The 72,089-nt window shown below is 41.1% G+C and overlaps 3 protein-coding genes and 1 long non-coding RNA gene across 5 annotated transcripts; all 4 read right to left on the bottom strand.

The window, feature by feature from the left end:
- Positions 1 to 2,524: 2,524 nt before the first annotated feature.
- On the bottom strand, positions 2,525 to 3,634 carry LOC110676300 (endochitinase A-like). Its single transcript, XM_021843675.1, has 2 exons — positions 3,550 to 3,634; positions 2,525 to 3,487 (listed from the first exon to the last, which is right to left on the bottom strand). Exons 1-2 carry the CDS (start codon positions 3,607 to 3,609, stop codon positions 2,564 to 2,566), a joined length of 984 nt encoding a protein of 327 aa, XP_021699367.1. The 5' UTR covers positions 3,610 to 3,634; the 3' UTR covers positions 2,525 to 2,563.
- A 30,151-nt stretch (positions 3,635 to 33,785) lies between these two features.
- LOC110674464 lies at positions 33,786 to 34,678 on the bottom strand. Of its 2 annotated transcripts, none has more exons than XM_021838672.1 (2): positions 34,594 to 34,678; positions 33,786 to 34,535 (listed from the first exon to the last, which is right to left on the bottom strand). In XM_021838672.1, the coding sequence occupies exons 1-2, from the start codon at positions 34,630 to 34,632 to the stop codon at positions 33,819 to 33,821; spliced, it is 756 nt and encodes a 251-aa protein (XP_021694364.1). In that variant the 5' UTR covers positions 34,633 to 34,678; the 3' UTR covers positions 33,786 to 33,818. The 2 variants fall into 2 exon arrangements, with proteins under 2 accessions (XP_021694364.1, XP_021694365.1); XM_021838673.1 differs by having other exon boundaries at positions 33,786 to 34,532; positions 34,594 to 34,654.
- A 6,619-nt stretch (positions 34,679 to 41,297) lies between these two features.
- Positions 41,298 to 42,223, bottom strand: LOC110674463. Its single transcript, XM_021838671.1, has 2 exons — positions 42,157 to 42,223; positions 41,298 to 42,091 (listed from the first exon to the last, which is right to left on the bottom strand). Exons 1-2 carry the CDS (start codon positions 42,196 to 42,198, stop codon positions 41,360 to 41,362), a joined length of 774 nt encoding a protein of 257 aa, XP_021694363.1. The 5' UTR covers positions 42,199 to 42,223; the 3' UTR covers positions 41,298 to 41,359.
- A 10,255-nt stretch (positions 42,224 to 52,478) lies between these two features.
- On the bottom strand, positions 52,479 to 52,898 carry LOC110674462. The gene is made up of 2 exons (XR_002498888.1): positions 52,803 to 52,898; positions 52,479 to 52,722 (listed from the first exon to the last, which is right to left on the bottom strand). It is a non-coding gene; the product is annotated as an uncharacterized LOC110674462 (long non-coding RNA).
- Positions 52,899 to 72,089: the final 19,191 nt, after the last annotated feature.

Here is a 72,089-nt window from a genome sequence, read left to right as displayed (position 1 = left end):
CCTAGTAATTTGCTCACAATTCTTTTATTTTCCTAAACGCTTTCCTAGGATTAGCTCCAAATGTTTTTCCTCTATTTTTTGACCGAATTCTGCAGATGTTACTCTGCCTTCAAAAAGCTCCACACCAGTTAACACAACAGAAATCTTCTAGGAAATTCTCCGATCATTTCTGCACAAATTTCTGTTGGGGTTTTGTCCGAAATTTCGCATGGATTTGCTTCAGAAAATACTGCGAGATATTATCCAGATAATCGTTTGATATATTTTTTCAATTATCTTAGCAATTTATCTAGGATATTTTTCAGATCTTCCTCAATTATCCGTGAATTCTTCCAGACAAGGGTGACATCATAACTCACACAAGCTTCATTGGAGGTTACTTTTTAATTATTTTTTTTTTTATCAATTTCTGTAAATTTCGAAAATTTTCTCATCTTCTCCCTGGGTACATGCCCTGAAAGAATTTCTGGACCAATCTTTGAAGACTTCGTTAAGACATATCTCAAAGAATTACTGGAGGGATTCCCAAAGAAATCTTATTATGAATTTCTGTAGTAATTCCTGGTGGACTAAGGACTAAAGATGAAATCGCGAGGACATCATGAAGGACAGTTTTGTTGGAAACCCCTGGAGGCAGCGCGGAACAAGTTTCTGGATCAATATTCAAAGATGTTCTAAACAGGAATCTTGGAGGATGTTCTAGGAAAAAAATATTGAAAAAAATCTTAAAGAATTTTTAGAGGAATTTCTGTGGTTATCCTTGGATGAATTCATTTTTCATTCCTGAGGTATCGAAATTATAATTCTTGGATAAGCTTCTTAGGATTATTCTTGAAGGAATTCCATGGGGAATAATCCCTAAACGAATTCCTGAAGATATCAAATACCTGAGTTGAATTCTGATAGAATTCGCTGAGAAAATCATTGTAAATGCATGTAGCCAGTTTCACTTGTCGAGTTCTCAAAAGAGGCTCACTCAGTGTTTTTGGAATGAGTCACAAAGAAAATCCAAGATGAAGTCCTGGAGAAATTCCCTGAGGAGTTTCTGGAAAAAATCACAGAGAAAATCGTTGAGATATCCTCACGGGAATTGCTGGGGAAAATTCGAAAACATTTTTTTCATGGAATATTCATAGAAAAGTTCGCAGGAATATTTCTTGAAAAAAAAATAAAAGGAACATTAAATTAATAGAAAAAACATGATTTTTTTGGAGCTCCTCAAAAAAAAAATCCCAAGATTATTAGTGAAAGAATTTTACGAGCAAATTAGTAAGAAATCTCTGGAGGCATTCCCACATAAATTTTCAAAGAAATTGCTGATGGCATTCTCGAAATAATTGATGCAGGTTTCCTTGGAGGAATTCTTGGCAGGAATTTCTGAAAAAAACCTGAGAAATTCACAAAAAATGGCGGGAGTAATGTTCAGATGATTTCTTGGATAAATACCCGAAGAAAACGCTCAGAGGAACTTCTGGACAAATGCGCAAAGTAATTATTGAAGAAATTCCCGGAAAACTTCCGGAAGGAATTTCCGGAAAAATATATAGTATATTTTTGAGGAATTTCTGGAAGAAATTTGGGAGCAAATTATTGAGAAATTCTATGAAAAATTTTCAGAGATTTGTAGAAGAAGAATCAGGAGCAATATTTTGAGAAATCACATATAATTGTATGATGAAGGCCTGCATGATTTTCTTGTAGGAATTAGGGAAAGAATTCTTGGAAGAATCTGAGGAGAAATACCATGAGGAAATTTTGGATGAGTAATTGCATGTATCCCTAAAAGAATTCCTGGAATATGTCGCCGGTGAATTCCCAAAGTTAATCCCTGAGTAATTCATGAAAAACTTTCCAGAGCATGTTTTGAGCAAACTCTGGAGAATTTGTGAGATTATCTGGATGAATTCCCTACAGAATTTCTTGATGATTCCTACACTGTTAAAAATAATGAATATTATACGTCATGTAAACTTCATTTATGCGATGTAATCATTAGGTCATGTGAATTTAAGTTTAAAATCAACCTTGAAGAAATTACAGACGGACTAAATAAAGAATCTCTTTGACTTATTCTCACCGGCTGTAAGAAGACTTTGCCAAATTTTGAGAAAAACTTCAGAACACCAAAAGCAATTCTTGGATAATTGTTTAGGAGAATTCAGGAGATGTGCTTCTAAAAATCCCTGCTTGATATGAGGTAAACAGAAACCTTATTTGAGGGATTCAACAATGGACATCGGCCAACCATTCATTCCTTAAGGCCCAAGTAAAAATGGAGCAAATGTCAAAAGTGAAAAAGCTGTTTTCGTCGTTTAAATCGACAAATCAAAAAATAAATAAAAACACACAGCTGTTTTATTTCCAAAATAAAAAGGCTGTGTGTTTTTATTTTTTACGATTTGTTGATTTCAAGGGCGAAAACTGCTTTTTAAATTTTGACATTTGCTTCATGTTTACTTGCACCTTAACAACGGCTTTCGGATACTAATTAAGACAATGTAAAACTTCACTAGAATGTTTGCGGTTCGATTGTTCATCACTTCTCATTGCCCTTGGTCGGATCTTAAAAGCCTCTGGCCCCACCTCGTCCCCCATTGCTACTGCCGCCAGCACCACCGCCATTCCTTCCGCCACCGTTCATCCCGTTACCGCGACTTGGCCCGCCGGGACTTAAACTCCCCGGCATCCCAATACCTCCCAATCCCAGCGAAGGTGACTTCGGTTTTGCTGTAGTAGGTCCATTGCTAGGTTTGCTAATTCCAAATAAATCGCTCCAATCGAACCCGTCCACCAACATACCGAGATCAAATCCGGACGATGGCCTTGTGGTTGTTCTAGCAGAAATCGTTGTGGAAGATGGAGTTTCTTTGCGTAGGGTTGTTGTCACCGAAATTTCGGTGGTCGTCGTCGTCGTTGTAGTTGTTGTGGGTGCTGGAGTTGTTGTTGTAGTAGTAGTAGGTTCTTCTGTTGTAGTTGTAGTGGTAGGCTCTTCCGTTGTTGTAGTTGTAGACGTGGACGATTCTGCCGGTGTAGATGTTCTGAAGATGCGTTCAGTGGAACTTATTACATGTGGTACTGTGGGCTTCTTCGGAGCTGGTTTCTTCGTCATCTTCGGAGGAGGGGGAGGTGGTGGTGGAGGAGGTCGTGTTGGTTTCTTTCCTTTAGAATTCTTGTTATTCCTGTCGTCATATCCACCTCTGTCGTTCGAGTGATCCCTATCTCGATCGTACCTTGTATCTCTATCTTCTTCTCTATTTGTTATCTTTCCACTCTTTCCACCACGCGTATAGTATTCATAGTCATCTTCATCTTCCTCCGAAGACCAGTCTCGGTCTTTCTTGCTTTTCGTTACTTTTCGTTTGTTGCTGCCTTTATCTTTTTCGCTACCGTAGCCCCTATCCCAATCGTTGTCTCTTCCACCATTCTTTTGGTTATTCCGGTCGAAGTCCTTCACACTAGATCTCTGCTTCTCGGCATCTACCACGTCCTAGTAATAAAAGAGACTCTGAGTGATCTCATATCTTATCAGCAAATCAGAAAACTACTCACCAGTGTTGCCAGAATGCAAAGCGCACCCACCAGCAGTAGCAAAATGGTTGACTTTCTCATCCTTGCGACATGTGATAAACAGTGAAGGTTGATGGCTGATTCGCGATTTTATACGAACCGCCACCCATTTGTTACGTAAATTTCAGTTTGCGTGTGCGCATCATTAGGACAAAATTGGGTATAACAAACGGAGTAATCAATGCCATGGTAATTTGAAGTAATGACTTTGAACTTCCTTATTCGTTTTAATAACATCTTCCCTGTTCATTATTTTGTATTCAGAGTATAAACCAAAAACCATTAAACATTCAATTTACTCATATTTCACTTAACTTTATAAAATAACATCGAAGTAAGTCTAATTGACACCAACGATCGTTATGAAATTGAAATCTATCTTGATTTCAAGACAAATTCAAAAGCAACTACATATCTTTATTTGAAACCTAGGGGTCAAAATGTCGCTGCAATGAACGTACCGTAAAACGGGGTAACTTTGATAGTTTTTTCGAAGAAAACATGAATATTTATGCATGCTGTTTCAAAGAATTATAATTTATATTTTTAAAACAAGTACTGACATCCTACCTAGCAATTGCTGTTGATAGATTGCCAAAAGATTTATTTTGAATGGATATATAATTTTTCATATAATCGAAAGTCGGTTTTCTGTTTTGGGGTAACTTTGATAATGGAGTATGCATCGAACAAAATTGAATGAATTACGAACATTTGTAGGGCATTGCATACCTATAGGCGTTTAATGTTATATGGAAATTTCTGACTTAGATTACAAAAATGGTCCCAGTTTGTTATTATTATTATTATTATTATTATTATTATTATTATTTATTAACGGCACTTTACCCTCGTCAGGGCATTCGTGTCGGGCTAGTCGTTACTTTACAATACCTAGATTTCACTGTGTATTTCGATTCCCCTAATGAATTTCAGGATTTTGGTTTCCTTTTCCGTGCTGTGTTGTAGAATATCTGCAATATCTGTATCCGCTGATACCGCAAGTCATTCGTCTTTGGTGGTACCCTCTGCACTCGACGAGTATATGATGCACTGTTATTTGTACACCACACCAGGTGCACAATGGAGGAGAGTTGCGGTTGAGTATATGCGAGTGTGTTAGCCTGGTGTGTCCTATCCTCAACCTTGTTAGTATCCGCTGGTCCGCGGCATTCGACCTGTCTGAGCATTTCCTGGGGATTTGCTTGATTTGCCTCAGATGTCCTTGGCTTCGGAACCATTCAGTTTCCCAAGTTGACCATATCTCCTTTTTGATAGAACGCGCAACATCTTGCGCTGGTATAGGGATATCGAGTTGAGTTTGATGTCTGCCGTCTTTAGCAAGCTTGTCAGCTTGTTCGTTGCCGACGATACCGGCGTGACCTGGTACCCAACTGAAGACTATGTTCCGTTCTCGGGCAGTTTTTTCGACAGTTTGGATCCATGGATGTCTGCCTCGACCGCCAGTTAAAGCATCGAGACAGCTTGCAGATTCAGTGAATACGATGCCCTTTTGTTGATCGCCTACTTCCAAAACAGCTTTTTTTAGGGCAAACGCTTCTGCGGAGAATACACTGCAGATATTTGGCAGCCGAAAGCTGTAGTTGATGGCAGGCGTAACCTTCCCAGCGCCAGAGAAGTCGGTTTCCTTTGAGCCATCAGTAAAAAAAAAGTTCGTAGGATTGATATTTCTCACTAATGAGTTGTTTGAAGGTCGGAATAACGATGTTCTTGTTAGCGCCTGCTTTGAGTGTGTTCCTGAGTTGGTTGTCGACATGCGGTGCTGCTACGTACCACTTCCGTTCAGTGGTTCTTACGATGCTGTTGATTTTTTGGAGCGACAGTCCTGTTGTTTCCTGAAGGAGTTGTTTTACTCGGTTAACCGTCGGAAAATCTACTGATTTAGGGTTCTTTTCAATTAATCGAAGAGCTGATTGGGATAGGCGCAAGATTAGAGCTAAACGGAAAGGAAGACACCCCGCCTCGGCGTTGGGCTCGTAACAAATGCTCCGGAAGCTTGACGAACAACCTCGTTGTAGGTTGGACCTAGTATTCGTTGCATGTTCTCGAAGCTGATACTTGTTAGACCTACCCCGAAGAATAGTTTTGAGATGACTAAGGCTGATCCTGCTTTAAGAAGGGTTTCTCGGCTGCTTCTATTCAGTCTGCGACCTAAAATCCTTAGAATTCGGATGCTATTCGCACAATTTCTTTTGACGTCTGTGAAGTGCTGGATAAAGTTGAGTTTGGAGTCTACTATCACACCCAAAATTTTCATCTTCCGCACGCAAAGGATTGGGGTGTTATTAATCTCTGCCTCGTTTACGATGGCCTACTTGGCAAACGTGAAGTACCGTTTTGACTCATATTCCGAACACTTAAGGCCAACAGTGACTTCAAATGCATCTGATAGGCATAAATTAGCTGATATTTGTAAAAAATTCAATTCATTCGCTAAGACTAACTGTTAGTTGTTGGGTGTGCTGATAAAATTGTTTATTTTAGCTTATTTAGTATTATTTTTACGTTAAAGTATGGAACACCATTTTGATTCAAATGCCGAACACTGTGTTAATTCTGTCTCAAATTCCGAACACCTTGATTCAAATTCCGAACAGCGCGAATAAATCGTATTCAAATGAATAATTTCGCAAATAGATTTATCTGAGCTAGTTCTACTGGTCTCAAACTAGAGAATCATCACTACTCCAGAGGTATAGAATAGATTTGAAGACGTTAAAATTGAATTGCAATTGACTGCCTTTTTCTTTAAATTTGATGACATATTTCAGCGAAACATTTCAGCCACATCGCCATACAAAAACCGAGTGTTCGGAATATGAGTCTGTTCGGAATTTGAGACAAAACGGTAACTTAGATTTAGCAGGTGCTATGGAAAATCCAACGCTGGTGGCCCAGTCGGTAGCAGAAGAGACAGCTTTCCGAAGAACTTGGCGGACTGTTCCGCGGTTTTTCTTCTTCTTTCTGGCGTTACGTCCCAACTGGGACAAAGCCTGCTACTCAGCTTAGTGTTCTTTATGAGCACTTCCACAGTTATTAACTGAGAGCCTACTATGCCAATGACCATTTTTGCATGCGTATATCGTGTGGCAGGTACGATGATACTTTATGCCCTGGGAAGTCGAGAAAATTTCCAACCCGAAAAGATCCTCGACCGGTGGGATTCGAACCCACGACCCTCAGCTTGATCTTGCTGAATAGCTGCGCGTTTACCGCTACGGCTATCTGGGCCCCAGTTTTTACCCTTCAGAATAAGGACGACGTCGTCAGCATAGAGAAGAATGTTGGCTCCGGTGGGAATCTGGTTGAAAATTGGTTGCATGGCTACCAAGAAAAGCGTCACTGAGAGTATAGATCCTTGGGGGACGCCATTTTCTGCTTTTCTAAGTGTCGAAGAAAATCCATTAACCGTTACAGAGAAGTATCTATCAGAAAGAAAGCTTGACAGAATATTGAACATACGGCTAGAAATCTTCCACTTCGCTATGGTCCGAAGAATGGCGGGTCTTCAAGTTGTATAGTATGCTTTTGCGATGTCCAGGGATACTATTTCCACATGATCATCATCGTCCAGTTGTAGGAAGGATTCCAGGTTGGCTAGGTGTGTGTCGACACCTTTACCCGGTCTGAAAGCGTGCTGGCGTTTCCGTCATTCCAGATTCGGTTAAGAAGTTCCAGTAGGGCAATTTTAACGCTAATTGGATGTCGTTGCAATATAATGTAGCTTATATTGTCGGGTCCTGTTGAAGAGCCTCCTTTGCGTTGGAGGGCCCATGTGAGTTCTTCCAGGGAGAAATCCACGTTGTACCGTTTGTACAGATTTGGGCGTTGAGTTTTTCCTGAGATGTGGATGTCTTTCTTATGCTGTTTCCGGAATTTTTCGGGGTAGTTCGTATCGGAGGATCTTTTTTCGTATTCATCTGCCAGTGCTTCTGCTACCAGTTGTCCGTTGTTAGTAATACCAGTCGTGAGATTCAGCGTTACAGAGCTGCTTCTCCTTTTCCCTTGCAGTCTGTTTATTTTGTTCCATACTTGACTGGATGGGCAGCTTGGGTTGATGCTTTCAACGAACTCTTCCTAGGATTTCTGCTTCGCTTCGTGTATTTGTTTCCGACACGCTAAGCGCGCTTCTTGGAACTGTTTCAAAGCTTCTGCTTTCCGAGGGTCGTCAGTATCTAAACGTCGGAGAGCATGTAATCGTTTTCGTCTAAGTTTTACAGCCGCTTGGGCTGTGAAATGGTGAGCCGACAACTAGGAAGGAGCGTCCAACATAGCTCTGGTCCTCACAAGTCCCTACCTCACGCTTCCACGGGTCAAATGATGACAAAGACCGCCAGCTAAGGGTTGCGTACTTAGCTGGTAGTGCAGCCTGGGCACTGTTGTCCTTCTGACATCAGCTAGAGTGAGGAGGTGCGTCTCGAGCGTCTGTCCACCAAGGAGGTGCGGCTCAAACAGCGTCTGTTCTGGCATCCAGCGGCTGAGTATGAAATGCTGTATCACGTCAGCTACACCTAAGGTGGCAGCCCCACCATCGTGATGTAGGTATCGCGACCCTGGTAAGGTAGCATATCGAATTTCTTACCTACCACGAAAAATGGAGAAAGGAGAAATAACGAACGATATTTTCGGCAATCGACCTGGCAACGAAATAAGGACTATGATTGGAAACTCGGTACCTGGAATGTCAGGACGTTAAATGAACCCGGACGAGTGAGCCTTTTGGCTCGTGAATTGCAGAAGGTTGGAGTGAGCGTGGCTGCTATTCAGGAAGTAAGATGGCCTAGAACTGGAGAACGTGAATTCAGGGCGGTGGATCCCGTCGCCAACACAGCTTTCAAATACAACATCTACCATAGTGGCAGCGATAAGGCAGAGCATGGTGTCGGATTCATAGTTATCGGGAAACAGATGAAGCGAGTTATGAGGTGAAAACCGATTAATGAACAAATCAGCGTATTGAGGATACGGGGCAAATTTTTCAACTACAGTCTGATCAACATCTATGCGCCGACAAACGATAAACCCGACGACACGAAGGATGCATTTTATGATTGTCTCGACAAGACCTACGGAGAGTGCCCAAAACATGACGTAAAAGTTGTTATCGGGGATGCCAACGCTCAGGTCGGAAGAGAGGATTTTTTCCGCCCTATAATTGGTACGGAGAGCCTTCACTCCGCCACCAATGACAACGGCCTAAGGCTAATAACTTTTGCTGCAGCTAGAGGGATGGCCATCAGCAGCACCTACTTTGCACGCAAAGACATCCGAAAGCACACCTGGATGCACCCAAATGGCGAGCTCTGCAACCAAATAGACCACGTTTTGGTGGACGGTCGGCATTTCTCGGATGTCATCGATGTGAGGACCTTTAGAGGCCCAAACATCGACTCTGATTACTATCTCGTTGTAAGTAAAATTCGTGCACGGTTGTCTACCGTGGCGAACACAAGAACACATCGACCGTTGCGTTTCAATATCCAGCGCTTATCAACAGAAGGTGTAGCAGACGAGTACCGCCGGAAGCTTGATGATCGGATAAGGGGATACAACGTAGGCGAAAACCTCAACAATCTGTGGGAGTCTATCCACGCTGCGATGAGCACAGCAGCGCGAGAGGTGATAGGTACTGCTCAGAGACGACCCAGAAACGGTTGGTTTGATGAGGAGTGCCAGAATGTGACGGATGAGAAGAATGTTGCCAGAAGTCGGATGTTAGTGTCTGGTACCCGGCAGAATAGAGAGCGGTACAAGGAAGCTAGAGCAGCCGAGAAACGAATTCACCGCAGAAAGAAAAGGCAGTATGAAGAAGACATCATTACTGAGGCGCAAAACAGCATCGAACAAAACGATATGCGGAGATTTTACGAAACTGTCAATGGCGTACGGAGAAAAACTGCGCCGTCTCCCGTCATGTGCAATGACCGCGAAGGTAACTTGCTGACAGACAAAATCTTGGTGGCTGCCAGGTGGAAAGAACACTTCGAACAATTGTTGAATGGAGAGGACACGAGCGCGTCTGAGAACAGATTAATCATCAGCAACGATGGACAAGCTGTGGAGCCCCCGACGCTAGATGAGGTTAGAAGAGCGATTAAGGAGTTGAAGAACTGTAAGGCTGCTGGAAAAGACGAGCTCCCGGCCGAACTTTTCAAGCACGGTAGTGAGCAGCTGTACGAAATGCTGCACCGTACTCTGTTAAGGATATGGGAGGAAGAAGAATTGCCTACTAGCTGGCTGGAGGGCCTCATCTGCCCTCTGTATAAGAAGGGCCACAGATTGGAGTGCACCAATTACCGAGGAATAACGCTCCTCAATTCGGCGTACAAAATAATGTCACGTGTTCTGTTCAACAGATTGAGACCGCTGGAGGAGTCCTTCGTCGGCGAATACCAAGCTGGTTTTCGTGAGGGCCGATCAACGACGGATCAAATGTTTACCTTGCGACAAATCCTTGATAAGTTCCGGGAATAAAACTTGCAGACACATCATCTGTTCATTGATTTCAAGGCGGCGTACGATTCAGTAAAGAGAAATGAGTTATGGCAGATAATGGTAGAACACGGTTTTCCGGCGAAACTGATTAGACTGATTCGTGCAACGTTGGATGGATCGAAATCAAGTGTGCGGGTTGCGGATGAGACTTCAACCTCCTTCGTAACCTTAGATGGATTGAAGCAAGGAGATGCGCTTTCGAATCTTTTGTTCAACATTGCTCTCGAAGGAGCTATAAGGAGAGCGGGCGTGCAAAGAAGCGGTACCATCGTCACCCGGTCGCATATGCTCCTGGGTTTTGCGGACGATATCGATATAATCGGAATTGATCGTCGAGCCGTAGAAGAGGCATTCGTGCCTTTTCAAAGGGAGACAGCGAGGATTGGACTTACCGTCAACACCAGCAAAACTAAGTACATGATCGCTGGTAGACAGCGTGGTTCCAATCGTGACGTTGGTAGTGAAGTGGTGCTAGGTGGTGAAAAATTTGGAGTAGTGGAAGAATTTGTGTATCTTGGTACTTTAGTGACTTGCGATAATGATGTTACCCGCGAGGTGAAAAGGCGTCTTGCAGCTGCGAATAGGGCTTTTTACGGGCTCCGTAACCAGCTTAAGTCCCGTAGCCTGCAGACGAAAACAAAATTCGCGCTATATAAGGCTCTTATCCTTCCGGTTGCTCTATACGGCCATGAATCCTGGACGTTAAAAGAGGTCGACCGGAAAGCATTTGGAGTTTTTGAGCGTAAAGTGCTGCGAACAATACTCGGCGGTAAACAAGAAAATGGCATCTGGCGGCGTCGCATGAATCATGAGTTGTACCAAGTATATAAAGAAGTGGATATTATCAAGCTCATAAAACACGGCAGGCTGCGTTGGGCTGGTCACGTGGTACGAATGCCGGAAGAACGACAAGCAAAAATAATATTCAGTAGAGAACCCGGACGAGGCCGTCGGCTTCGTGGTAGGCCGCGCACACGTTGGCTTTTTGCAGTTGAAGAGGACTTAAGGGCACTTAACGTTCAGGGCGACTGGAAGCGATTGGCTCAGGACCGAGCCCAGTGGAGAAGAATTATCCATTCGGCGTAGATTCAACGTAGCGGATTGTAGCCCATCAAGTAAGTAAGTTTACAGCCGCTTTTACATCTTCGTTCCACGATATAACCGATTTTGGCCCATTTTTACCTGATGTTCTTGGGATGCATGCTTCCGCTGCTGAAATAATTTTGTCCGAAAATTTTTCTACCGTTAGTGGTAGGCCCGGGCGCAGATTTCTGCTCGTAAGTTCTTCGTAGAGTGCCCAGTTGGCTGCTTCGTACTTCCACTTGATTCGATTTCGCTGTTCATCTGATGTGTTTGGAATGTTAATAAGTATAGGGAGGTGGTCGCTGTCAGAACTATCTGGTAGAGAGGTCCATGTGAACTTAGGAACAATTGATGTTGAGCAAAGCGATACGTCGAGGGCCTGAGAATTTTTTAGTAGATGGATCAATTCGATTGTGAGAGCCGTCGTTAAGCACCAGCATATTGTGTTCAACAGCCAGTTCCAATATCTGTTCACCCCTTTTCTTCGCTTCGGATGCAGGTGCAGTTATTTTACTGCCCCAAGCTGCATGGTGACCGTTAAGGTCTCCCAGTATAAGTGCAGGCTTCGGGATTTCTTGCAAAAGTTCACTGAAGAGTTTTGAAGCTTCCTTATCTCTAGGTGGCAGATAGACTGAAACGACTGTGGTATTAACTGGGACGAATAGTTGAACTGCGATTGCTTGAATTTTAGTTTTCAACAGAATTTGTTGAAAAGGCATCCCACTTTTGATAGCTAGTCCAGCACCTTGTTGGCCATGGGTTGAGCATTTGCTGAGCAGCAGATGATAGTTTGTCCCGAGGAGTCCATCGCACGACTTGCGGTAGTCTAAATTGGTCTCTTGGAGACAAACTACTACCGGTTGATATTTCGTGATCAGCATCTGGAGTTCATTGTAGTGCGATCGGAGTCCACATATATTCCACTGAATTGCGAGTGTCTGTGAGCGAGTTTGTGAATTCACGGATGAGCATGTTGAGCTGCCAGATGATGCAGTCGATCGTCGAGGGCGTCCGCCTGGGGACGTGGTGTTGTTTGGGTATTTGGGCGACATCTGTTAAGGTAGAGGTGCTGGGAGAGTCTGACTGGTATTTGGTTGTGGATAAAAATGGGATACTTGCCGATGGTAAGGTGGTGCAGACGCCGACTGCCGCCAGAGGCTCTTCGGATAAATCCGGGACATCTCTGGTCAGGGTCGACGTGTGAGGCCTCGCGCTTGGCGATTCGTATATTGTTTCGCTGGTCTATGGTATACATGTCATTTTCCTGTAGTTGTCGTATGCTTCAAAGTTGAATAGTGCTGATAAAGGTAGGGCGGCCGAGCTAGGAGTTTGGTGGTCAACAGGTTGGAGAAAGACGTCCCGGATTCCCTTACTCGCTGAGCTCGCTTCCTCTTCTGGAAGTGAAGGGGGTACTACACATTCCTCGCCTTCAAACCGCATACTTATGACGTTGATGTTCTCAGGCATGTTGTCAAATCGAAATCCAAATTCGAGGTCCTTGTGAGTGTAGCTGGGGTCGTGTATGTCATTAGTTGATAGCGATTGTTCTTCCAGTGCCGTGTCAAGGTGCGTTGCAGGGTCAGTAGTCAGGTCTAGAGAAAGTTCTTCGGGGGTGGTTTCAGCCATCGTTTTTCGATGCTGATCGGACATGGTATGTTTCGATGTTTGTTGATAGCCGTTTCCCCGACTGTTGTTGGTGTCGGTTGGTGATATTTCGAATTGTCGTTTTCCGCTTCGACTCCGAGTACGAATGATACCCAAGTAACCGTACAGCTGTATATAGTTGCATCAATATCACTTTATATGCTACTATAAAATATGGCATATAAAGTCATACTGCATTACATGTCTCATTAATGCAGTATTAAAGTGGAAAAGGGCGCTATTAAAGTTTAAATACCGTCGATAGGGGTGACAATGGGTCTAGGGGGTGAGATTGGGTCAAAACGGAAAAATATGATATATGAAATATTTCAGCCAATAACGCTGATATTATTAAAATTTGTAATTCATATGTTAGGGATCATATAATTACACGTAATTCATCACAATATACATTTTTAGAAATAGTAGTTTTTGTTTTCTATATCGATAAACTTGTATGTTGAAACTAGATAAAATTTACAACATTAGATTTCTCCTGTGAAAAGTATCACGCATGTACTTTAGCGTCTATAGTTATATTAGTAGAAAGTTGAAAGTCTTTTGATTACACTTCACATGTATTTTCGGGAATCTATTTGATTTTTCCACAAATTTTTTTTTTATTTTCGGTACGGTGTCTAAAACATTAAAATGGGGGTGAGATTGGGTCAAGTAAGAACGATAGTAAATGAAAACACAAGTCCACATTTTTGACATTTTACGGTGTCGGGTGTTCTCTTTTTTCACTAAGATTTGTTTATTCTTTCTAAATACAGCATCTCTGAAACATCAAACAAGTCTACTTGAGTATTCCGTGCATTGAATAACAATTCAAGGCATCCTGACAACTTCTCAAACCAGCAACTGTTTTTCGTGCGCAGCAACATCGTAAAATTTTAGTAAATGAATTTTTTCTTCAATTCAATTTCAAATTCAATATTTCATTAGTGTTTTCATATTATAGAAACATCTCACGGAAGTACAAATGAGTTGGATCGCTGAAATACCGGGGATTATAACGTCAACATCTGCTGAAACGTATTGATCATGGAATGTCGCACCGAAATATAACTATTTGCGAAGGTTTAAAATAATCACTGTTTCAGTACACCTTTGGGAAACCTGAATAGGCTTCATGGCAATGGGGATGAGACTTTGAAAACAATTTGATGGAAAAAACAAGAAAATTTATGTAAACTTAACGATAAATGTTGGGTTTATATATTTATTCTCATAGCTCTTCAATTTTTTGGTATAATCGTTCTTTTAAGTGGGTTTATGATATCTTAGATCTTAGATATCTTTTCGTCTTGTTTGCATCGTATTTCATCAATATTTTTCGTCTGTGAATGGTTTTGAAATCATTTTTTCAAAAACAAGTTATTTCTATTACAGTGACCCAATGTCACCCCCTCTATGGGGTGAGATTGGGTCATTTTTCATTCACTTGTGGTGCCGCTGTGAATAAATATTTTTCTTTAATTTTTTGAACAGTTGTTAATGTACCATCAAAGTACATACACACCAAATTTGAAGTTTATTGAAGTTAAATTGCGATAGTTATTCAATAAATAAATCGTACATATCCCTTTTTGACCCATTGTCACCCCCAACGACGGTACGGTTACATTTCCTAGCTCTATGTTGGCAATTGCTAAAGTATAGTTACGGTCTGTACCGTATAAAAGCTTTAGCCAAAGTGTATTTGATGCATGAAGGAAACAATTGTTTTGAGATCAAAAATAGAAACACAAAAATATTATAGTATTTTTTTGTTCGTTTGATGTCAGGTCAGCGTTTGCTTACGAGCTATTTGTCTGTCTTTTTGGTATGATTGGTGGGATTCGAACCTAAATTAAATGAGATGTTTTCGATGACTCGCCGCGCCTATTCTCCGGACCATGAATGCTGCATGTCTTGGCCGGGAAAATTGTGCAACTCCAAGCAGCGCCCTTTCGTTACCGGTGGCAAATATTGTCGATTTCACTCCAAGTTGGACCATCACAAGTGTGTAAGCTCCCTCAAAGTGTGATAGCAGAGATAAGTCCAATCATGATAATGTTTTTAGTGCACTTATTTCTTGTGGTTCAAGGAACAAGTCCACCGAATACGTTGAGATGATCCCTTTTTTCCTGCACTCTACAAATTTAGTGATAGTTCAATTTGGGGTGAAGTGCGCAAGGGTTTATTCACAAATTTCATAACGCTGAAAATGGCAATTTTCGACACCCAACCACCCCCTCGTTACGCTTTTTGTATGAATATCTTACAAATTTTGTATGACCTGTAACATCACGAGGACACCCACCCACCCCCTTCAGCGTTATGAAATTTGTGAATGGGCCCCAATAAGTTTGGTGAACACGACTGTTGCACTTCCAAGTTTACCGCGGCTGTCGCTATTTTGCTGTTGAGATTTTGTTTTGTTTTCATTATGTGGGGCTAAAACGGTTGCTCATCTTCACGCTTTATGTATCGTTTTAGCATCTTGTCACATTGAATCAGTGAAAGGCGTGTGGTGTATGCACGGGCCTATCAATCGTAAGGTTTTTGGTTCAATTCCAGGTTGATGCAACTTTTTTTTTGTTTTCAAATTCTGGTTTCTCATAAGACAAATCTACGAATTTCGACCAGATTTCTTATGGCGAATTTTTATAAGGGATATTTAAGTATTTCTATAGTCTATTTGCCTGAGTGAATGAAGGATCGACGATAAATACTGCATTGAAGTCTTGTCGTTTTTGTTGCGATGAAGCATTGAGTAAGATGATGCAATGAAGCATTGAGCGGCGACCGTATATCACTCATTGATGCACATTTCATTGCTACAATAAAGCAATGCTACATTGCATTCATAAAATTGAATTAAAGCATTATTGCACGCATATTGCAGAATAAAAGCAATGATGCATTGCACTTGTTGAATTAAAGTTAAAATACGGTAATACCTTAATGCTTGTGGTTACTTGGGTATTATCAGGATCGTTGTCACGATTGTCTTTTCTAGTTGGGGGTGGAATGAAGACTGTGTCCTTTCTTGATTCACGTGTGTTTTTTTTCGATGGTCCAGCTTCCGTAGAGCGTGTGGAGGCTGGGTGTTGTGTTTGGGTATCCTGAGAGAATGAAGGTGATTTGCCAGAGTGAGGTTTAATAGACGATTTCAGCGAGGCGAGTTCTTTTGTTAGATCAGCGACTTGCTTCAGAAGTTTTGCTATCGTTTGGTCTTTAGCAACAATCTCCTGCTTCAGTTGGTCTTGGATTACACGTGCAATAGTTTCACGCTTGTTTTCCATGGTATAACGACGCCTTGCTTCAGAGTATGAAATGCACTGGTCAACTCCTTGTATTTGGGGCAGTCTCGTGATGTAACGGTATGGTCGTTTTTGCAGTGCATACAGTATGGTGAGTTGTTGCATTGCTCACCGTCGGGTACATGGATCAGTTGAGAACATCGCATACATACTCCAGGTCGTTGGCAAAACTTTCTTGAGTGGCCATACATACCGCAAGTATGACAGAGCAGCGGCGATGGATAGTATGTCCGTACCGGAATCCGCAACAAACCGAAGTACACGTGATCCGGTAAAACCGTGCCGTGAAAGGTAAGCACCAGAAGAGGTGTGTTTACTAGATCACCATTAACTCTCTTCTTAATACGCCGAACTGCTTGGACACCTTGGGAACTCAGATGTTCGCAAATCAGTTTTTCGTCCGTGTTTATGGAATCTGGTTCGTATACGGTCCCCTGCACTGTGTTGAGTGTTGGATGAAGGGATATTTATATTTTTGTGCCATCGGAAAGCTCCGTCAGCGATGTCAGCTTGTCAACGATACTACGGAGGTTGGTGCGGAGAAGATAACGAGTCCCACGACCTTTGCGAGAGGCAGTTACTTTTCTCGATTCATTTACGCCAAGTATTAATTGCACTGATGACCCGATAACGAATGGCTCCGGTAGACGAGCCTCGATTTTGCCTGCACTGGTTTCATTGTCGTCTATTTTGCGCCGTAGCACTAAAACTACCGTTTGGCCCATTTCAGCACTATTCCTCATCCAGTTTGGGGTTCTACACTCGCTATTACATCCTGGTGGATTATCTGGTGGCCCCTTTTGTGGGGCAGGGTGTTTACCGGTCATTTGACCGGGTCGTAAAAACAGGTTTTCGGATCCACTTTATTGTTCGTTTAAACGAGGTTGAACAATTTTGTGCCTACGTTTGGTCACAGATACACTTCGGGACACTCTCGTCTGTTTGCACTATCAGCACAACGTGTGTGTAAGTGGTGTTGTTGATTACAGCACTACCATGTGCAACGAGCACAATTTATTCGTTCAATTTCGCTGTTGTACCGTGGTGAATCAAAATCCGGACGGTACCAACATCCGGACACTCTAGTTATATTAGTCAATTAGAGTTAAATTAAATGGCAATATGTTTGGTTTTTATTCACTCCGTTAATTATTAACAATGCTTATAACTTAACATTTATTTTTAATCTAGTAACCATCGTCAAATAATTAATAAAAATAAAAACAAATAATTTGTTCGTGTTGAACGTCATTTCGCCGCGGTCTGACTCCAACTCAAGTTTTTACGATCGATGACCGCGCGAACATCTTTTGATTGAAAGAAAAGTTTGTGAACTATATTTTATAGCAAATTTTAACCAGAAGTGTTTAAGAAAAGATATTTCAAAAGTTTGGTGACTCCTTTGTGTGTGAATAAGTTAGAAATACAAATTTATCGGTGCTTCTAGAGACTGTCCGGGATTACGAGCCAATGTTTTAAGATCCGGACATTTTCTAAAAGACCCTGGTTTAATTAATGTAAGTGAGTTTTGTGCAAGAAAAAATAAGAGAGAACTTAAAAAATATCTATTTGTAGCTTTGTGAGCATACAAAATTTAACTCGATGTGAAATAAATAGTGCTAACTTTCATAATAACAGTTCGAGCCGCAACGATTGCAGTTCAAGCCACACGCTCCTCGGCTCAGGTAATCAAACTGCTAATATTACAAACATGCTATTCTTTTTGACATTATAGGGCAAACGCAGACATCAAGCTTTTTAAATATCTTTATTTTATTGTGTATTGATAGGATGTTCATTAAAATCAAAGGAATATTATGTGCTATTACACAGATGTCCGGATTTTGATTCATAAGTGTCCGGATTTAAAGACATCGTTTGCATCAGTTGTCCGGATTTATGGACAAGACATGCTCAAGTATTTGAATGGTTTTCATGTTAAAATCATGGTTTTTACGAAAAAACTCATCAGTAGCGTGAAGATCTTGAGTGAAACATGGTTTGAAACAATATTACATTAAAGGTATTCTAAAACAACACCTTGATATTAGCATTTGAACATTTGTGTCGACTTAAGCGTCCGGGTATTGATGCACCACGGTACACCACTAATTCCCAAAAAACTTCACTTTGTCCGTTGATGTCTTCACGTAAACTATAGCTTGATCGCAGATCAGGCTATTAAAAACCCGTATTTCGCGGTTAAATTGTCACTTTTAGGCAGAGTAAATCGCGCTTGTTGGGGAATACCGTAACCCGATCACTCGAATATGGGTCCCAGTTTGTGAAAATGCTTTTCGCTAAGAGATTTGAGACCGTATTTAAAATCTATGGTAACTAGGCTGCCAAATATATGTGACCAACTATTCAAAAGTACATCAAATAGTGATCGTACAACAGATTGTTTGTAAGCGTTTCAAAAATGCTAAAATTGTGTCAATTTTTAATATTCGTGTAAAAAGCCTCAAATGGTCTCGATTCAAATAAAAACAGCTCTTACACTGGGCCCACAGTTATGAATCATTTAAGCCTCAGCTTAAATTTGAATAATTATAGAAAGCAAAATAAACAATATTTTTTTATGAAATCAATGCCAAACGGTAAAGTGGGGTATATACCTGCAGTTCATGCACAATGTTGTAATTAAATTTGTTGAAAACATTTGAAATTTTCACTTAATTGAACATTGTTTTAAACCACAATTTATGAATCGGCAAAAAAGTTGACCACAAATATGAATCAATGTGAACACGATTAATGAATCAGTTATTTACTTTCAATTATTTTGCAATTAAATGCGATATAGTTCATATGTTTATTAGAACACTGCCTCGGACAACATTAATTATATCCGGAGGTGAACCGGAACCAAGTATTTCGAGAATCTGAATGACATTGCATGATTTTTAATGTTGCTACTGAGCGGGCTGAACTGCTGAACATTGAATTTGTGGATTTATATGCTTCTGCAGCATGTTTATTTGGAGAATGATGGCAGGTAGTGTAATTAGACAATCATTAGATCTAGATCGCAGAACTCGTAAATGCTTGAACTTTCGACTACCTTTTAAAGTTTACTGCAGTTATAAAAATTCACACGTTCAATTTGTTAATTTAAAATTATGGATCGATTCATGAACGTCCGTATCGAATTGCTGTTATTTTCTTGCAAACATCGTGTGTGTCACACATTAAATTCCTTTGTTTTGGTTCATGGATTGATTCATCAACCGATTACAGGGATTCCAAAATTTTTCCACATAAGTTCCCGAAGATTTCCCTTCAGATTTGTATGCGTCAACCAATGGACGCATAGATCATCACCCTACACGGATTCAGTGTGTTTTGCTTATGGTTAGCTTGTGTTATGATCATTATGTTCAAGTTTGTCAATTAATCGATTTTGCCAATGAGTTTGTTCTGTTGAAATCGATGAGCTTTGCTATCGATTTCCATGTGCAAAACTTCTAAATGGTTTGTGATCAACCCACAGCGAGCTAAACTTCGGTTGGACCTCGTGTCAAACAAGGGTCATCATCATTCTTCCAAAGAGAAGAAGCAAATTTTGCAGCTGAATGTATTATATGAAAATTTGTGAATTCGATTTTTCTTTTATTAGTAAAGTTGCCCGATGTTTTTATTTTTTAAAAGTGTGAATATCTTTTACTTCTCCATGTGTCTGATAAAAGAGCCAACAGTTTAGCCTGTGAGTTATCTAAAAAAAACTTACGTGCAACAAAAGTGATCATAAAACGACAAACAATTGGTATTGATATCAATCAGAGAGGATGCAAACCAGTTCTTTTCTTTTCCACTCGTTGCTTTTGGTCTTTCTGCAGAAGCAATACCCCGTTTTTATAGCGAAATTATGGAGAACCTATCAAGGGTAATTGTTCCTCACAAATTTAAGATTTTTTATTTATCAAAAATATATTCAACATAATAATCTTTGAGGCCTTACATAAAAACGTTCACAATTTTTATAGCCATATAAGACTTTTTACCCCCAAAATAACTTTTTCCATTAGAATTCGTTTTTTTCCAAAATCATGAAAATTCATTTATATGTTCAGATTCCTTTTCCACAAAAAAAATTTCCGTAGTTTACGAACGGTCCCAAACCACTTTTGCTCTCCCGTAACAAAATTATACATTGGAAATTACTTAAAACTAAGAATCAGTTTTAAAAATACTAAGCACTAGTATTTTGAACGCTGATTCATAAACTGTGACTGGTGTGTATATTTCCCACAATTTATTGATCAAGTATTTTACTCAAAAATCTTAGCCAAATGCGTATAAATACGCATTTATCTCTCAAAACTGTGTTTATTGAATCTATAAAAGTTGTCTGGGGCTTAATCTCTCACAAAAAATCTTTAAAACACACTTTCAAACATCGTTTCAAGCTAAGCGTCAATAGCCACACGGCTTACAAAGTTGGCAAACAATACAGCCCAAATAGCTATAAAAATAATTTGGTAATATTGTTGGTTCATACCACGATCAACAGCTTTTTAACTGAGATAAAAAGGCTTGAAATGGCTGAACACTATGTGTTGCTTATCAGTAAAAATGATTCTGTGATGTTTTGTGATAAGTTTGATAATAATTTTGACTTCTTAAATCAGCTGATTCATAAATTGTGGGTGATTCAACTGCGTGGGGTTACTGTATATGGAGTGTCATACTAATATTCTTCAGTTTTGCATTCGTGCTTAACCGATTAACAGAAATTATGATATTTCGTTAAGTACGTAGTAGGTTACACACTATCAAAGTTACCCGCATTATCAAAGATACCCCGTTTTACGGTACACTTATTCAGCAAGACGTTACAGAAAATGGCATGGTTTGAACTAAGGTCCGGTAGAGGATCCTTACGGGATGTGACTTCACAGGGCATAGAGTATTGTTATCTAGACCGACTTAATATAGACGACATAACTAAATCTGAAGATAGCAACTTCGAACAACAGTCATCCGATTTAAACGGCTACGCAGTCTAATTAAACAGTAAAACGGGTTTATTGTTTGCCCTACGTTTCGAGGCGGGGTCGTTGTCTTCTTCAGGGGAAATCTAATTCTGATAAGTTTGGTCGGTTTTGATCTGATGTTTCGTCTAACTATAACTGCCATTTGGTTTCAATGTTAGTATATGACGTTATTGGATGGACTGAACTAGTCTTGTACTGCTAGCAGATGGCATGGTAGTTCAGACCATCCCAACAAGTCATCCACTCGTTTACATTGGACTCGGTCTAATGATGCTCGTCGCCAACCACGCATTCTGAGAAGGGTTCGCAAATCGTATTCACCTTGATTGACCCATATTGATAGCTAGGTAGTTCTCCCAGCAGCTGGAACAATTCATGGTTGAGTCGCTTTCTTCACATTCCGTTTTTTATCTGCACTCCGCCGTAGAACACTTATGTTGAACAGCAAACACGAAACCCAGGTAACATTGGAAGCTGAATAACAATTTATTAAGTTAAAAAGAGGCTGTATTGCCAGAATTTCAGCTGAATAAGTTGTTATTCAGCTTCAAATGCATTGGTAATGCAATGTTACTTAGGAAGACCATTACCTTTTGCAAGATTTGAAGGGACTAGAGAGTGTTGCTGATATTCGGACTACGCACATCACTCGTTCCATCGTCACTTTGGTCAATGTTGTCAGTTTGATCGGGAATCCGTTTTCGTGCGTAATCTGCCTTAGCGGATTTCGATCGATTGTATCATAAGCTGGATTAAAATTGATGAACAAAATATATGTAGGTACGGTATTTCTGCAACACCTGGCAAATTTCTGATTCGTTCCATCTCGTTCTACTTCCTGGAGATCTGGGGCTGAAAGTCTTTCGTCCTCTACGCGTGCTTCTAGATTTATTTCCGCGCCACCTTCGCAGTATTCTTCTTATCCTTGTGTTGTTCGTATTCGCTGTCGTATCAGTCGATTCTTTGATTCACTGCCGCCAAACCTAGTGTTGCTACCGATGGATCCAAAATGCCTTCAGTTTTCTTCAAGAGTAGCGGCGTCACGCTGCTCTTCCATTGGTCGTGCCACTCTCAGCTGCTGCACGTATGCTTGAGCTACTTCGGCGTACCGGAACTGCCAGATGTTCTTTTGCCGAAGCACCATCGTGCCAGCTCTGTTTGGTGTTCCTACTATCACTTGGAACATGCACTGATAGAGCTACCATCTATTTTGCAAGGGTAACATCTGAAATTAGACCCTTGAGAAGGTAACTCAGGGAGTGTAGGGATGCCGTACCATCAACGTCCCATTAAAACCAGCCAATGCTTGTAGTCCTCTATGGGCATGAGACGTGGACTATGCTCGAAGAGGACTTGCAGGCTCTTGGGGTTTTCGAACGCCGAGTGCTAAGGATGATCTTCGGTGGCATGCAGGTGAACGGCGTGTAGCGGCGAAGGATGAACCACGAGCTCGCTCAACTCTACGGTGAACCCAGTATCGTGAAAGTAGCTAAAGCTGGAAGGATACGCTGGGCAGGGCATGTTGCCGGACAGCAATCCTGTAAAGATGGTGTTCGCTACGAATCCGGTCGGAACAAGAAGGCTTGGGGCGCAGCGAGCTAGGTGGATTGACCAGGTGCACCTGGACCTGGAGAGCGTGGGTCACAGTCGAGGATGGAGAGAAGCGGACCACTTCGCTGGACCTTGCACGCTAACGAATACTCGGGACTCGTTTTTGTTGATTCTCTCTTTGCATGCCATCTTTCTGATCCGGATATATAACGCTGTTGAGGATTGTCTTGTCTTCCGGAAAACCTTCTTGGGTAACTTGATCTTTTCAAATGAGCAATCCAGGTCGGTAGCCTTATCGAACGAATCGCCATGTTACTAGTCACGTATCTGTTCGGTTGAGGTCCTTCCCCACATACGGACTCCACCAGGGTAGGCGTTTCATGGGGAATCTTCGGCCTCTCTGGAGATCGGGTACTAGTGCCCGCTGCAGAAGTTCGGGTAGACGACGATCTGTTTTCACCTTCTATAGAGGATAGTCGAAAATACAGCAGAGTGTGGTGTTTCCCTTTACATTTCTGACAGACATAACGGGAAAGGCATTCCATCGCTCGATGTCCTCGCTTAAAGCAATTTCGGCAGAGTGCGTTGTTCTGTAACACCTTGTCACGATCGGTTGAAGCCATCTGTCGAAAGGTTTGACATTGGTGAAGGAGGCCCCCATAGCACGCTATACAGCTTCGATTTGATGTTTGAACTGGGCAGTAGTTTGAAAGGAAGTTAGACGGTCTTGATTCCGGTAGTGAGAACTCTGGATTGAGATCGGGTGATATTACTGGGTAGGGATTTCAGAACCATAACTCTACGCTGTAGGAAGTCGACCAGATCCTTAATTGTATCCTTTTCGTGGGTCGAAGATATTTCTTCCCAACTTCTCCTCATCATTGGGTGCATGCGGTAGCATAGAATATCCAGCAGTAGGAGATCTTTGTAGTCATCGAGCTGTACTAGCTGGTCCAACGTCTGTACAATTCGTTCAAACCCCTCCAAAAAGGATTGCAATTCAATAGTTGACTCCATAGCCAACTTTGGAAGGCTGAATAACACCTGGACCTGTCGCCGCTTCAGCTGTTTGCTGTCATTATATCTCTTCGTCAAAATGTCCCAAGCGATTTGATAATTGACCATATGTGCAACTGCACCATATGCAGCCATGGCTACATTAGGATTTGCTGTGGCAAGGCACTGCTTCTTCACACTACAGCCGTCTTCGAAGCTGACATACCACAATCGAGGTCTTGTGGACAAAGTTGGAATCGGTTAGCCTGTCTCACCACAAAGAGGAGGCCGAAGCCAGGAAAACCGCCCGGGGATCCAGGATCATATAGGCCTATATGTTTACTGGATACACTCGGTAAACTCTTGGAACGGGTTATCTTCAGCAGGGTGATGAAATGCACAGAGAGCGAACACGGGCTATCAGAAAGGCAGTTTGGATTCCGGAAAGGAAGGTCGACGGTGGATGCAATTCAGAAAGTGTTCGAGAGGGCCGAGAAAGCATTGAAACAAAAGCGTAGAGGAGATCGTTACTGCGCCGTGGTCACGATAGATGTGAAGAACGCGTTCAACAGCGCCAGCTGGAAAGCCATTGCCACTGCGCTGCACAGAATGCGGGTTCCCGACTACTTGTGCCAAATTTTGAAGAGCTACTTCCAAAACCGTGTACTGAGGTATGAAACCGTCGCCGGCCCGAAGGAGTTAAGAATAACTGGTGGGGAATCGACTGTATGGTTGCAATCAATTATGTTTTTCGGCAAGATTGGAAGATTGGATGGAGGGAGTCAAGCTGAAGATAGCCCACCACAAAACGGAGGTGCTACTAGTTAGCAACTGCAAAGCAGCCATGTACGGTGAGATCACTGTTGGGGGGCATGCCATAGCACCACAGCGAAAGTTGAAACACCTGGGCGTAATGCAGATGATCGGCTGAACTTCAACAGTCACGTCGATTATGCATGCGAGAAGGCGGCGAAGGCGAACAATGCGCTCACAAGACTTATGCCCAACATATGTAGGTGGTCCTAGAAGTAGTAAGAGGCGTCTTCTGGCTGTCGTATCAACATCGCTACTAAGATATGGTGAGCCATCCTGGGGCGCGGCGCTACAGACCAAGCGGAATCGGGATAAGTTAAACAGCACGTTCCGACTTATCACCATGCGAGGGGTGAGCGCGTACAGTAAATATCGTCGGAGGCGGCAAGCGTAATCGCTGGGATGATCCCGATCTGCATCATCCTGTCCGAAGACATTGACTGCTATCAGCGAAGAGAAACTAGGCAGGCGAGGAAGTTGGCAAGAATTCGTTCGCTGGCTAAGTGGCATCAAGAATGGGATGCCTCCGAGAAAGGCAGGTGGACCCACAGGCTCACAGTTCGTGTCAGATCACGGCTGCTTCAAGCAGTATCTGCATCGATTCGGCCATGCGTCTTCACCATACTGTCCTGAGTGTATGGAGATTGAAGAAACGCCAGAACATGTAGTCTTCGACTGCCCGAGGTTCAACAGAGAACGAAACACGGTGGCGACTGCTTTTGGTGAGTACTTCAGCGTAGAAGGTGTGGTTCACGGAATGATAAGAGATCCCGATCTGACCAACATGGTGGTGCAAATAATGTCTGGCTTACAGCGCAACTGGCGACTCGATAAGTCAGTCTGTTGATGAGATGAGACCATCGGGCTCGATCGGAGTAGGCTAGATCCTCCGTCGGGGACTAGACCGAGTAGAACGAGCGTAACGTAGTATCGGTAATAAGTCGTCGAGGCGCCTGTGAACCGGACGTCACCCTCAAACCGGAATTGCAGAACCGACCCTGACACTTGGCTGACCACCATCGAGTCGGAGTAGGCTAGATCCTCCGCCGGGGACTAGTTGAGTAGATCGCGAAACAGCACCGGCAAATGGTCGACGGGGCACATGTGATCCGGAAGTTTCCCTCCACCGGAATCGCAGGACCGACCTCGGCATCTGCCCGGCGAGCTTCGGAGTAGGCTAAGTCCACCGTCGGGGACTAGCTGAGTAGATCGCGGAACAGCACCGGCAAATGATCGTCGGGGCACCTGTGAACCGGAAGTTTCCTTCCACCGGAATCGCAGGATCGACCTCGGCATCTGCCCGGATAGCATCGGATCGGAAGATCTTCCGCCGCCGGGGAAATCTTCGTCGGAGTAGGATAGATCCACCGTCGGGGGCTATTCTGAGTAGTGCGAGCGTATCACCGGCTTGAGTCGTCGGAGCGCCAGTGAACCGGAAAAAATTCTCACATGGCCCAGGCGTGTGGTCGGCCCCAAAATGTGAGTGACGTTGAAGAGACAAATTGCAGCCAGATCGAATAGAGCAAGAGGTGACACAAAGGCGTAGAGGCATCAACAAGCCCTCTGCCTCCTGAAGTAATACCATGAGGTAGTTCCAGGAGGACATCGGACTTGTAGCCCAAGCCAAAGAAAAGTGGCGTGGTACAGAGTTGTTTTCCCATTTGTTTTTCTCTGTTACCGCATTCGAGACGTGCATCCGCAGTAGACCGTGATAGACCGTAATAGACCGTTAAGTGAGAGCCACAGACCCTAAACCCCACGTGCTCTTCAGATAGCCGGGTTAGGTGAAAGTTTCTAGCTTTGCTAGAAGTGCGAAAATTCTATATATAAAAAAAAAAAACACGAAGAGATCTTTCCATCAGGAGGGTTAGCCCTCTCGAGGACCCATAAGGCCTTGGTCGTCAGGTTCTCAGTCACCACGTGGAGCAATGGCATGCGGTCTTCGACAATATTGTTCATCGTAGAAATACCTATCGAGATCTCTGTTCAGAATTTTTATAGAGTACGATGGGCAACCTATGTCGATTTTTCTTTGCGAACGTAAGTTTTCACATAGTAAATCCCATACAAACTTTGAACGGCTGGCGCTTAAATAATCGATCGAGCTGAAATTTTACACCCTTTTTATTGGACCTAAAAGCAATCCGAAAAGTGGACTGGAGCGAGAATCTTAATTTTTCATATAATCGTGTCTCACACGAGGATCAGCGTCACCGAGATGAGAGATCCTGGCTGGATGCCATTCTCTAGCTTCTTCGAGGACGTAGTCGCACTAAACCTTGAACGTTCGATCCCGTAGAAAGTTTTCCGCATAGTTAAACAGTAGTTCCATTTCTTAAGTGTATCTAAGTAGGGCTGTGCAAATATCGATATTATCGATAATATTGATATTATCGGATTGATTTTATCGATACGATATCCGCTATCTGTCGGCCCGATATTTTTCGATATCGATAAAGCTATTATCGATCCGATAACAATTCCGATAAATATTTTTGTTCATATCACATTATTGAAAATTGTTCAATAAATTTTAAAAATATATGTATATAGCAAAGTATCACTATGAAATTCAAGTAATGGACTCCATAATGCATCAGTTGGTGTCAAACGAATCCGATATTGTCGGTTTTACTTTTAAACATCTTTTTTGAAAATTATCGAATATCGGTTCTATATTGATAATGTCAAATCCGATATATCGCCGATACCGATATTTATTCAATACGATATCGCTGATAAATCCTCATAGTGCACAGCCCTATATCTAAGATCCGAAGCCTTACACTTAAAATTGGCAAGTGTGCTACACTGGGTCAAGAATAGGGGGAGGAAGAGACAATACCAGAGATTGAATAGATGAAATTGTGTGCTCCATGTACATAAAGCACGATAAGTTGGATTGCAGTGACTACCAAATGTATGTCAAATGACAGTTTGGTCGAAGGAGACAACAACAATAGCAACATTCCAATTTGTTTCAGCTAGGCTATGCTAGTATGGTGTATTTTCGTGCCTGTTGTTCAATAATGCGCATGTGAAAAGAAGGACTCAATCTTCAAAGCGTAATTTTCACAAAATCCGGCTATTTTGTTTGCTTCGCGGAAGACATCGATATTATTGAGAGAAAATTTGAAATAGTGGAAAATTAAGTCACCTACTGAAATGCGAAGCAGGAAATGTCGGACTGATGTGGTAACACTGTGGGGAGCTGCGTCACGAAATTAAATGACTACCTACTTATCGTCTCATTCTTTACTTATTACATCATGTTACATTAATGCGTAAATACCACATGTTATCATATTAAAAAAAATTACGATGTCCCGGTGATTCCCCATTCTAAATTAGTTTCTGATGTGTACCAATTTCATTGCTGTATATTACTGACGTATACGCGTTAACAGGCATTTGCTAGTCGGCTTTCGTGCTGGACGATACAATGAAGTTTCATATCTTGTTATATGCCCTCCCAATAGTTTTTGGATATACTGTAAGTTATTATGTGGTTAAGTTTGTTCAAGTTCCCTGATCATAATCATGCGTTTCCAGTATAACGAAAGCTATGTGGGAACAGCTGATGGATTTCGTAAAGTTCCTGGTGGAGTTATCTACGAATCCTCGCTCCATCCACGTTCTCCTGATTACATTCCTTCAGGCCAAATATCTAAAGCAATCAGCTCAAGGCCTACACCAGCAATTCATACAAATTCCGATTTACAGAAATCATCGCACAGAAAAATCTCAAGTACAGCAACAATGGTAGCAACTACAACTGCGCGGAATTTGAAGAAAAGAATGAAGCTTACTACTACTAGTAGAACTACCACAAGAATGTCCTCCACTCGGAAATCTGCGACAACTGCAAGGCCCACAATAAAACCATCAAAAACTACGTTTAAAACTACAACTCGCATTTCTACTGCCAGACCAACCATCATTATTAAATCAACAACAGCTGCAAGTCGACCAGCAGCAACGTCAACCAGAATTAAAACAACAACCACTATGAAGCATTCAATCTCTACTGCAAAACAGTCAACTTCAACAGCACCAACCAGCACAATGAAGCCTTCAACTACTACGACGAAACAGCAAACAACTACTCCTAAGCCGACCTCTGTCACGTCTCCGTCAACAACAACAGCGTCAATACATAACAGCCCTGCTTCAACTGACCCAAGCGGAGTCACCACTACAACCCAGTCATCCACATTGGTGTTCAGCTCCAAACGTCCCGAAGCCCAAACCATAACCGACGATGACCCTGCTAGATTTTCTGGCAGGCACAACGCCTCCTCTACGAACAGCCTAGCCGAGCCAACGCTTGCCGCAAAAAAGAGTGCTATTGCAGCATCCGGATTCTGGGATTACGTTGCCAACTACAGTGACTCCGACTTTGACTGGTTGTCGCTATTTGGTGATGAGAACTACGACAACGTGGAATGGTGATACGCGAAGGCTGACGACAGTGCCGAGGAATGCGATCGATAGGACGGCAAAATTATGACAGTTTTACATATATGCTCAAGCTCAACAGCGATAAAACGATAGCAATAGTCATTAGAAAACCGTTTCATCAAATAAGTTTGAGGAAGTACAGTGTATCAGTTTAGAAAAATAAATCTTTCAGACAGCATGCTAAAAAAATATATAAATCTCAATTGCTTTAAAGATACATTAATGAATGTTTGCCCTTTACTGGCATATACCAGATTTGCTAGTATGTCTGAAACATAGTTTTGGGAACTGAATTTCGTGCCGGCAAGTGTTCGGCTTTTGGATATACGGCTGTAGAGCGTAAGAACTCAGCATCCATAAACAATTCGCTCTCACTTGCGATCGGGAGATAAAAACGTGAGCGTGTTGGGGGTTTGGCATCTAAGTCCGAAAGAGAGATGGATTTGCGAAAAAAAATGTGTTCATAGTTAGTACCGTAAAACGGGGTAACTTTGATATTTTTTTCAAACAAAACTTGAATATTTATGCATGCTCCTTCGAAGAATAATAATTTATATTTTTAAAACAAGTACTGGTATCCTAACTATCGATTGCAGTTGATAGATTGATTCTGAATGGATGTATAATTTTTCATATAATCGAAAGTCGGTTTTCTGTTTTGGGGTAACTTTGATAGTCGAACAAAATTGAATGAATTACGGAACATTTATAGGGCGTTGCATACCATTAGGCGTTTAACGCTATATGGAAATTTCTGACTTCGATTACAAAAATGGTCCCAGTTTGTAAAAATGGTATTCGCTAAGAGATTTCAGACCGAATTCATGTTCTACTACAACTAGGCTGTCAAGGATAAGTGACGAACTCATTATGGCTTCATCAAATAGTGATCGTAGAACAGATTGTTTGTAAGCTTATGAAAAATGCTAAAATTTTATAAATTTTTAATACTTGCATATACATCCTCAAATGTACTTAATTCCAACGCAAATAGGTTTGACGTGAAGTGTCATACTAATACTCTTTATTTTTGCATTCGTTTTGCCTAACTGATTAACCGAAACTTTGTTATTTTGTTTAGTATGTTGTGGGTCTCTCACTAACAAAGTTACCAGCATTATCAAAGTTTTACGGTACTCGGATTCAGTTTGGTGTTCTGTAGCTTAGTTGGTTAAAGCGCCGGTCTAACGTACACGGAGTCGTGAGTTCGAGTCTCACTAGAACGCGTATTTTTTCGCAAATTCATGTCTCAATTTGTCAAACAAACACACTGTGCCTTCCGATTACAAGTTCCCAAAACTACTTTAAAGTTTTACGATTTTATTGCACTACATTTTCAGTTATCAAAAAATTACTCATCTCATTATTGATTATTATTCTCCTGGATTTGAAGATGTTCTTTAGGGGACTAACATTCTCTATGTATTATTTCTTTTACCGTCAAATCAATCGTAGAAAATTTTTCCAAGTGATATAATATGGACTTTAATTCTAACGATACTTCTGATAAAATCTCAAACAAAAGCAATATGCTGACAGCTGTGAACAATGGATAACTCACATGACGACCTGCCCAGTAGTTCGTTCGAGAAACATCTCCCTAGCTATTCAGGGGACAGAAAGATTACCGGAATACAGGAATTTTATCAATTATTTCTCTAAAAAATATCTACAGATACGACCACAAATTCCTCCAGGGAAAATCCTTCAGGCATACTATCAGGAATTAATCTTGGCATTTTTCCAGCGATTTCTATAGGTTTTCCACAAACTACTCAGGATTTCCGATACTGATTCCTTCCACGATCACTCCAAAACAATCCTCAAGTAATTTCTGTAGTAATTTTTCAGGGATTACATCAAAACTGCCTCCAATTATTCCTCCAGAGTTTGTAAAAACATTATCTCCAAAGATTCCTACCTCTAAAAGTTAGTCACAAGGATTCCATCACGCATTACCCAGAAATCACATAATGAATTCTTCGAAAAACTTGTCCAGGAATTCCTCAAGATATTCATCACCTGAAACTCCCCTAGAAATTTCACCATGACGTTTGTCTAGGATTCCTCCCTAAATTCCACAAGGAGTTTTATCAGAAATTTTATCAGGAATTTCTTCAGCAATTCTTTCTAGTTTGTTTTCTACAGATTCCACCGGAGATTTATCCATCAGCTCCCTAAGGGATTTCTTCAGTGATTCTTACAATGTTTCTTTCAAGAATTCTACCAAAAAATCCTCCGAACATTTATTTGAGAATTCTTCCTTCTTGAGAAACTTCAGAAATACCTAAACAGATTCTTTCAGGATTTTTTTTTCCTGCGATTCCACCATAAATTCTTAAAGAGATTGCTCTAAGAATCCGGCCCAAGAAATTACTGCAGGGATTCTATAAAAAAATCTACCAAACATACCTTCTATCAAAAATTTTCCAGTGATGTTTCAAGTGTTTCCTTAGAAACTCCTCTAGAAAGCCTTTCAGCGAATTATCAAAACATTTTCTCAGGAAATGCCTAAAGGATTCCTGCACGATTTTCTCTAGAAATTCCTACAAAAATACATGCAGAGATTTACTCCAGGAATTCTAACGGTGATTCTAATAAAAATCTCTCCAAGAATTTATCAAGAAATTACTCCAGTGATTCCATCAAGAATTTCTTCAAGGATTCCACAAGAAATAAAGCAAAAAAAAATCACCTAAACTTCTTCTACGGGATTCCATCAAGAATTTTTTTGGAGATTCCGTTTGTAATTTTTTGAAAGGTTCGCCCTGGTGATCCTCCAGGGTTTCTTCTAGGAAATCTCAAATAAATTCTTCTATAAATTTCTCCAGTGTTTTCTTCAATGATTCTTCCTGGCATCTATGAAAGAAACATCTGAGGCATTCGTCCTAGGATTTATTTAGGAATTACTTTAACAATGTACCAGAAATTCCTCTGAGGAAAAAAAATATTAATCCATCTGATCATTCCAGTATGGGGCCCAGATAGCCGTAGTGGTAAACGCGCAGCTATTTAGCAAGACCAAGCTGAGGGTCGTGGGTTCGAATCCCACCGGTCGAGGATCTTTTCGGGTTGGTAATTTTCGCGACATCCCAGGGCATAGAGTATCTTCGAACCTGCCACACGATATACGCATGCAAAAATGGTCATTGGCAAAGTAAGCTTTCAGTTAATAAATGTGGAAGTGCTCATAAGAACACTAAGCTGAGAAGCAGGCTCTGTCCCAGTGGGGACGTAACGCCAGAAAGAAGAAGAAGATCATTCCAGTATTTCTTGCAGGATTTTTTCCGAGGAATCCACCAAGAATTACCTTAATGGAGCCTCTTGGAAATCCTTCAGGGATTGCTCTAAAAGTTCTCTCAGAGATGTATTTAAGAATTTCACCAGCGAATTCTCTGGAAAATTTTCCAATGATTTCTTGGGTGATTCCATCAAGGATTATTCAAAAAAAAATAAAAAAAAAAAATCTTCCAGGTTACTGCAGGGATGCAACCTGGAGGCATTCAGATAAATGCTTTGTTCAATCCTGTGAGAAAATATCAGAGTAATCCCTGAATGAAAAATCAATTAGAATTTAGAATATCTATTTCTTCGCGGAGTTCCTGGTTAATATTGATGTTTTTTTTTTCAGACAAAAATCTCGTAGACTCTTGATTTTGTTTTTTTAATTCCCTGGAGGAATTTTTGATAGCCCCGAATAAATTCTGAGAAAAAAAAACTTTAAAGTATGTTCTGGTAGATCCTCTGCCGAAACTCTGGTGATATTCCTAGAGTTAACCCTGAAAGACCTCCTGGGGAAATTACTATACAAACGCCTCTCTCTAAATTGAAGTCTCTGAAGGAATTACTGGTGGAATCTTTATCGAGAATTGTGGTCGAATCCCTTGAGAAATTTGTTATGGGATACGTGGAGAATATCTTAGTGGAATCCTTGGAGGATTTTTTCCAGAATTTTTAGGGGAGTTAGGAGAGAATAGGAGATTTTTAGTTGGAATCCTTAGAGAAAATCCTAGTGGAATATTTGAAGGAATTCTTAGAGGAACTCCTACAAGAATTCTGGCATTTATTCCTTAAGAAATTTCGAGAGGAATCCCTTGATGAATTCCGGGAGGAGTCCCTTGAAAATTTCCGGTGGTAAAATCATTATTTGAAATTTTTGGTAAAATCCCTGGAGGAGTTCTCCAGGAGATATTCCAGGAGGAATTCTGGGAGAAATTCCGAGAGGAATCCCTTAAAAAACTCTGAATTTTTGATAAATTCCGGGAGAAATCCCATGAGGAATTCTGGGAGGACTCCCCTGAAGAATTACTGGAGGAATCTCTTGGAGAGTTCCCTAGGGAAGAATTTCTGATGGAATCCCAAGAGCATTTGGTCGGTGCTCAGACATGCTGAACCAAGTGCTTTTTAGAGGTTTCAAGAAAACCTACCCCGGGCATTCTTAATATCAAAATATTTGCATTTTTTGCTGTAATAATAGAACTTATCTATTTGTTGAGACACCAGTATCAAAATATCGTCGAAAACATCAGAATTGATTATGTCCTTAACGTATGAAATCTTAGAAGTGTTCCTGATGGAAAAACTTCAGATGAAATCCCTAGAGACGCTTCTGAAATTATCTTTGGAAGAACTTCTGATGTAATCTCTGAAGGAATTCTTGATAGAATTCCAGTAGTAATTCTAGGTAGAATCTTTGGAGGAACTTCTCATGGGATGCACTCCTGATAAGATCTCAAGAAGAAATCCTGTTGGAATCCCTAGAAGAACTTCCAATGTTATCTGTTGAGTATTAACTAAATAAATAAAAATTAACCTTGGTGTGTTACCAAAAATAACTGATCTTTTTGTTTCCTAAAGTTCTTAAGTAAGCAATTGATCCTCAATCGGTCAGTGAACTCGTTGTTGTTCTCCGTTTCCTAAAAGATTCAGTCGTAGTGGTTATCTTCCGTTTCAGCTTTTGACGAGTCGTCATCGTCGGCATCATGATCGTCGTGGTCTCCGGCATCGCCGAAACTGGTCGTTTTCGTCTCAGCCTAATTTTTCCTGCTGCCTCAGTGATTGCTGTGGCCGTAGTAGTGCTTACAGCTTTCTTTTTCTTCAACGGCTTTACATTCGTTGTTGAAGCCATTTTGTCCATCGTTCCATCTGCTGACTCCGGTCCCTTGTACAATGGTATGATTTGGGGACGTCGAGCAATTGAAACTGTATTCAAGGGATGGGAGACTGCTGGCATAGCTATGGGTCTCATGGGGTAACGGCCCGAATTGTTGATAGGCAGATCACGATAAAATCCGGAGTCTTCCACCACGTGGACACTGTCATATGGAAGGTCAAAGGAAGTATCGTTTGAGTTCAATCCCGGAAGGATTAATGTGTTGTCTGAAGTCGAATCACCAGTATCCCAAAGCGGCATTGGAATGAATGCATTTTCAAGCCATCCATCACCGGTTGAATCATCCGACGAGTATGGTATCCAATCGGTAAAAGATCCGTCGTTTTTATTAGTGGTATGTAATGGAGGCGGATATATTATGTCTGCGACTTTATAGTCGCAATCTTCGTTTTCTTTGAAGGTTTGACAGTAGATGGAAGACTGCTGAAATGTTAAAGTTTGTTAGCGTTAATACACACCCGAAAGTTTTAAAAGTACTGACCAGGTGAAGGAAAACTAGAACAACTGTTATCAAGGCCATTGCTACCCAAATATGGATTGGAATTCACTGACAAATTTTGACTGCATGGTAAAGGTTTTGAATAAAAATCCTCGACCCATTTTGCTTTTAATGGATTATGAATTGCTTTAATAATGATTACTACTATTATGGTAACTATTTTATTGTCGCTGAAAAAACTACAGCGCAAACCGCCCTTAACTGGTAGGACGCCCTTGATGATCAGTAGTTCTGTTACAGAATACTATCTATTCTGTTACAGAATACTATCGATAAGCAGTTCCTCAATTTCAGTTCGACATGTGATAACAAGCCTCGACCTTGTGTTGGCAGAAGCAAGAGCCTGACTATCTGAACAGAAGTACATATATGACTTTACCCATTACGCGCTGTTGAAGTGCTGATTGCACTCCACACAAAAGAGCAAATATTTCCGTCAGAAAAACGGTGCAGTTTCTACCAAGAGAGTAAAACTGATTCAGCCTTAGCTCACGAGAATATACACCAGCATCAGCTCTACCTTCAAGAAGGGAGCCATCTGTGTAACACATTATATTGTTTGATATACTTCTTTCCAAATAGCCAGACGTCCACTTTTCCCGTGACGGAAATTGTGTGGTAAATGTCCTGCAAGGAAAGTGACAAGCAATTGTGGGATCACTTGAAGAAAGGACGGTTTTGTCCCAATTTATCAAAAGTGGAAACAACGAAGTGTTACGATCTATGATTTACTGATTTTTTCTCCAATTTATCCAATACCCATAAACGGTAAGAGCAAGGAAGTGATTCTTGTTCAAGATGTATGTCTAGTGGTGCAACGTCGAAGAAGGCTTTGAGTGCTGCCGTGGGTGTCGTAGAGAACGCTCCAGACATCGCCATCACCCCCTGCAATCGCACACCCTTTGGAGATAACCCAATTTTGATTGGATTGTTCTCACTTCGCCCTTTTGCCAATACACAAGACAACCATATGCCAATATTTGTTGAACAACTGTTGTGTAAATCCATTTGATATGCTTGGGTTTAAAGCCCCTAGTTTTACCAAAGGTTCGCTGGCAAGGCCATGCAAGCTTTTTTGACTCTGAAAGCAATGTGATGTGTCCAGGAATGCTTGGAATCAAATACGACTTCAACATACTTTACAAGATCATCACGGGTTTGTCTTTACGTAATGAGAACAATAGATGTTTTATTCGGATTAACCTAAAGGCCACATTGGCGACACCAACTCTCGACTACTTGAAGAGCACTTTGCATCAGGTCGAATAGAGTGCTTATGCACAAGGCAACTATCAAAGCTAAATAGTTGCCGGCAAATCCATAATTTAAAAAACCGCTATTATTGAGTTGCCTCAATAGCGTATGTACTACGAGATTCCATAAAAGTGGTGGAAAAACTCTATAACCAGTGTCAGTGTGATGTCTAGCGTTGATGAGATTTATTGCGTTCAGTTACGTAAATGGAGTGAAAAGCAAAAAGAGAACAATTGTATAAAGGTAGAAGTAGAACGTCCCAGAAGATCCCATGAACGTAGCCAACATTGCTCCACCCTATATCAGGACGAAGTTAGTGCCGCTAGTCACCACCAGGCCTGCGCTAAACTACACGAATGGGCGGCCATGGGGTGGCGAAATGGGTGGCCATAAAGAGGCGGATTACGTCATGAACAAGGATGGGTCAACGGCCAAAGGTTCGGGGTCAACGATCACCAAAACGACTCTTCATAAGCCTGCTGATTTTTGAAGACAGCATATGTGGTTTTCAAAAAGTCATAAATAATAGAGAAAATTTGGAGAAGTTACAGAGTACCTATTGAAAGGATATTGTGAAGATAGGAAGTGAAAGTTAAACTGGACATCCAGGTAAATTTCCATCCCCAAATAACCCCGAATCTAGCCCGTCCGTACCGCGTCTAAATTACACCATTTTAAATCTTCGTCATGTCCACAGGACCTCGCGGTTTTTGTTCAAAATCGCCATTGCGGATAGATAACCAACCCTACTCGCCAAAGTAGTGTGTCCTAGATATCCCTGTGCACTAGACCTATTCAAATGTCTGGTAGTTCCTCAGTCAACCAATATTTCGATTTTTAATGTCAAAATGAACTTCTGGTGAAAATTTCAGTCAATTTGGGGAAAATTTAGATGTGCTTCAAATCAATTATGTGTTTTTGGACTTTTTTAAGCTTTGAAAATTCATAACTACTGAACGGAACATTAAAACTTATCTGAAATACCTCTACATAGTAGTTTATTCAATTATACGAGCTTTTGTCGAACATGGTTTTATAATTGGAGCAAGTTTAAACATAGTTTGGTTGAGGCTTGTTCTTCAAGATTCTTGAAAATCACTATTTTCAGGAAGTGTTCTCCCTGAAAAACATACCTGTATGATAATTTCGGATTCTGAATTTCCAGAACATGATGACTATGTATTTATAAAACTCAATCCCGTTTAAAGATACCTTTAATCTTACGAAAATAAATTGTAAAAAATAGGCAATAAAGAAGCACATTTGTAAACCCGCTGTGGGTGAGCCAAGAACACCAGCGTGAGCTGCAAGGAATGTCAAAAATGAACACGTTAGCACTGCTTTTTCACAGTGGATGATAATGATTGTTTTCAAATCGTTCTAAATAGTCAGTGTAATACGATCAAAACAATCATTACTCGGAAAGAAAAAGCAATGCTAACTTGTTCAATTCATTCATTCTACGGTACATGTGTGACGCACGATTTAACTATCATCATGTTGCGATGCTGTGTTTGATCTTTGGGCATTTTTTGTAATTTATTTCCTAAAGCAACATTTAAGCTGTTGATGGTTAATGATTTCATAGATTTATTATGTTTGTTTCCCGTTGACTAGGGCCTGGGAAAATAATTCCAATGTGTGTTTTTCATAGCATACATATTCAGAAAACCGTGATTTTTGGGTACTGTGGAAAACCAAATCTCGATCAAACGATGTTTGAACTTAATTTAATCTTATTGGTGTGTTCAACAAACTTAAACAGAATAGAATAAGCTTTCAATAGGTGGTAATAGCATGTGATTTTGATTTATGTGTATTAAGTTATGATTTTTCAAGCCTTAAAATAAGCCTAAAAACACATTATAAACTTGAAGCATAATGAAATCTCTATCAAATGAGCTGAAAATTTGACCAGATATTGTTCTTAGCATGAGAATTCAGAATACTGTTTGACCGAAAGATCTCCAGACATTTTTTCAATTATGAACAGGTCTACTGTGCACAATATAACAACTGAGTGCACTTGGAAACCCAGGCTTTCCAGTGAATCCACGGGTCACTGAAGCCACGAGTCCGTCACCATACAGCCGCAGGAGGGAAGTGAAGAAGGAGTCGTCCAGCCCCTGATCAGATTTGAAGGAGAGATACTAGGAGCAGCAGAGAAGGTGCTGCAGTGCGCGGGGCCCCGAAGAAGAGAAGAAATAGCAAGGTAGAAGTAGCCGTTAGAAAGTGGGAGGCGTCGTCCGATGTTGACGCAAGGAAAATTTAAAAAAAGAAAGAAAAGATCATGAGAGAGGGGGGCGGCCCTCCCTCTTGAGGGCATCCGCAAACACTCAATATTCTAATCGCAGCTTAACGCAAAGTCGAGAAGAGATGTCGGTTTTTGAGCATTTGGTAAATCCGATTAGTAAACAGTGTAGGCAGCCCATGGTTTCGTGCAGCTTCTAACAAGGCTTCGAAAGCCACGAAAAGAAGGTTAATGAACTCTACGAGTACATGGAGGACAGGACTAATGTGCATCACAGGCTAAGGAATCTAGTAACAAGCATAAAATCCGCCATTAACGCAGCCGAAAATGAACAGAAAGCGCTAAAAATGAGAGCCGAGGTAGCCGAAAAGGCACTACAAAATGCTTAGGAACAAACAGTGGCTGACACGCCTAAAAACCCTAAGGCACATGGCAACGAACCGTCGAAAAAGCGTGATAGAGACTCGTCAGGAGACAGATACGTGCTCGAAAAACAGAAATACGAGCAGGGTAAGTACCTGTTCAATAGAGATGGTCGGGTTTCACTTTTTTCAAACCCGAACCCGACCCGTACCCGACTTATTTTATTTCTTCAAACCCGGCCCCGACCCGAATCCGAGACAATAATTGAAAAGCAAAACCAGACCCCGAACCCCGAAACCCGAAAAAGTTTTCTATAAGAAACCCGAGCTCGAAAAGATAATCAATTCATTGTTTCCGATGCATAGAAACGCTTTAAGGTTGTTACTCTGTTCACGATTCTCATCGAACCCGACCCAAACCCGACTTTTTTCAAGCCCGAACCGATAATTTTGTAGCCTCCAAACCCGACCTGAATCCGAACCCGAAAAATTTTAAATTTTCAAACCCGAACCTGACCCAAACCCGTCGGGTTCGGGTTCGGGTCGGGTTTCGGGTTTGAAAACCCGAGGCCCGACCATCTATACTGTTTAACGAAGCAGAAAACAATGAAGTTGGCAAACCGTCAGGAGCCAGGAGAACAGAGGGAAGAAACATGGCGAAGGAAGAGAAAAGGGAAAGGAGGGTACGAAGAAAGTGACTAGCCGCCCACGGCGTGAGTGGTCGAAGGGGGACGCCATACTAATTAAAGCAAACGACCAAACCACGTACGCAGGGATTCTTCGTAAGGTCAGAGATGATCCGAAGCTGAAAGACCTCGGAGAGAACGTGGTCAGAACGAGGTGTACTCGGAGAGGAGAAATGCTCTTCGAGCTGAGGAACGATCCGGTAATCAAAAGCTCGACCTACCAGGAGTTGATCGCCGAGTCATTGGCCGACGAGGCAAGCGTAAAAGCCTTGACTCAGGAGGCAGTGATTGAGTGCAGATACCTGGACGAGATCACATCCAATGATGATCTGCAACAGGAATTGCGATCACAGTGCGATATTGGAGATGTGGCCATGACAATCCGACTTTCGAAGTCGTACGATGGCACTCAGTTAGCGACGATTCGGCTACCAGTGGCCACAGCCAACAAACTAGTGGAGAGGGAAAAGGTGAAAATTGAATGGTCGGTTTGTCCGCTGAGACTCGTCTCCCGAGCCGAGAGGCCACCGATGAGGTGCTTCAATTGCATGGACTTTGGACACCAGGCGGCTATCTGCAACATATAAGAAGGCGATCGCATCACGACAGTAGTGGAAGTAACGCAGATCAACTTGAATCATTGCGACACTGCACAGTAACTGTTGTGGCAGTCAACAACGGGAGCAAGGTGCGACGTTGCGATTATAGCTGAGCTGTATCGAGTACCGCTCGATAATGTCAACTGGGTGGCGGACTGCACGGGAATAGCGGCGATACAGGTGATGGGTAGGTTCCCCATCCAAGAAGTGGTTTCTAGCACCAAAGAACGATTCGTGATCGCGAAAGTCAATGGTGTCTACGTCTCCTCCAAGGGTGATGCTCGATGAATTCAGGCGAATGTTAGAGGAATTGTCCGATCAGCTTGTTGGCCGGAAGCCAGTACTAATTGGACTTCAATGCATGGGCCATGGAGTGGGGTAGCAGGGTAACCAATACCAGGTGTTTCAGTCTGCTAGAGGCCCTGACAAAGCTAGATCTCCAGCTGTGCAATGAAGGTACCGTTAGCACATTTAGGAAAAACGGACGAGCATCGGTCATCGATCTTACATGGTGTAGCCCATCGCTGGCGGGCAACATTAACTGGAGGGTAAGTGAGGAGTATACCCATAGCGATACGCTATGCCATTGGCGGACGGGACTGCGCAACAACGCCGAGAACCACAACTATCGTACAGCAGTGAAAGACGAAGGCCTTCGACAAGGACCTTTTCGTCGAAGCACTTAGTGTAGACAGCGATATCCCGGATGTCGATGCGGTGGAGCTGACAAGGGCGATGGTCAAGGCGTGTGACATAACAATGCCAAGAAAACGGAGGCAATCAAACAACCGGCGTCCCGTATACTGGTGGAACGAGGCACTCTGCACTCTTCGCGCCGCTTATCTTAAAGCCACGAGACGATATTAGGTAGCGAGACACGATGAAATCCGAGAAGAGCGAAGCAATGTATTCCAGCAAGCCAGGATGGCTTACAAACAAGAGATTAAGCTGAGCTAGTCCAACTGCTTCAAAGAGCTGTGCCGAGCAGCTAATGCTAATCCTTGGGGGGATGCCTACCGAGTAATCATGGCTACAATCAAGGGCCCGTCGACGGCGGCCGAAACACTTGCGGACAAACTGAGAGCCATCGTCGAGGGTCTATTCCCAAAAGCATAACCCTATAATGTGGCCGGCCACACCATATGGTAATGAAGAGGTAATAAATGCCGAATCTCGTCAGATCTCCAACGATGAGTTTAGTGCTGGAGCGAGCAATTCCCCGGGTCCGGACGGAATCCCCAATGTGGCACCTGATGCAATGGTCATTGAATTTTCAGATACGGTTGAAAAGGTTATGCAGAAATGCTTGGACGAAGGTCAATTTCTAGAAAAATGGAAAATTATGAAACTGGTGCTGATGTCGAAGCCAGAAAAACCGCCCGTAGATCTAGCCCTAATTGCTTACTGGATACTCTCGATAAACTCTTGAAACGGGTTATACTCAACATGGTGATGAAATTCACAGAGAGCGAGAACGGACAGTTTGGATTCAGACGGTGGACGCCATTCGGACGGTCCTGGGGAGGGTCCGCTATGTCCATAACTGGTACACCTACCCTATATATTGCATCAATCATCAACAAGGTATACAATGCTTCAATTAGTATGGGAACTGGTTGTGGTCCTTCTCTTACGGTAGGATTCGACAGTTGTGGTTTTCCTTTTTCTAAGCTTTGGTCGTGCAGTGGTGGTCGTTAAAATCGGACGTTTTCGCCTAAGACGCTTTCTGGCCAAAGCTTCAGTTGGCCTGGTCGTTGTGATTCTCCTCTTCTTTTTAACCAATCCTTTTCCCACTGTTCCTGATGTCATCATTGCGTTCGAATCCGGGTACATTGATGCGGTAGAAGGTGGTAGGGTCCATGAAATCGCCACAGGTTGCATAACTCCAGGCGACGATATGGCCATTGTGGGGATTTTTTTTTTCGAACTGATGTTTGGCTGGGAAAGTCCGACAATGGGTCCATCCGAGTCGTCCAGTGGGATGTCCGATGATGAGTCATCTAGCATCATGATGCCTGAATCGCGATCAAGTATTTGTTGGAAAATGTTGAAGGTGTTGTCCGAAGTTGGATAAAAATCAACTATTTCGTTGTCCAATGGTAATGTTCGCAAGGTATTTTCAGATTCATCATCGCTGTTGAATCTACCCGTATAATTGAAGGGCGTGAATGGATAGTCATCGTACGAGATGTGCTCGGAAGGCTGCCATTCGGGATATGGCTCCAAATTAATTTGACTAGAATTTTTCGGAGGAAATAGAATGATTTCCGGCCATTCAAATTCGTAATCTTTCGTTAGGTTGTAAAATTGGCAATTGATAGCAGCCTTCTGAAAATAAATTCAAATAATCGAAAATTCAAAAAAACATGAAAAAATGTTCAAAACATATTTACCAGCTGAAGTAGGACGAGTAGAAGCTTGGCCAAAAACATCATTCCCTACGTAAAGAATGACATTCACTACACGAGATTGATACCAACAATAACGGTTTTGTTTGAAATCAAATGGCTAATGTACTCCTCTAATTGGTAATGTCATTAACCGTGGTCATAGTTCTCGATAAAAAAAATTACCAGAAAAGTACAATGGCGTATTCGCTTTGATTCGATACTAAAAAAAATAATTTTAAGTATGTGCGAAAATTGAGCCGAATACTGCTCATATTCGCATAATCGACGTTAGCGCCAATATGATTAAAAGTCTTTCAGTGCGCATCGTGCTGTACTGTGTCTACACAAATTCTTGCAGCACTCGGAAGTTTCTAAAACAGTATTTTTCAGTGAAAATTTTTTCTGCCTATTGATCCCTTTTTGATCCTTGTTTGCAAGCTAGCGGTGGCAATCCTTATTGAAAACTTCTTGTTAATCCTTCTTGAAGAAGTGTGAATCTTTGAATTTACAACTTCCTTTCAAAAAGCGGGATTAAAAACTATCTTTAAACGTGTCAATAATGGAAGAAAAAACGTTTCTCCGGAAGGCGAGCTTTCTTCCAAGGGTGAAATGGATAATGTTGATAATTGCATCGAAATGAGCAATCAGTTCGATACTCTAGACAAATTTTCCGAACACCAAATCGAACAAGTCTCTAGCCTAAGCTCTTTGATTCAAGTGAGGAAGCAAAGAGTGCCGTCTATCGTGGTCAGTTGTTCCGAATTTGGGAGATTTAGGCAGGAGATCTCGAACTCCATTAGGGGAATCAAGGTCTCCTTCCAAATCGCAAAGAAAGGAAACTCTTAAAGATCGCGAAGAAGTTCAAACATCTTGAAGAGAAGAAGTACAAATGTTTTACTTATGACGAAAAAACTGAACGTTTGTTCAAAGTTGTCTTGAAAAGTCACCTGAAGAGATCAAAAATGGAATAAATAAATTACTTGGATTTTCCCCAGTCCAAGTCATCATTATGAAAAAGGGAACCCAATCTGACATTATTCGGAAAGGGTTTTCTCAAGAATATTATTTAGATCACTTTAACAAAAGTGATCTAAATAATATTTGAGCTTTAGAAAATGCTAGACTTATGTTCAATGTCCGTGTGCCATGGGAGCATTTCCAGAACCCCACTCAGTGTCTTCGGTGGAAAATTCAATTTTCTTCCATCGGGGAGCCGTTCGAATCTTTTAATTTCGAATAGATCAACCCAAGCAAAATCGTATGCCGATATTGTAGCAGGCAGTTTTAGCTCCTCCCCTTAAAATTGTTTTCATACGAATAACTGTTCTAATTGTTTTAAATTATGTGTTGTTTTGTTTAGTTTTAGAAAGTTGTAAATTGCTATTTACGTACTAACCCAGGGGTCACGTTCGATATTTAGGCTAGTCATATCGAATTCGTCCATCGTGCACCAGAGTGTCGGACTCGAAATCCACTATCGACTACATCCACCTTCGCCCACGAGCCATTCCCCCCGGAACTGCTGCTTGACATTACTTCATGGGGAGGTCGGTCCAGCGATTCCGGTTCACTGACGCCCCGATGACCCAAATCTGGTGGTTTGTCACGATCGATGCTACTCGGCATAATCCCCGATGGTGGAGCTAGTCTACTCCAGCGGAGTGTTCCCGACGTAGGAATATCTTCCGGAACCGTTAAGGTGAAGTTGAATCGAAACCAAAGTTCAAATTTGCAAGAGCACGGATCTGAAGAACCAAACATCCGTTTAAGCTAAAAACTTAATCGATTGATCACATGCTGGTGGTGACTTTGGCTTCGATTCATCGTCACCTTAACGTAACGCTTTTGTTCTCGCTTCACTGCTGCTGACCGGTGAAGTGCCGAGATCGATTCCGGATCACTGCGGCGCCGACGACTTAAGCCAGTGACTCCCTACGTACTACTCAGGATAGTCCTTAACGGAGGATCTATCTTACTCCGACGAAGATTTCCCCGACGGCGGAAGATCTCCCGAACCGAGGCTATCCGGACAGATGCCGAGGTCGGTCCAGCGATTCCGGTGGAGAGAAGCTTCCGGTTCACAGGCGCCCCGACGACCATTTGCCGGTACTGTTTCGCGATTTACTCAGCTAGTACCCGGCGGAAGGACATACCGTTTTGACTCATATTCCGAACACTTTAGGCCAAGCGTGTCTTCAAATGCATCTCATGGACATAAATTACATGATATCTGTAAAAATTTCTATTCATTCGTCAAGTCTGATTGTTAGCTGTTGGGTGTGTTGGTAAAAATGTTTATTTTAACGAGTTTAGTATTTTTTATGCAAAAGTATGGAACAACATTTTGATTCAAATGCTGAACACTGTGTTCATTCTGTCTCATATTCCGAACACCTTGATTCAAATTCCGAACAGTACGAATAAAACGTATTCAAATCAATAATTTCGCAAATAAATTTATCTGAGCTGGTTTTACTAGCCTCGAACTAGAGAATCATCACTACTCCAGAGGTCTAAAATAGATTGGAATATGTTGCAATTGAATTTCAATTGACTGCCATTTCCTAGTAATTTGATGACATATTTCAGTGAAACATTTCAACCAAATCGCCATACAAAAAGCGGGTGTTCGGAATATGAGTCTGTTCGGAATTTGAGACAAAACGGTAGTCTACTACGACGCGATTAAGTGCCGGGGTCGGTCCTGCAATTCCGGTTGACTTAACTTTCTATTTGCAGGCGCCTTGACGACTTATTACCGATGCTATGCTACGCCCGCTCTACTCGGTCGAGTCCATAGTTGGTCTCCTTCATATGCTCGCTTCAACAGACTGACGCTTCCGACGATTCCGGCTGCCCCAACGACTCAGAGCCATGTGCTGTTCGCTGCGTTAAGTGCCGCTGCTCCTCTTGCCATCTTTGTTGTAACAGAGACATCAGTTGGACGATTATCCTGTTTACCGCGTCCCATTTTTCTTGGTCAGCACACATTCGTTGGACAATTTTGTGCACATTAACATTCAGTCGTCGCGCTGTTGTATTTTGTACAACAGTGGTGAAAAAACCTCGCTTTTCGTACATAGCGTCAGCATGGTGGTTCTTACGGTAGCAAACCGCACGACGACTGAAGGGTTAACGTCATTGCCGACGACGAATCTCATCTCTTCTCGCTCATGCTCGAAGCGCGGACATTTGAAGACCACATGCTCAGGGGTTTCATCAACATCGCCGCACCCGTTGCATAACGGCGACATTGCGTGTCCAAACCTATTCAGGTATTTCTTGAAGCAGCCATGTCCAGACAAAAACTGCGTCAAGTGGATATTCACTTTTCCGAATTTTCTGTTTACCCACATCGACAGGCACGGACAGTCGGTGGGTCCATCTACCATTCTAGCGCTACTATTGTTGAAGCTTAGCCGAACATCTATCATCACTCCCAGGTGCCTGACTTCCCGCTTTGAGTCGATGGTACACTGTCCAATTGAGATTCTCGCATGCTACACTGCCTTTCGGTTGCTTATCATCACTACTTCGGTTTTGTGATGGGCTAACACAAGCTTCTTCCCTCGCATCCATCCTTCCACGGCATCTACTGTCTCAGTAACAAGTATCTCTACTTGCTTTAGCGATTCGCCGATGACTATGAGCACCACGTCATCCGCGAACCCAACGATTCTCACACTCCGGGGGAAGCTCAGCTTCAATACTCCGTCATACAAAGCGTTCCAGAGGGTCGGGCCAAGAATAGAACCCTGTGGGACGCTCGTCGTGATTGTTGTGCACATTTCCCAGCGTCTGTTTCGTAGGTCAGTGTACTATTTTGAAAGCAGCTCCTCAAAATCTTACAAAGATACTCGGGGACCTCAAATCTATGCAACGATTAGGCGATCGCAGCCCAACTGGCACTGTTGAAGGCATTTTTTACGTTCAGAGTGACCACTCTGCAGTACCGATTATTTCTCCTCGACCGTTTGGATGGTATCAACGTGGGATCTACCCTTCCGAAAGCCGAACTTCAACTTTTTGCCAACTGTGTCCAGCAAACATATCGGTCTATAAGCTGTAGGATCTCCAGGAAGCTTGCCTGGTTTCGGCAGCAGCACCAGATTTTGTCGCTTCCAAATGCCGGGGAAGTTACCCTCGTCGATACATTTTTGCAGCAAGACCCTGAACATATCCGGGTTATATTGAACTGCTGCTTTCAGTGCTACGTTGGGGATACCAACCGGAGCCTTCCTGTTTTTTAAGACTTTCGCCACCGCGATCAGCTCAACGGTCGTTACCTGGGCTTCTTCTTCATCGTCATCCTGAGCTTCGTACGGTGTGGACGACCAGCTCATTGGGTCGTAACGCGGCAATAGCGCTTCAATTATTGTTTTCATCTTCTCCAGACACCTATCGGGTGGTACAGCTGGGCCCCTTAACTTCGCCATTGCAACTCTGTAGGCGTCACGGGTTTGAATTGGCGTTGCGACAGAGCTCTCCCAGACAGGTTTTCTAGCTGAGCCTGCTTTCCCTGTTAAGAGCGGTTTTTGCCGCCTTGTACGCTGGTCTTCGATCCGCTCTTTCCACATCGTTGCGGGATCTCCACATCCTACTCCTAGCTCGAAAACAGCTCGCACGCAGATCGGCAATCGTCGAGTTCCATCAGTAGGCTGGGCGGCGACTATTTTTCGGTTTACCCTCCCTCGACATGGTTGCATCGCACGCTTGTATTTGTATTTGTATTTGTATATTTGTCAATTCATCTGACTATGTGTCTTAATGAACAATTAATGTAAAAAAAAATATAATCAACTATTTGAAACGCATATTGAAGACATATACAACGAATAACTTAATTCTAACACTTTAAAAATGCGTCAAACAAATATCAAATATCTTCCCGTTCTTCCTCGCGTTACACTCGTTCAATCCGTTGTCGAAATGTAGAAGTTGCCAAGCCGAAATCAAAGAGGTGATAGTGCTCGTTGAAGCGTGCTGCCATGTATCGAATAGGGTCATGTAATCCGTAATTAACTGTCCGAGCAGGGAGATGTAGGAAACTTCTTGTACGGAGTGGCCGTTCTGGTGCATATACTAACAGATTGGCAAGAATTTCCGGTGAATCAATTTCGCCTACCAAAACTTTAGCTACAAACACTGATTGAGCTGTAGACCTTCTGCTCTCAAGTGTGTCAATACCCAACAGTTGACAACGATGTTCATATGGTGGCAGACTTGTGGGGTCTCTCCACGGCAGATGCCGAAGGGCATAGCGCACAAATTTTCTTTGTACAGTCTCCAGTCGCATTATCCAAACCCTTTGGTATGGGCACCAGATGACGGATCCAAACTCTATGATGGAACGCACAAGGGAACAGTACAACGCTATGAGACAGGTTGGGTCACGGAATTCATCCGCAATTTTGAATATAAATCCGAGCTGCCTATTAGCTTTGGCGATAGTGTCCAGATAATGGGGCTTAAAAGTTAGAGCTGAATCTAGCGTGATACCTAGGTCTCGAATAGTATCTACACGATGTAGTGGCAGATCATCAATGGTATAGTTGAATATAATTGGCTTTTGCTTGCGGTGAAAACTGATCACGTTGCATTTCTGAACACTTATGGTGACGAAGTTCCTATCGCACCATTCGCAAAAAACGTTGATTAGATGTTGTAGCACCAGACAATCGTTCTCGCATCGAACAACTACAACAATTTTGATGTCGTCAGCAAACAGAATTCTGCATCCAGTAGGAAGAGCGAATCCAATGTCGTTGAGAAAGATGGAGAACAACAGCGGCCCTAGGTTGCTGCCTTGGGGAACTCCCGAGGTGTTTGTAAAGTAGCCCGAATTTGCTGAACCTAGCTTTACACAAAGCTTCCGGTGCGTTAGGTATGACTGGAACCAGTGAACCAAATCCGACGATACGCCAAGTTTGCCTAATTTAGCAAGTAGTATGGAGTGGTCGACGCGATCAAACGCTGCTTTGAGGTCGGTGTAAATAACGTCCACTTGTACTCCTGCTTCCATATTCTGCAGACACAGTGATACGAAAGGAGCGAGGTTAGTTGAGATCGATCTTCGGGGGTAGAAACCATGTTGGTCAGGTAAAATGTAGTTTTTACAACAGGAGAGTAGGACATCGTTGACAATTATCTCAAAAACCTTGGAACAGGCGCAGAGTGATGTGATGCCTCGATAGTTTTCCGCATTCTTCTTATCTCCTTTCTTGAATACCGGAAACATGTAAGAATACTTCCACCGCTCTGGAAACAATCTTTGGAGCAAAGAGGCGTTGAACAGCTTCGTCAAAGGCAGAATAAGTTCGGTAGAGCATTTTTTCAAGATGCTTGGTGGGATACCATCTGGGCCACTTTCGTTTGAATGCTTTAGCTTACGAATCGCTGATTCAACCATATCCGGAGTGACAGAAAACATGCTGAGATTGAACGCATCCCTTGGTGTATCACTGAGCGCCGTATCTATTTGTGATTCAGCGGCAGTAGAGTCGTTGAACACGTTTTTGAAACGTTCTGCTAGAAGATTGCTTTTATCAACCACTGATGCAGCGAATTTGTCGCCGAAATAAATTTCGCTAGGGAGACCATCCTCTTTCTTTTTAGTTTTCACAAATGACCAAAACGATTTTGGGTTCCTGCGAAGTTTATCCTGCATGCGATTAGTGTAGCCGTTGTACAAGAAACGATTGTAGCTGCGGTATTCATTGCTTGCAAGAACAAAAGATTGCTTGGTTAACGGGTTTTTGTTTTCAAGGTACTTCCGTAGTGCTTTGGACCTTAAACGCTTCAAGTATCGAAGGCGTGCGTTGCCCCAAATTGGTTTCGCACTTGGTCTTCGCAGAGGCACATTTGCTGATATTATATGGTTCAGATTACTAGTAAAATAGTCAACAGCTTCATTGACACAGAGGCAAGTTTCGAGGTATTGCCAGTCGATTAAAGCAAGTGCTTGTGACATTGAAACATAGTCAGCTCTGTTGAAGTCAAAGGCCAGTGGATCGTCGAAGTTGTCATACTGAATGGGTAAAGACATATTGATTTGATTTGTTGTGCTTTCAACCACAAGAGTAAAGATTGTAAGGCAACAACTCCGAAGTGCGCTGTGTGTAGTGGAAATCACCTGGTGAATGAATGTAAATCGAACGTGAATGAATGTGCTAATTGTAAAAAAATGAACACTGATCGCAAACTTTTTTCACAAGCATCGGATTGATTTGCGGTCTTCGGCAATATTGTTCATCGTAGAAATTTCTATCGAGATTTCTGTTCAGAATTTTTATAGAGGTAAATAGGCGACCTCCGGCGATTTTTTCTTGTAAAAGTAAGTTTTCCTATAGTAAATCCCATACAAACTTTGAACGGCTGGCGCTAAAATATAGTTTCTCCGATCGAGCTGAAATTTCGCACGGTTGTTATGGGACCTAAATGCAATCCAAAAAGTGGACTGGAGCGAGAATCTTAATTTTTCATATAACCGTGTCCCAGGCTAGTGAGTATACTCCTCACTCACTCGCCAGTTCAAGCTTCCTGACAGCCCAGGGCTGGTTACGTCAATAATTGACTCTCGGCCATCTCGACTCGACCAATGGATTACAACAAAATTGTAGCAAAATTATATCAAGATTTGTTACAAGTAACAAATTTGATTGAAATTTTGTTAGAAGCACTTTGGGTTGATTGAGGAAATTATAGCACAATTAAAACAAAATCAGTTATAATAAGGTTTTTTTTTTTTTTTAATTTGTTTTAATTATAATTTCATTTATCTTTTAATAACTATAACACAATTTGTTATGAAAAAATGCCTTTAACAATTTTTGTTATAATTAGGTTAAGGAAAAAAACAAAATGAGTTATATTTTTGTTTGATTTGTAACATGATGAGTTACATTTTTGTTTAAATTATAACAAAAGTTTTTTAAAATTTTGTTTAGTCTAGAGGAAATTTTGTTATATTTTTTGTTATTTTAACTACTAACCAGCCAAAGTTGTAACATATTGTATTAGAAAACACGCGCTATCTGGGTAACAAAATCTGTTACAAGTCTGTTGTAACCAGTAATCTCATGATGTGCAGCGAATCATGATTGTTACAGAGAGCGATTAGTGGAAAATGTTCTAAATTATGGACTAAATTTTGACGTATAGCCTCCGATAGTCGAATTAATACTTGGAAAGAAAATTTGAAAATTGATTTGCTGATATGAACTTTTTGAATGCTTCCATTTTCCATTCTTCTCGAGCCTAACCATTTCAGAACGGATTAGGCGAGCACATCACATTATATTACATCTAAATTGACCGGATGCTAGTTTGCCATGCCAACTTTGTCGAAAATTCCACCACAAAACTTAGGACAGTTCTGTTCAAACTAATGGTGTTGTTCACAGCAAACATTTCGCTCTCCTTTCGCATCCAGCTCCTAGCAACAAAATGGGCCAAAAGTTGCATGGAATATTTATCTGGATATTTTGCATATTCTCGATTCTGAGTGGTGGAAATTCACAGATTGCACCAGCATATGTATCACATTTATTCAACAAATCCAATGCTAAACCGTACCAACTGGTTCCCAGTTTCCCAAATCAGAGCAATGCTTCGATGACAGCCATAGAATGGGACACTGGAGAATTGAGAGTTAAAATTTTGCCAGCATTCAACGGCGAATCAGCAAACTGGCAGCACGACATGGTGGCCGACTCGGAAGATTCTCAGCACAATGTGTGATTTAAACCAACTGATACTGAAATTGAATGTATATATATTCTGATTTTTAAATAAAGCTAAAATTAACAACAAGTGTCAAATATCATTTCGACTACAACATTTCAAAAGGGCTTAACTACTTTTACAAAAAAAAAAGATTTTAACGTTGCTGCAAAGTTTATGCCACAGACAAACAGCCGTCAAACTCTCATCATTGTTCATCGACCACGTTTTTAACGGTCGTTTGATAAATATGGTAGGTGGCCAAACCGCCATCCGCAGCACTCGCATCGTTTTTTCTTGTTTGACGTTTACACACTACCGCCATGTGTTGGCCCGTCGGCCAAAAACACCGATTTTGCATTGGGCGTGATTTTGATCGTGATTTGTTCTAAGTGTTACGTCTGTTTGTTTGTGTTTATACTGTTGAATAAGTCATATGAGCTGCTCAGCTACGAGAATTGTTGCTTACAAAAGCAGTTACGCCCTTTTGAATTATTGATAACAATTGTGGAAATCGCTAATTATCATAAACAGGTGGTAACTGCCCAATAGGCCGTCCCTTATTTTTCGAAAATGCGAAATGTTATAAGTTCGTCATTGTTAAGTGCTCGTTTTGGTAAGAAAAAATCAAATAGAAATTTGAAGTCCATACGTGTACCTTAAGTGGTCCCCCAACGGCCCTGAAGGTATTAGGCGTAGATGACCCCGTGCGCAAAATCGAGCTCACTGCTCTAGTGCACGCAGCATGAGTTCGAAAAGCCACCAGTAACAATTTACGATGACGAATTTATAACATTTCGCATTTTTGAAAAATAAGGGACGGCCAACTGCCTAAGTCATGCCCCAAGTACTCGATAATTACCGATTATCTAGACGATTCAAGGCAAACATTATTACACTTCTTGCGACACCGTCAGAAATCGTTCCACTTATGGCAGGTACTCCATTTAGTTGCCAAAGTAGCAGCACAAACGTGATAATAGAGGTATTTCAGTGCAGAACATGTCTTAAAAGCGGAATTTAAAATTAAGAATAGGTACACTTCTTCAAAAGATGCTTCTCAGTAGCTCACCGAAGCACCCTCAGCAAAATTTTCCTCTGGGATGGATAGAAAAATTGGCTCATTGTCATGCAAAGCGTAGGTTGCCATTTGAAACACGATGCGTCTGGCGATGACATTTTCATGTATTTTATACATTGAAACTTCCATTTACGTGAATTATATGAATTTTATTTCTTACTGATGAATCTTCTAAAATTAACGGCTTTTCAGTCTTACGGCCAATGGCCGAAACGTTGAAAAGCCGTTAATTTTAGAAGTTACACAACAGTCGTATTCTAATAATTACTGATGAATGTTTTGTATATTACTCGGGACATTGCAGCAGTACTAAGCCAATGGAACTTCTTAGTGTCTTAGTAATGATCTAAGATGGCTTCAAAAATTCTTGAACTCATCGGCGTTTGTAGTCTATTTTAAATCAATCTAAATTCCATGCAAAACTGTTTTCCGAGGACGATTCACGTAATGAAAATTCCCAACCTTTGACCCAGAACGTAAATGGCGGTTACAGTGTAGCTTACTTCAGTACAAGCTAAGAAAATTACTCGTCATCAGGGTATCGTTTATTACCATCAAAAATTTGGACCGATATCGTTGCTAGGTGGATGCCGCCGATTGCTTTCCATTATTCCTGGACTATTGCCTTTTGCACCGCTGATTCTGATCCACTGCCTTCCCTGTTTGGATCCAATCGGGAGACCTCCGCGACTTCGGAACATTCGAACGCCGCCAACGTGGGTAAATCGTGGCATCACCCGGACGGAACGTTGTGCTTCGATGCATTTCTATGGGGAATGAAGAAGTTTGGTTTCTCATTAGCTGAATTCAAAGTTTTTTTTTTTTTTTGAGAACAAATTGAACGAACCGTTGAAAGTGCAGCAAACATCACAAGAAATAAGGTACACCACGTAGACGACTTCATCGCATTGTTATCGAACGAATGAGAACACGTGCCTCAACTAACATAAAATTGACGGTGATTACAAACGTGCATAATGATGATTTGATAATAATGGAATACCTGGCTTGTGAATTTCCTATGATAATGAATCTGTTTTGCATTTCTCGCATTTAAGGCTTGACGTATTGTTGTACTTCCAGAACTAGGTTATGATAACACAGTCAACTCTCTATAGCTCGATATTGGAGGGACCAACGACTTAAAACACACAAAACCAAAATAACTAAGATCCAAGGGACCATCGAGGTAGTTATGAAAACTAGTGATCCTTTATAAGAGAGATTCCCGGACACTGACATTGCTATCAAAGTGTGAGCCAATCGAGCAGCGAGAGCTGTCAAAGCGTGAATCAAACGAACATTCGTTAAGTTTGTGTTGAACTTTTACTCGTGAAGTAATGCAATCCAATTGAAATTATTACGGTAAAGGTTGTTTTGCATTGAGTGGAAATATGGAATGTGGCCCTTTTTACATTTTTGTTATTGCGTTACTAAGTTATTGATTTTTGACGTTGGATAACGTCTTTCGGCAACATATGGGGGTACAATTCAGAAAAACGAAAAATTGAGCATGTAACGAAAAAAGGTCAGACTGTTAATAACTCAGTCATTTATCGATAGATTTTCAATATTTATCCATGAATTGATTGGAAATTTATCTACGCGTCGATTCAAATGGATGACACTATTGATTATTAGAAACAAACTATTGAAAAATCGTAAAACGTTGACCCCTTTCTTATCTAACCAATCAGGTCCAAGCACATTTTTGGATTCCGCTTCCCTCTATAAAAGCGCACCGCACCCTGCTTCTTCTCTCAACCTAGGTAGGTAGTCAAATTCTTCACAACAAAACCAATGCTCAAATGAGCCAAAATGTAAACTTATTTCAATATTAAACCACAAACTTAAATGTAAAAAATAAATATCATACCTGTAGAGCCTGAGGGCTGACCAGATAATGTTGTATATATTATTGTAACTGATACAAAAATGTTTGAATAAATATGATTTTAATAATAATAATGGCTTCTTCCCTCAGTCTTCTTTTTGCGGTCGGACTGTGAACACGGTCGGGCGAGTCATTTTCGCTTTGCGTTTGCACCCGCGTCACAGTTCAATTTGTGTCGTCGGAAGAGGAAGACGCAAGGTTGATTTGCGGCGGCGATTCGTTAAATCCGGTTTCATTCTGTTTTCGCTTTCGAGCTGGTAAGAGCTCCTCGAAACCTGCTCAGCTCCTCGCTGCCAGAGGCCAGCTGTTGATCATCAAGCGGCGGCAAATCCAGCGTCCGGATTGTGAAATCGCTCAAGATTTTCCAATGGACTCACGCTTCCAGAATTGGCCCTGCAAGAATCGGGGCGCAAAGGCAAGTTTGTACGAGATGGCTGAAGAAAATCGACCAAAGCCGCTTGTTGAAGTGCACATCGTCATCCGCACCGCAAATCTCATCGGTCGAAGAGGATTGCAACCAGTGCACCGTCAAAATATGTCTGTGTTACGCAAATTCATGAATTCAATCGGCCCTTCTCAGAGCCAACAAATGTGTTTAAAGAGTTATTTCTGTAATATTCCCTAATGTGTTCACCACATACTTGCTATAATCTCTTTATTCATCTCATAGCATCATACAGTAGTTGATTCATTACGAATAATTGACAATACGGCAATTTGAGGATGTTTCCGAGGACGCTGTTGCAGTGCCATCAGGATGCAATTACAGCATCTTGTACATCCCTTACCAAGACATCAGTTTCATATAGCCTATTTCCCAGATAAGAAGAACTTGAAAGGAGGAGTATCATCTGCTATTCTAAGGGTATAAAGCATACCTCCTTCATTGAATTCGGTTTCATTCTGTTTTCGCCTTGGAGCTGGTAAGAGCTCTTCCAAATCTGCTCAGCTCCTCGCTACCAGAGGTCAGATGTTGATCATCAAGCGGCGGCAAATCCAGCGTCCGGATTGTGAAATCGCTCAAGATTCCTGAATGGACTCGCGCTTCCAGAATTGGCCCTGCAGGTATCGGGCCGCAAAGGCAAGTACGAGATGGCTGAAGAAAATCGACCAAAGCTGCTTGTTGAAGCGCTCTTTGCCATCGCCACCGCAAGCCTCATCGGGCAAGAAGGATTTCAACCAGTGTGCCGTCAAAATGTGTCCGTGTTACGTGAATTCAAGTTTTGAAAATATTTCTATCGTGAAGCGCAACATTACTGGCAATACTCACAGCAACAACAGAACTGTCGGTGAATTAAATAATAGTTTTAGTTTAGATGAAATTATTAGTGATTTGCGGTAAACATTTTACCAAAATCAGTAAAATTCCACCAAAATTTACAATCATTAAGCTGCTGCAAATCCAGTGTCCGGTTTGTGAAATCGCTGGCTACGAGATGGCTGAAGAAAATCAGCCCATGCCGCTTGTTCAAGCGCCCATCATCATCGCCACCGCAAATCTTGTCGGGCGAGGAGGATTTCAACCTGATTGCTGGCAAAATGTGTCCGTGCTACTCGATTCTCACAGTTCAATCGGCCCTTTTCAGGGCCAACAAATGTGTACTAAAGAGTTGTGTAATATTTGCTAATGTGTTTGCCATATTCTTGCTATAATTCATCTCGTAGCATCATACAATCAGAGAATGGCAGAAAACTCGGAGCGGTGCGAAATATGCATGTGCTGCACCCGACTTTTGCGTGCGTCTCCTGTTTTTGTTGAGTGACACAAAAGAAGGTGCGAGTATTGCCGCAACTGTGTGAGAGACAAAAGATAGCTCCAGCTCTACTCTTAAAAACGCTTGGAGTAAAGCACAATGTGCTTCGTTTGGTGCTTATCATTGAAAACATAATCGAGAACGAATGTGACTGACGGCGGTGTCGAATCATTGTTTGTTTGCTCTACACTTCAAAATCATTTTAGAGTTTATTCACAAATTTCATAACGCCGAAAATGGCCTTTTTTGACACCCACCCACCCCATCGTAACACTTTGTATGAATATTTTTCAAATTTTGTATGTGCTGTACCATCTTAAGGACACCCCCCTGTTTGTTCAGGAAATTGTCAAAACTCCTGGTCAACACGAAAAGTATTCCGAAGTCGTCGAAGTTATCGAAGTAGGGTAAGCAATCCATTAGTTGCGGGTGTTCCTATAGTTATGGTAACGCCATTTTCACTGATTTTGTTGCATTAACCACAGAATCGACACTGCCAATCTACGTTGATACACTAAATAGTTGAAAACAGCGTTCGAATTACTTGAAAGTTGGTGAAATATCACTAAAATTGATGAAAGTTTTCTTACTTGTATCAATAGTTGCGGTAAAGGGTTCCTACAGTGGAGGATCCCATAAGAAAACAACGGATACCGCAACTATAGGACAGCAAATTAATAATATACCGCAACTAAAGGAACAGTGTATCAAAAGTGGAGGTACTATTTTTCACTGATACGCCGTTGGCTACTGCGATGAAATAATTTTTCTCATTAAGTCTATGGTCGTTACTCCCCGTTATAACATTGATATGTTCATTAAGGTGATTATAAAACGAAGCCAAACTCTGAATTTTCAAGTGCACAAAACGAGAGTATCTCACAACAGTTCGCGTTGAAAACCAATCAAATTGCTTGCTTGCTGGTGGTGACCAAGGGGATAGATTTTCAAAGCGGAGCGCTGTTTGGTTCTCAAGTCTTGTGCTCTTGAAAATTTGAGGTGCGGCTTTGTTCTATAATCACCTTAAGGCGAAGTAGTCCGTCAGTGAAATTTATACGCGTCGTTGATGATTGTTGCTAATTCATCTCACGATTTTGTATCAAAGAAAATCAGCTGGTTTTGCACTGACATAGCTGAAAAAGTATCAGCACACTTTATGCACGTCATCGCGTACAGTGATACTTTTTCAAGTTAATATAAACTTTCAAGACTGAGTTTTATTACTCTGAAATTGCAAGCTCAAAGGCATCATTGCTGCCAAAACGAATGACGGGCTACTTACCTTAATTGCGCTTCTCGAATTCAAGCGATTAAATGAAGATTAACCGTGCTTAGTACCTCCACTATTGCTACATCTACCCTATGTGTGAGGCGAAATCATCGAAATCATGTATGATTTATGAAGTAAACAAACATTTGTGTGCTTCGTTTGAGAATGTCGTCCATCCGTACTCCGTCATCAAAGCAAAGATTATTTGAGAGAGCCTTGCCTGATGCTCAGAGAGATTCTCAGCAACGGCACATGAGAGTTTTAGCACACAAAAAAGAATGGGTGCAACACAATTCATATTGCACTAGCACGTCTCTTTCAAATTGAACGTGCTGTCTCTCGGCAGCGCGTGCTGCACCGAAAGAGTTTTGAGTCGCACCCTATCCCTGCATACAATATGTGATTAGCTATTAGACTAGCCCAGCTTAGTATGGGAGAAAATTAAAGTTGTATAATTCCTCGGGGCACCCTCCAGAATTATTCCTTAGAGTTAGAAGAAGACTTCTTGAAAGTTTCAGCTCATTTGGTCCTTCCATGAGCTGGCGCATTTCAATTGAAGTGAATATGAGATTTTTAGCTCAAACATATGGGATACAGCGCTTCATCTAACGTTTGGTTCAGGAAAATCGCTGATTGCGTTCAATTGCACCCAGAATGTCAAATACACTACTTGATACCATAGCAAACAATATTGTAGAAGGTTGTATCATGATTAAAATTGATAAAGTTGGTGTTTTAACTATTTGAAGCAGATTTGCTAAGCTCATGCTAAACTGCTTTGTATTTCCTCAACATAGCCACTAAGCGCATCATAGCCACTTATGACGATGGGCGAGCTGCTGCACAAGGCGCATGCCAATATGTGACTGCACGGGAGGCTGATCTAAGCGTAACTTTCAATAACTGAAATGTCAATGAAAACGAGCTTAAATATAGATACAACCTTCTGCAGTTATGTTTATTAGGGTATCAACTAGTGTATTTGTCATTCTGGGCTCAATTGAACGCGATCAACTAGTATACGGAACGAAACAGAGACATTGGGTCGATTATCAATATACTTGGAACGAATATTCCATACAAACTTCAAATTGAATGCGCCAGCTGGTGGAGCAACCAATCGAGTTGAAATTTTGTGAGCGCTTTTTCTTACCCTAAGGCACATATCTAGGGGGTGCCCGTTGAGTTTTACAACATTTTTTTCAGGGTCAGGTTATTAGTTATGAATAATTGACAAAACGACAATTTTAGAATGTTTCCGAGGACGCTGCACTGCTGTCGGAATGCAATATATTTTCTATTGTTAAGGAATGATTCAAATATTACGTAACCCAAAATCAATAGAAAAAAGTTATTTTGAATTAATTGCGCCATGATTAGGTATACACTTAAAAATCAATTCGTCAATATAATGGCCTAAGCTTCTGAATACATGTCAAGTGATTATTTTGTATTAACACAAAATAATAACACACAATGTCTATAATAAATCAGAATAGATATGCAACAAATAGTGTTAAAAATTAATTGGATTTTAGCAGTAGAAATCTTTCATAAGTTCGTGACGGTCTCAAGCCAGGAAAAAGAAGAGGCTAACATTATCCAACGTCAACTTGGCGGTCGTATCTTGGAAACAACCTCTTACGTTTTTTCTGTTGTATACTAATTTGTGCCCAAAACAAGATGTCGAGAGATACTCATCGGCGACACAAATGCGCAGATCGGGAAAGAAGATTTCTTCCGGCCCGTCATTGGAACGAAAAACCTTCATTCCGTTACCAATGATGATGGCCTGCGACTAATAACCTTCGCTGCTGCTAGAGGGATGGCAATCAGCAGTACCGTAATTTAGGGTGAAATTGATCATTTTTCACGGTTTTTCTAGTCTGTTTTCTATAATGTTAACAATTCTAAACAACTAAATGCAGGAAAACAAGAACGGAGGTGAGCCTCATCGACTTATGTACCGAAATTTTCTAACAAATATTATTTTAGTGTTAACAAATACCTCTAAAATAAAAAATCAGAGGATCTCATTTCGGGGTGAAATTGATCACTTGTCAATGCCATTATTGTTAGTTTCCAAAACAACTCTATATGATAAATTTGAGCTCGCTGAATCCGAATATGCTTGTAAAATTCTTAACAATGCAATATTTATATAAATAACGAATAGTTAAATTTCAAGAATTACGCGGAAATCGCCTAAATGTATGCAATTTCCTAAGGAATTCAATGATATCTAACAGAAATTCAATTATTTCAACCATATGAGCTAATTGGTACGAGTTTTGGTGATGAAATCTGGTTTGGGGATATATCTCAAGCATCCTCACAAACTTTTAGGTTTATACCATGTTCAAATCCTTGCTTATAAATAGAAGTTCATAGCTGTTTGTCAATACTGCATCGTGCATGATTTTGAAATTTTACGTTATTTTCATAGTAATAAACATTCTTTAAGGCAAAAAACTTCACAACACACGATTCTACAATAGTTACGACAAGCAACGTTCATTTACTGCAGCTTACATTGATATGTGTGCTCCATTACGAATAAATAAAATCGTGTGATACGATGATCAATTTCACCCTTCTGATCAATTACACCCGATTTTATGGTACCTACTTCGCACGAAAGAATATCCGCAAACACACCTGGCGACACCCGAGTGGCGATGCCTGCTCCCAAATAGACCACGTGTTGGTTGATGGGCGACATTTCTCAGATGTCATTGATGTCAGGACCTTCCAAGGCCCTAATATCGACTCGGATCATTATCTCGTTGTAGCTAAAGTTCGGGCGCGGTCATCCAGCGTCACGAGTTCCACAACAAACAGAACGCTGCGCTTTAATATACAACGCTTGTCGACTAATAGGGTAGCTGCACAGTACCGTCAGCAACTAGACGAGCAGTTGGGAAGAATCACCATTGCTGGAGACGTCGACAGCCTGTGGGACCCTATTCACGCGCGGGAAGTGATTGACACTGGTCAACGACGAAGCCGAAACGAATGGTTCCATGAAGAGTGCCAGAAAGTGACAGACATGAAGAATGTCGTCAGAAGCCGTATGCTTGTGGCCGGTACCCGACAGAACGAGAGCCGAGAAAAGCGAATCCACCGCAGAAAGAAAAGGCAGCACGAAGAAAGTGTGGTAGCTGAAGCTCATGAAAGCATGAACCGAAATGATATGCGGGGATTCTATGCAACGGTCAATGGTGTGCGGCACAATACCATACCAGTGCCCGCCATGTGCAATGATCGAGAAGGGAATTTGCTGACCGATAAAACGGCGGTGGCTGCCAGGTGGAAGGAGCGCTTTCAGCAATTGTTGAACGATGGAAATGGAAATGTAGCGAGGAACAGGATGAACATAGATGACGACGATCAAGCTGTGGACCCATCGACTATTGGAGTGGTTAAAAAGGCTATCAGCGAGGTAAAGAACTGTAAGGCTGCTGGGAAGGACGAGATCCCGGTCGAGCTTCTCAAGCACGGAAGAGAGCAGCTTTATCAGTCGATCCACCGAGTACTTCTGAAGGTATGGGAGGACGAAGAATTGCCCACCGGCTGGTTGGATGGCCTCATCCGCTTTATCTACAAAAAAGGGCACAGACTGGAGTGTGCCAATTACAGAAGAATTACCCTGCTGAATTCGGCGTACACAATTTTGTCGCGCATCCTGTTTAACAGACTGAGACCGCTCGAAGAGTTTTTCGTCGGCGAATACCAAGCTGGTTTTCGTGAGGGCCGTTCGACAACGGACCAGATGATTAGCTTGCGAATGATCCTAGACAAATTCCGCGAGTTTAACTTGCAGACTCACCATATGTTTATTGATTTCAAGGTGGCGTACGACTCAGTGAAAACAAATGAGCTGTGGCAGATAATGCCAGAATATGGTTTTCCGGCGAAACTAATTAGGCTGAAACGGGCTACGCTGGATGGTTCGAAATCAAGTGTTCGGAACGCAGACGAGGTGTCAACCTCGTTCGTGACGTTAGACGGATTGAAGCAGGGAGACGTACTTTCGAATTTACTGTTCAACATTGCACTCGAGGGTGCTATTAGGAGATCTGGCGTGCAGAGAATTGGCACTATTATGACAAGGTCGCACATGCTCCTTGGCTTTGCGGACGATATAGACCCAATTGGAATCGATCGCAGGTTAGTGGAAGAGGCCTTCGTGCCTCTGAAGAGGGAGACAGCGAAGATAGGCCTGACCATTAATTCTACCAAAACGTAGTACATGGTTGTAGGTAGAGATAGAGTCAGGCATGGAGGTGTAGGTGCTGAGGTAGTGTTTGATGGGGATGTGTTTGAAGTTGTTGAAGAATTTGTTTACCTTGGAACACTTGTGACATGTGAGAATGTCGATTCCCGCGAAGTGAAAAGACATGTTGCGGCTGCGAATAGGGCCTTTTATGGACTACAGTTTAGGTCCCACAGCTTGCAAATGGAGACAAAACTCGCCCTGTATAAAACATTGATTCTTCCGGTGGCTCTCTACGGGCACGAAGCATGGACGTTGAAAGAGTCAGACCGTAAAGTTCTCGGTATTTTCAAGCGTAAAGTGCTCGGTGGGAAACTCGAAAATGGTGTGTGGCGCAGAAGAATGAATCACGAGTTGTATGAAGTGTACAAAGATGCGAATATTATCAAGCGTATACGGCAGACTTCAGTGGGCTGGTCACTCATTGCGAATGTCGGAAGAAAGAATTCCAAGGAACAAGGTAGAGGTCGACGGCTTTGGGGAAGACCACGAATACGCTGGCTGTACGCAATGGAAGAGGACCTGGCGACCCTAAACGTTCGGGGCAACTGGAGAAGTTTCGCCTAAGACCGACAAAGATGAAGCACTACAATACGCCTGTCAATGGCATGACATTTTGGAATCTAACTTCTAAGTTTTCACTGAAACTTCAAAGGCACTAATCTGGCGTAGGAGTATTTATTTCGGCTTCGTGTACTAGCAGAAAGCTTAAAATAATAAGAACAGGAACGTTTGCCTTATTTCTCCAGTGCCTTTGAAAACGCGAGTAGGGTCACCAGTCGGTCTTTGTGACGACCATCTTTGAACTCCGAGATATTTCACCTTAAAGCAATTGACCGCTTTAATATATGCAAATCATACACGGATAGATCAGACTACTTAAAAATAAGTTCTTTAAACTCAAATTTGGTACTATACCACTTAAATCCGCTTGAGTTTTTGTCCCAAGTCGAGTCTAGTGCACGACACGGAAGACGGCCTTACAGTTGAGGTCAAAATACGCGTATTTGTCAAAGGACACAAACTCTAGCGGAATCAAATGGTATAGTACTAAATTCGGTTTTTCGTTTATTTATGGGTATTCCACTAAACAGCTAGAAGATTTATTATCAAATTAGAATAAGCTGCATTTAGTTTTTACCCATTTTTGGGTTGTTTTGCCTTTCCCGCAACACGTTGTTGGACGTTGTTTTTGGATGACCTCTTACATAAAGTCAAGTTATTTAAACCCACTACGGAGACTTCGAAAGCCAACGCTGGGTATTTTTTTTTCAACGAGTTGCTAAATCTAAATCGTTGTCGGTTAATGTTGCAGAGCCTTCGCTTAAGGTGAAGATGATTCGAAGCCAAAACTTAAATTTTCAGGAGCACAAATCTGGAGGACCGAACACCCGTTTGAGCTTAAAACTTAATCGATTGATCACCACCAGCTAGTGACCAATCGATTAAGTTTTCAGCTTAAACGGGTGTGTGGTTCTCCAGATATGTGCTCTTGATTTAGATTTTTGATTCTCTTGTTGATTGATCTTGGTACCATAGTTACAATAACTTTTGGATCTTGAATACATCGAATCAGTTAGAGAAAGGAGTGGCAAAAGTTCGACCTTAGTAAAAAAAAAATCCAGAAAAACTAGAACAGTTGAAAAGGAATAGGGAAAAACTGAAGTTCGCTGAATAAAACACACTGTTTATGCAAATTCATTATTCGGAATAAGAATATCACACTGTATAACATTGGTAGCAGCTTCACCACCGGTTGTCGGCATAACCGAGATAATTGTTGAGAAAAAGAGTTATGTATGAGTGCCTATCTGAGCATCTATTGTACCTTTTATCTATTGAACTAAAATACTGCTATATTTATTCATCTAATAATGTATGTCATGAAGAAGCCTATAAATCCGCCACAGAAAAGAGTTTTAGACAATAGTCCTTGTGACTTGTAGTACAAGTAACTTCTCCAAGAACGTGCGCGCAGATAGATCCATTTCCATGTTAGAATAATCCGATGTTAGTCCAAGTTATATTCCAGTTCAGGGGCCATTCAAAACTTTTGTCTCCGAAAAAATAAATGTTCCGACAAAAAATACCTAATTGTCAGAAAACGTCAAATTGCTAGGTTATTTTAATCAAAAGTTTCAATGACTTGAATTTTGAAATGGGTCGAAAACGACCTAGTAAGGACTTACTAAGGTTAAGTTATATCCCTAACACGGTAAAAAAATTGAAAAAAAAAAAATGTTCTAGACCCCCCGACCGATTATTTTCGTTTTGGTCGCAAATGAAAGGGGTAAATCATGGCTTTCTTGTAACAAAATTTCAGACATGCCGAATTTTTTGTTTTGAAATTGCTCTACGAAACACACCGTGACGTGTCATTACTGTTATCCGTCCAAGTCAGAAATACAGTCCATTCGCTTAAGAACAAATCGAGTGTGAAACTACAGTTCTAGTCGTCATTACTATGAAGAAGTAGCAACCAGAATCCTTGGTCACAGTGTGTTCCGTAATCGTTCCCTAAAACAAGTCCCGACCGATAGTGTTCATTCCATGAACGCTAGTATGTGCGCTAACACACACAATGTTGATACTTTTGCAATAGAAACACTTTCGACTAGCCATAAAATTAATGTTTACTTGAAAATACACATTGGCAAATAACCCAAAACAAGTTCAATTATAATGTATTCAAAAAATGTTTTTTTTTGTAAAACTGAGATCAAATGAGAAATATTGTTGATTCATTTCGCGTGTTTAGGCATATTTCACATCATTTAAAAGGGGGACGGACCTGGTGTAGTGGTTAGAACACTCGCCTCTCACGCCGAGGACCTGGGATCGAATCCCATCCCCGACATAGTCACTTATGACGTAAAAAGTTATAGTGACGACTTCCTTCGGAAGGGAAGTAAAGCCGTTGGTCCCGAGATGAACTAGCCTAGGGTTAAAAATCTCGTTAATAAAGTCAAACCAACCAACATCATTTAAAGCTCGTATATGCATATTTGGAAATTTTTTCCCGTGAGATACTGTATGGGTTGAACTTTTGCCCCACTATGAACCAATTATAGTTTCCAAACTTTTATGCAATTATAAATAAAAAAACTTCTCCTCAAAGAATCTTTACGATTAGCCTTGCTACCCTTTATATAAGAAATGAAACAAAAATATTAAATTTTGTTTCATGAGATAAAATTGAGATCTAAAATTACAATTTTGCCATCAAAAACCACCAAGACAATATAACATATTCAACTTCCAACCGATTGTTTTCAGTTTTTGAGTGAAAGTTTCTTAATACTCGAACAGCATTTGATCTATCATGATATTCATAACATGTGTTTCAATCCAGATAGAATTTTAAAAATAATCTTTGCCCGCTTTACTGTATGAGATTACCTGCACACAAATAATCAGTAAAATTCAGTTAAATAAATAATGTGAAAAGTTATTTAATATAAAATTTGGTTTATAGCGTACGTTTCGTACTACAAAAAGGGAAGATACATCCTGTCATCGTCAAACCTGATCCACCAACTATTAACGTCTATGATGATGACACAAATGATGGCAGTGATTACGATGTACCGCTCACCTCTCCCTGTACACATTTCCGTTGAACCCCTCAAATGAAAGCAATTTTGCTGCGAATAACAGTGTAATAACTGCCAATTTCCAGCGTATTATACGTCTACGTATCCCAACTATCATACCTCCACCGGGAGATAGGTAGGCGCCATACAAGAATCTCGAAAGAAAAACTTTCCGCCGAGAGAAATCTGGATCATCCACCGAGAGCACCCATCAGGAAGTGGGTGTCTTTCGGAAAGAAAATAGAACGAAAGTATAATAATTTCCGGCTTATTTAAACTTTTGCGAACAAGTTTCTGATTAAGGTTCACGGAAGACACGGCGCGACCAACAAGTTGAAAGTTCAGGGCATCCAACCCCGGTTGCAATGGGGAGGGTTACATTACCGAAACGGTTGCGGTAATGGCGGAAGTACTAAATCAGGCACACGGCACTTTTTCCTTCGAATAACCGAAGAGACACGGGAGGTGATCTTCAAAGTAAGATGGTACTCATACTTCGAAGGGTAAAGTAAGGTGGGGTAAAAGTTTGACCATAGTGGAGTAATGAACATTGTGGCTCAAAATAAACAAATACTATTCTGTGGAAGTTTGATCTATTGGCTACAGTTATGTTTAACCAACTTTTTGTATTTATATTTATCCGTATTTAGTTATAGTATATTTATCCGTATTTAGTTAGAGTGATTTGAACAATTATTGTCTAAGGTGAGGCAAATGTCAGAAACAGGTGTAAGAAAAAACTGAAGATAAAATTTAATTTAAAAAAAATCGTCCAAAATATGGTTAACTATAATGTATTCAAATTTTTTTTTTTGTAAAACTTGATTATTTTCTGACGTGCACAAGCATATTTCGACGAAATATTACCTTTAAATTGTGCTATGTAGACACTTTCTAACTTCATCAATTTCTTCTAAAATGAAAGGCGTACTACTGTACCCTTACATAAAATTTCAAATAAGCTTTTTATATAAATTTTATTCCATATGATGGTAGGTGAATCAAAAATTAAATTTTGTATGTCAAAAACAGTATATAGTCAAAATTTTCCAAATCTTACTCGAATGGCATTTGTTACACCCTGACATTTTTAACATTTGTTTTGACATGAACCAGAAATCTATAAAACAAACTTTCACTCCAGCTTGCACTACATTTCGCAGAAAAGTCTGAAAATCCCTACATCTCGCCCTCTAATAGTTTCCCTTCGCGACAAAGTTTTTCTCCCGGGGGATCACTTTCGCCGTTTTCCTTGGCGGGCGGGGGTCCCTTTGTGGTAGCGCATCAACGCTCTTTTGGAAGACCAAAAGCACTTTTGCTCTTACTGCACTCTTGAAACCTTTGGCAAAGCATCAGCAGCCGTTTGCATTGCGACGAATTGATTCCGATTGGCGCGGGTGGATGAGTGGATGTCTAACGATGTGTAACGATGTCAAGGTGTGTCTAAAACCTTTATGAATAAAAAATACCATCAATTGTTCACCCATTATTCAAAGTTATGGTATCTTAACATCCTCTCCACAATTTTGAAAATATTTTATTGAGGGATAGGAAAGTAACTTTTATTTGAATGTTTGGAGCTGTTTTCAAACGATATTTCCATTTTTTGATAAAATTCCTGTACTGTGCATAATATACGGTTCACAAACAAATCAAAAAGAGCATCAAGTTCACATTTAACATTTGAAAGATGCTACATTTGAACCTTTCCAAAGTAAATTTAAAGTCATATAGTAGTTTGTTTATTTACCATGATAGGGTCTTAAAGGCCTGTCCAGAATTAAGTACCAAACGTTTGAATATAGGGCAGAAACACACGTTTACGCTATTTCTAAATGTTTCTCGTTTGTTAAGTCCAAAAACAAGCATTTTTCTTGTATTTTGAGATTTTGTCGCACCCTTTCTAAATCAAATTTGAGGGGGAAAGCAGCACGAGCACGTTCTATCGTGTTATTCAATAAAAAACAAGATCTTATCACAAATTTTAGGACTCTATTAGCATGTAGCCAATATATATCTTGCTGCCATCTTGAATTTTGTCCAAAATTCGTATTTTCACTACTGGGGTACACAGGGATTTTTTAGAAGTTCTTCTAGTGATACCTACAATACCCGTCATACATACGGACTCACTAAAATTAGTATTGCAACACTCAGCTGGATATTGAATCACCCCCAAAAAGTTAGGCATCACCTCAAAACAGGTAAATTCACATTGCTATATCTCGAGATCCTTACGACTTGCAAAGAAGCGATCTTCAGCAAAGTTGTTCAGGGGATCAAGGACATCCGGAAAGCGAACAGTTTAGTTCGCGATTTTGCCGCTAGGTGGCGCTAGTGAGCATTTAAAATTGAGCATTTTAAACTAGTTCTAGCTTGTCATTCATGCTGTTCAGAAAGCCTTTAGTATTTGGAAGTTGAAATGATTAGGGACGGAATCATATTAAATTAAAGTGATTCAGGTCTGATCAATTCTATATTCAAGTGTATCAGATCTGATTCATATTCTAGTGATTCTGGTATGACTTACTCCATGTGCGAGTGATTATGTCAGGACTCATATTCATCATATTCAAATTATTTAATTCAGAATCTCTTCATATAAGGTACAGTGGGGGAAGTGTATCAGTGGGGTAAGTGGATCATTTGTCAATATAAAGCCTAAATACTTGGATATGTTGAATGTTTTCGCACCATTGCTTCGTTTTAGTTTATATTCTTACGCCCACACTGATACTATTGCAAAAATGGTACTACACGTACACTAACACAAGCAAACTTGTTAGCTGCAAAAAGTAATTAATTTGAAAATTGTTTTCCATCAATCAAAAATCCATTGTATCTCTGTCTAAAATCAAATTCTATTATTTTTTTCGACACGTGGTGAGCATTTCAGTTCTTATTGAATGAATCACAATGAAAAATATGTCATTTTTATGAAAAAAATACAAATATATTGGACATGGTACACTTACCCCTACTTTTTAGTGGGGTGGGGTAAGTGGATCAAGAATAATTATCATTTATTGGCAGACTGCTTAGGAGAATTTTTATAAGCTTTAATATCCGCAAATGTTGTTTTCCTTTATTTTGTTCCATTCCCAGCTTGAATTTGTTAAATTGACCATAGAAAATTTGAATTAATCCACCTAAAAGTTTTTTTTAACCTTTCTGGTATAAGAGAAATATAAAAAGAATAATAATTTCAAAATTCACACGAAAATTTTCGTGGTTTATCTAAGCTGAGTTGTAAAAGAGCAAAATATACTAATTTTCTAATCGAAAGCATAGTCTCGTACATGATTTGACCATATAAATTGTTCTAGACAGATGATACACATATATTCATAAATAAAACAGAAGGATTTCAGTTTGTTATTCAAAAGTAAATGTAACTAATATTTTTAAACCAAGAGTGCTTTTCGAAAATATCGTTAGGAATAATCCTACAATACTTTTGTATAACTTATGCGTATAAATGGATGAATTTTCTCCAAATTTTTCTAGTTACAATGTTTTTTTTGGTCTAATTAGTATGAACTAATATATACATACTTTTTATTATATTTTGATTAAATATAGATACTTTTTAATTTTAAAGTAATAAAATGTAACATTACTAGCACTTATAACAAGTGCGAGGGTAATATCATTCTTAATAAACATAATCATACTACATTTGTTTCGAGAACAGATTTTTTTTTAATGGTGATCCACTTACCCCACCATGGTGCGGCAAGTGGATCATTTGGTGCAAATGTTTAAGTCTCTCATTCTCAATACATAACAATCAGAAAAATCGAAATAAATGACGATTTGAAGTATAATAGTCCCTTACTTGTTATCCACAGAAAAAAGTTTGAGTTAAACTATTCACGTTAGTTGTACATAACAATGAAGTTAACTATTGGTTTTTCTGTATCCACTTACCCCACGGTACCTTACAAGTGGTTCAAGTTTGATTGACTTCTTATCCAAGTGATTGATGTCTGATTCTTTCTATATTCATGTCCTTCGAGTTTGATTAGCTCTATATTCAAGTAATTCAGGTTTGACTTGAATATGGAGCCAAAAAAATCATATCAAATTCACTCCATGTTCAAGTGACTCAGGATAGATTCGTTTTATATTCAAAAGATTCAAGTTTCGTTCGCTCCATACCCGCAAGTGTTTTAAATCAGATTCACTGTATAATTTAGTGATTCAGAATTGATTCACTTCATATTCAAGTGATTCAGTTTGCTCCATATCCAAGTGATTCTTACCTGATTCACTCATATACGACTGTTTCAGGTTTGATTCACTTAATGTTCAAATGATTTCAAGTGATTCATGCTTGATTCACTTCATTTTCAAATGGTTCAAGTTTGATTCACTTTATGTACAAGAGTTCCAGGTCTGATTTATTTCATTTTAAAGAGATTTAGGATTATTACAGTGATTTATGTTTGATTCGCTCCATATTCAAGTGATTCAGGTTTGATTCGCTATATATTCAAGTGCTGCAGGTCTGAATCACTTCATATTCACCTATTTCAAGTACGAATTACTTGATATTCAAGTTGTTCAGGTTTAATTCATCTAGAATGTAGGTGCATTTTCAACTTTTTCAGATATGACTCCATGCTCATGATGGTTAGGGCTGATTCACTTTATTTTCAAGTGATTCATGCTTGAATCACTTTATGTACGTGTTTCTAGTTTGATTAGTTCAATATCCAAGTGATTGATGTTTGATTTTTGAAGTAAATTTAAGGCATTAAGGTCTCATTCACTTTATATTCAAATGTTTCAGATTTGATTAACTCCATATCCCAGTGACTCATGTCCAATTCAATTCATATTCAAGTGTTTCAGGTGAGATTCACTTCATGCCCTTGACTTTCTGAACAACTTTGCAGAAGACGCAAAATTTCGATTAAATCTAGATTGAACTGTAAGACTCGAACTTTCATTCTCTTGTGGATTAAAAGATAGAACTAGTTTGAAATACTTAATTTTCAATGCTCACTAGCGCCACATAGCGGCAAAATCTCGAACCAAACCGTTTGTTTTCCGGATGTCCTTGGCCTTCTGAACAACTTTGCCAAAGACTCGAACTTTCTATCTCTTGTGGATCACAAGCTAGAACTTTTTTGAAATACTCAATTTTACATGCTCACTACAAAATCGCGAACTAAACTATTTGTCTTCCAGATGTCCTTGATCTTCTGAACAACTTTGCCGAAGACCTGAACTTTCTATCTCCTGTGAATCACAAGCTAGAACTAGTTCAAAATGCTCAATTTTACATGCTCACTACCGCCACCTAGCGGCAAAATCGCGAACCAAACTGCTTGCCTTCCGGATGTCCTTTATCCCCTGAACAACTTTGCTGAAGATCGCTTCTTTGCAAGTCGTGAGGATTTCGAGATATAGCAATGTGAATTTACCTGTTTTGAGGTGATGCTAAACTTTTCAGGGTGATTCAATATTCAGCTGAGTGTTGCAATACTTATTTTAGTGAGTCCGTATTTATGACGGGTAGTGTATATTAATTAAAGAGAATACGGACCGGAACAATCGGCAAAGACCACAGCTACGAAAATGGACTTGCGATTGGAAACTCGGTACGTGGAACTGCAAATCTCTCAACTTCATCGGAAGCACACGCATACTCTCCGATGTACTGAAGATCCGCGGTTTCGACATCGTAGCGCTGCAGGAGGTGTGCTGGACAGGTTCGATGGTGCGAACGTTTAGAGGTAATCATACCATCTACCAGAGCTGCGGCAACACACGTGAGCTGGGAACAGCTTTTATAGTGATGGGTGATATGCAGAGGCGCGTGATCGGGTGGTGGCCGATCAACGAAAGAATGTGCAAGTTGAGGCTCAAAGGCCGGTTCTTCAACTTCAGCATCATAAACGTGCATAGTCCTCACTCCGGAAGCACTGATGATGACAAGGACGCATTTTACGCGCAGCTCGAACGCGAGTACGACCGCTGCCCAAGCCACGACGTCAAGATCATCATTGGAGACTAAAATGCTCAGGTTGGCCAGGAGGAGGAGTTCGGACCGACGATTGGAAAGTTCAGCACCCACCGGCTAACGAATGAGAACGGCCTACGACTGATAGATTTTGCCGCCTCCAAGAACATGGCCATTCGCAGCACCTACTTCCAGCACAGCCTCCCGTATCGATACACCTGGAGATCACCACTGCAGACGGAATCACAAATCGACCACGTTTTGATCGATGGACGGCACTTCTCCGATATTACCGACGTCAGAACCTATCGTGGCGCTAACATTGACTCCGACCACTACCTAGTGATGGTGAAACTGCGCCAAAAACTATCCGTCATTAACGATGTACGGTATCGACGCCCGCCTCGGTATAACCTAGCGCGACTGGCCCAACCGAACGTCGCTGCCGCATACGCGTCCTCTTGAGGACTGCTGGAGCAACATAAAAACAACCATCAACAACGCAGCCGAGAGCATCGTCGGGTACGTGGAAAGGAGGACATGTGACGATTGGTTCGACGATGAATGCAGGCAGGTTTTGGAGGGCGACAAACTGGAATGTGAAAATTATCGTGCGATCACTATCCTGAATGCCGCCTACAAAGTGCTATCCCAGATTATCTTCCGTCGTCTATCACCAATAACAAATGAGTTTGTGGGAAGTTATCAAGCTGGTTTCATCAACGGCCGCTCGACAACGGACCAAATCTTCACTGTACGGCAAATCCTCCAGAAATGACGTGAATACCAAGTCCCAACGCATCACTTGTTCATCGATTTCAAAGCGGCTTATGATAGCATCGACCGCAAAGAGCTATGGAAAATCATGGACGAGTACAGCTTTCCCGGGAAGCTCACAAGACTAATAAGAGCAACGATGGACGGTGTGCAGAATAGCGTGAAGATTTCGGGTGAACATTCCATTTCGTTCGAATCCCGCCGGGGACTTCGACAGGGTGATGGACTTTCGTGCCTGCTGTTCAACATCGCGCTAGAAGGTGTCATGCGGAGAGCCGGGTTCAATAACCGAGGTACGATTTTCACAAGATCCAGCCAATTTGTTTGCTACGCGGATGATATGGATATTGTCGGCAGAACATTTGGAACGGTGGCAGACCTGTACACCCACCTGAAACGTGAAGCGACAAAAGTCGGCCTAATGGTGAATGCGTCAAAAACAAAGTACATGCTGATAGGCGGAACCGGGCGCGACAGAGCCCGCCTGGGAAGCAGTGCACATTGGGGAATTCCGAACCCAAAGGTGGAAAAAATAGATAACTTCCACAATAGAAAGATAAAAAATAAGTTTTATAGCTCATTCGAAAGGAAATTTTCTC

This window comes from Aedes aegypti, chromosome 1 (assembly GCF_002204515.2).
Source record: "Aedes aegypti strain LVP_AGWG chromosome 1, AaegL5.0 Primary Assembly, whole genome shotgun sequence".
In the NCBI taxonomy this organism is placed as follows: Eukaryota; Metazoa; Arthropoda; class Insecta; order Diptera; family Culicidae; genus Aedes; species Aedes aegypti.
The sequence above is the reverse complement of the archived record's forward strand: the minus strand, read 5'-3'. Positions and strand labels throughout refer to the sequence as shown.

What these genes read in the sequence shown, in the direction of transcription:
- LOC110674463 (XM_021838671.1), bottom strand. Translation starts at nt 42,198, where the DNA reads ATGATGTTTTTGGCCAAGCTTCTACTCGTCCTACTTCAGCTG. An exon ending in TACTCGTCCTACTTCAGCTG is followed by an intron (nt 42,092 to 42,156) that starts GTAAATATGTTT and finishes ATTTATTTTCAG; the next exon opens with AAGGCTGCTATCAATTGCCA.
- LOC110674464 (XM_021838672.1), bottom strand. Translation starts at nt 34,632, where the DNA reads ATGGCCTTGATAACAGTTGTTCTAGTTTTCCTTCACCTG. An exon ending in TTCTAGTTTTCCTTCACCTG is followed by an intron (nt 34,536 to 34,593) that starts GTCAGTACTTTT and finishes TTAACATTTCAG; the next exon opens with CAGTCTTCCATCTACTGTCA.
- LOC110676300 (XM_021843675.1), bottom strand. Translation starts at nt 3,609, where the DNA reads ATGAGAAAGTCAACCATTTTGCTACTGCTGGTGGGTGCGCTTTGCATT. An exon ending in TTTGCATTCTGGCAACACTG is followed by an intron (nt 3,488 to 3,549) that starts GTGAGTAGTTTT and finishes TTTTATTACTAG; the next exon opens with GACGTGGTAGATGCCGAGAA.